At 50.6% G+C, this 66,618-nt stretch overlaps 4 protein-coding genes, 1 long non-coding RNA gene and 1 other non-coding gene across 6 annotated transcripts; 2 read left to right on the top strand and 4 right to left on the bottom strand.

Moving 5' to 3' along the window:
* Positions 1-31,628: 31,628 nt before the first annotated feature.
* On the bottom strand, positions 31,629-32,875 carry LOC100216630 (Bax inhibitor-1 family protein). The gene is made up of 2 exons (NM_001143043.1): positions 32,533-32,875; positions 31,629-32,344 (listed from the first exon to the last, which is right to left on the bottom strand). Exons 1-2 carry the CDS (start codon positions 32,804-32,806, stop codon positions 31,869-31,871), a joined length of 750 nt encoding a protein of 249 aa, NP_001136515.1. The 5' UTR covers positions 32,807-32,875; the 3' UTR covers positions 31,629-31,868.
* A 976-nt stretch (positions 32,876-33,851) lies between these two features.
* LOC100283434 (transmembrane BAX inhibitor motif-containing protein 4) lies at positions 33,852-45,645 on the bottom strand. Its single transcript, NM_001369663.1, has 4 exons — positions 45,257-45,645; positions 45,068-45,181; positions 34,484-34,641; positions 33,852-34,344 (listed from the first exon to the last, which is right to left on the bottom strand). Exons 1-4 carry the CDS (start codon positions 45,507-45,509, stop codon positions 34,138-34,140), a joined length of 732 nt encoding a protein of 243 aa, NP_001356592.1. The 5' UTR covers positions 45,510-45,645; the 3' UTR covers positions 33,852-34,137.
* Positions 45,646-45,876: 231 nt separating this feature from the next.
* On the top strand, positions 45,877-50,054 carry LOC100281501 (uncharacterized). The gene is made up of 2 exons (NM_001154419.3): positions 45,877-47,001; positions 48,660-50,054. Exons 1-2 carry the CDS (start codon positions 46,708-46,710, stop codon positions 49,443-49,445), a joined length of 1,080 nt encoding a protein of 359 aa, NP_001147891.1. The 5' UTR covers positions 45,877-46,707; the 3' UTR covers positions 49,446-50,054.
* A 654-nt stretch (positions 50,055-50,708) lies between these two features.
* Positions 50,709-53,189, top strand: LOC126688387 (uncharacterized). Its single transcript, NM_001411626.1, has 4 exons — positions 50,709-51,044; positions 51,541-51,781; positions 52,519-52,639; positions 52,757-53,189. Exons 1-4 carry the CDS (start codon positions 50,851-50,853, stop codon positions 52,942-52,944), a joined length of 744 nt encoding a protein of 247 aa, NP_001398555.1. The 5' UTR covers positions 50,709-50,850; the 3' UTR covers positions 52,945-53,189.
* Positions 53,190-57,761: 4,572 nt separating this feature from the next.
* On the bottom strand, positions 57,762-59,837 carry LOC115032962 (MIR167dHG). Its single transcript, NR_163732.1, has one exon. It is a non-coding gene; the product is annotated as an MIR167dHG (long non-coding RNA).
* Positions 59,394-59,526, bottom strand: MIR167d (microRNA MIR167d). The gene has a single exon (NR_121037.1). It is a non-coding gene; the product is annotated as a microRNA MIR167d (primary transcript).
* Positions 59,838-66,618: the final 6,781 nt, after the last annotated feature.

A 66,618-nucleotide genomic window follows, 5' to 3' on the forward strand; every position in this document is an offset into this window, starting at 1 on the left:
ACCAAAAACTCTAAAATATGAAATGTTGGGCTTTTTACCGGTTAGGAGTTCATAGGATGTCTTCTTGAGGATTCGGTGTAGATATAACCGGTTGATGGCGTAGCAAGCGGTGTTGACCGCCTCGGCCCAAAACCGGTCCGGTGTCTTGTACTCATCAAGCATGGTTCTTGCCATGTCCAATAGAGTTCGATTCTTCCTCTCCACTACACCATTTTGTTGTGGCGTGTAGGGAGAAGAGAACTCATGCTTGATGCCCTCCTCCTCAAGGAAGCCTTCTATTTGTGAGTTCTTGAACTCCGTCCCATTGTCGCTTCTAATTTTCTTGATCCTTAAGCCGAACTCATTTTGAGCCCGTCTCAAGAATCCCTTTAAGATCTCTTGGGTATGGGATTTTTCCTGCAAAAAGAACACCCAAGTGAAGCGAGAATAATCATCCACAATAACTAGACAATACTTACTCCCGCCGATGCTTATGTAAGCGATCGGGCCGAATAAATCCATGTGTAGGAGCTCCAGTGGCCTGTCACTTGTCATGATGTTCTTGTGTGGATGATGAGTGCCAACTTGCTTCCCGGCTTGGCATGCGCTACAAATCCTGTCTTTCTCAAAATGAACATTTGTTAGTCCTAAAATGTGTTCTCCCTTTAGAAGCTTATGAAGATTCTTCATTCCAACATGGGCTAGTCGGCGGTGCCAGAGCCAACCCAAGTTAGTCTTAGCAATTAAGCAAGTGTTGAGTTCAGCTCTATCAAAATCTACCAAGTATAGCTGACCCTCTAACGCTCCCTTAAATGCTATTGAATCATCACTTCTTCTAAAGACAGTGACACCTACATCAGTAAATAGACAGTTGTAGCCCATTTGACATAGTTGCGAAACGGAAAGCAAATTGTAATCTAAAGAATCTACAAGAAAAACATTGGAAATAGTATGGTCAGGTGATATAGCAATTTTACCCAATCCTTTGACCAAACCTTGATTTCCATCCCCGAATGTGATCGCTCTTTGGGGATCTTGGTTTTTCTCATATGAGGAGAACATCTTCTTCTCCCCGGTCATGTGGTTTGTGCACCCGCTGTCGAGTATCCAACTTGAGCCCCCGGATGCATAAACCTACAAAACAATTTTAGTTCTTGACTTTAGGTACCCAAACGGTTTTGGGTCCTTTGGCATTAGAAACAAGAACTTTGGGTACCCAAACACAAGTCTTGGAGCCCTTGTGTTTGCCCCCAACAAACTTGGCAACTACCTTGCCGGATTTGTTAGTAAGCACATAAGAAGCATCAAAAGTTTTAAATGAAATAGCATGATCATTTGATGCATTAGGAGTTTTCTTCTTAGGCAACTTAGCACGGGTTGGTTGCCTAGAACTAGATGTCTCACCCTTATACATAAAAGCATGATTAGGGCCAGAGTGAGACTTCCTAGAGTGAATTCTCCTAATTTTGCTCTCGGGATAACCGGCAGGATACAAAATGTAACCCTCGTTATCCTGAGGCATGGGAGCCTTGCCCTTAACAAAGTTAGACAAATTTTTAGGAGGGGCATTAAGTTTGACATTGTCTCCCCTTTGGAAGCCAATGCCATCCTTGATGCCCGGGCGTCTCCCATTATAGAGCATACTTCTAGCAAATTTAAACTTTTCATTTTCCAAGTTATGCTCGGCAATTTTAGCGTCTAGTTTTGCTATATGATCATTTTGTTGTTTAATTAAAGACATGTGATCATGAATAGCATTAACATCAATATCTCTACATCTAGTGCAAATAGAAGTGTGCTCAACAATAGATGTAGAGGGTTTGCAAGATTTCAATTCTACAACCTTAGCATGTAACAAATCATTTTTAGTTCTAAGGTCGGAAATAGTAGCTTTGCAAACATCAAAATCCTTAGCCTTAGCAAGCAATTTCTCATTCTCAATCTTAAGGCTAGTAACAGAAATGTTTAATTCTTCAATCCTAGCAAGCAAATCATCATCATTATTTCTAGGATTGGGAATTGAAACATCACAAACATGAGAATCAACCTTAGCAATTAAACTAGCATTTTCATTTCTAAGGTTGGCAATAGTGTCATGGCAAGTGCTTAGCTCACTAGATAGTTTTTGACATTTTTCTACTTCTAGAGCATAAGCATTTTTAACCTTAACATGTTTCTTGTTTTCTTTAATTAGAAAATCCTCTTGGGAATCTAAAAGGTCATCCTTTTCATGAATAGCACTAATCAATTCATTTAATTTTTCCTTTTGTTCCATGTTAAGATTGGCAAAAAGGGTAAGCAAGTTATCCTCCTCATCACTAGCATTATCATCACTAGAGGATTCATATTTTGTGGAGGATTTAGATTTAACCTTCTTCCTTTTGCCGTCCTTTGCCATGAGGCACTTGTGGCCGACGTTGGGGAAGAGAAGCCCCTTGGTGACGGCGATGTTGGCGGCGTCCTCGTCGGAGGAGGACTCGGTGGAGCTCTCGTCGGAGTCCCACTCGCGGCACACGTGGGCATCGCCGCCCCTCTTCTTGTGGTACCTCTTCTTTTCTCTTCTCTTGACCTTCTTGTCGTTGTCCCTGTCACTGTCACTTGATAATGGACATTTAGCGATAAAGTGACCGGGCTTACCACACTTGTAGCAAACCTTCTTGGAACGGGATTTGTAGTCTTTCCCCTTCCGTTGCTTGAGGATTTGGCGAAAGCTTTTGATGATTAAAGCCATCTCCTCATTGTCGAGCTTGGAGGCGTCAATTGGTTGTCTACTTGGTGTAGACTCCTCCTTCTTCTCCTCCGTCGCCTTGAAGGCCACCGGTTGCGCCTCGGACGTGGAGGGTTCGTCAAGCTCGTTGATCTTCTTTGATCCTTTAATCATACATTCAAAGCTCACAAAATTCCCGATAACTTCCTCGGGGGTCATTAGTGGGTATCTAGGGTTACCACGAATTAATTGAACTTGAGTGGGGTTAAGGAAAATGAGAGCTCTTAGAATAACCTTAACCACCTCGTGGTCGTCCCACTTTTTGCTCCCGAGGTTGCGCACTTGGTTCACCAAGGTTTTTAGCCGGTTGTACATATCTTGTGGCTCCTCCCCTTGGCGAAGACGGAAGCGACCGAGCTCCCCCTCGATCGTTTCCCGCTTGGTGATCTTGGTGAGTTCATCACCCTCGTGCGCGGTCTTGAGTAGGTCCCAAATCTCCTTTGCATTCTTCAACCCTTGCACTTTGTTGTATTCCTCCTTGCTTAAAGAGGCGAGGAGTATGGTTGTAGCTTGGGAGTTGAAGTGCTCGATTTGGGCCACTTCGTCCGTATCATAATCCTCATCCCCTATGGATGGTACCTGTGCTCCAAACTCAACAACATTCCATATCCTTTTGTGGAGTGAGGTTAGATGGAATTTCATTAAATCACTCCACATAGCATAATCTTCGCCATTAAAGGTTGGCGGTTTGCCTAATGGAACGGAAAGTAATGGAGTATGTCTAGATGTACGAGGATAGTGTAAGGGGATCTTACTAAACTTCTTACGCTCTTGGCGTTTAGAAGTTACGGAGGGCGCATCGGAGCCGGAGGTTGATGTTGATGAAGTGTCGGTCTCGTAGTAGACCACTTTCCTCATCCTCTTGTGCTTGTCCCCACTCCGATGCGGCTTGTGGGAAGAAGATTTTTCCTTCTTCTCTTTGTGGTGAGAAGAAGATTTCTTCTCCTTCCCTTTGTTGGAGGAGCTCTTCTTCTTCTCCTTCCTCTTGGTGCGGGACTCTTCCGATGAAGTGCTCCCGTGGCTTGTAGTGGGCTTTTCGCCGGTCTCCATCTCCTTCTTGGCGTGATCTCCCGACATCACTTCGAGCGGTTAGGCTCTAATGAAGCACCGGGCTCTGATACCAATTGAAAGTCGCCTAGAGGGGGGTGAATAGGGCGAAACTGAAATTTACAAAATTAATCACAACTACAAGCCGGGTTAGCGTTAGAAATATAATAGAGTCCACGAGAGAGGGTGCAAAACAAATCGCAAGCGGATGAAGAGTGAGACACGTGGATTTGTTTTACCGAGGTTCGGTTTTCGCAAACCTACTCCCCGTTGAGGAGGCCACAAAGGCCGGGTCTCTTTCAACCCTTACCCTCTCTCAAATGGTCCCTCGGACCGAGTGAGCTTTCTCTTCTCAATCACTTGGAACACAAAGTTCCCACAAGGACCACCACAAGATTGGTGTCTCTTGCCTCAATTACAAGTGAGTTTGATTGCAAGAAAGTTTGAAAGAAAGCACGATTGCAAAAGCCAAGCGACAAGAGCGACAAATAACACACGGACCACTTTCTCTCTCAAGTCACTAATCACTAATGATCTCTTTTCTCAATTGTGAAACTTGGAGAGATGGAGGCTTTGAATGTGTCTTGGAATGGATTGCTAGCTCTTGTATTGAATGTTGAAGGTTGGAATGCTTGGTTGAAGTGAATGGAGGTGGTTGGGGTGGTATTTATAGCCCCCAACCACTTTCTAGCCGTTGCTCCATTCTGCCGACCGCGGACGGTCCGCCCGCCTGGTCCGGACGGTCCGCGCCTGTAGATCAACGGCTGAAAATGCAACAGTCAGCAGTAACGGCTATATCAACGGCTATATTGCATTTAATGCGTCGTCAGATGTCAGATAAAGTCAGGCGCGGACGGTCCGGTCGTGCACCCCGGACGGTCCGCGCGGATGCTATAATTCATTTTTCCGAACCCGTCACCTTTGGGTTTTTCGGTTCCTCACCTACCGGAAGGTCCGCGCCTGAGGCCGGACGGTCCGCGTGAGGTCCCAGATGGTCCGCTCTTTTCCTTCGGACGGTCCATAGTGCAGACTTAGATTTTTGCATTGGTCCTGTCCGAGGGTCATCCTGGTGGTGCGGACGGTCCGCCGTAAGGGCCCGGACGGTCCGCGCTTGGCCTGTTTTTCCAAAAAGCTTCTCCTGTCCGGAATAATCTACGGTATTCCGGACAGTCGATTTAGTATTTTTGTAGACGAACCTTTGGCACCTGTAGAACATATATTCTAGAGCAAACTAGTTAGTCCAATAATTTGTGTTGGGCAATTCAACCACCAAAATTATATAAGAACTAGGTGTAAGCCTAATTCCCTTTCATGGAGTGTCTGCCCTTACTCCACGCCTTAGGGCCATTCAATGGCCCCCTAACTTCAAGGTATCCAATGTCGATAAATATGAACCTAAGCAGGACCTAGGAGGCTGGCTGGCCGTCTACACTACCGCCGCTCGAGCCGCCGGAGCGTCCGAAGACGTGATCACCGCGTACTTACCCATTGTCCTTGGGCAAGACGCGCTGCAATGGCTGCGACATCTACCCCAACACTGCATCGACGACTGGGGCGACTTCTGTCGACGTTTCACCGCCAATTTCCAGTCCCTCTCCGACAAACCGGCACAACCATGGGACCTCAAATCCATCAAGCGCCGGGGGGATGAAACTCTCCGGTCGTACCTCAAACGGTTCCAGACCATGAGAAACCGTATCCCTGAGGTCACGGAGGCGGCCGTGATCGAGGACTTCTACAGAGGATCCAATGACTCGGCCTTCGTCCGAGCCATACTACAGAAGGCGCCAGCTACCTCCGAGGAGCTGTTCCGGGAAGCCAACCTCTACATCACCGCCGACAAGCGAGCCCAGGACCTCATAGGAGGAGCGAAGCCCGCACCGGCAGCGCCACGACGCGACATGAACCAGCAACCTGACAAACGCTGGGAGAAGAGACCGCGTGAAGAGGTGCACACCGCCGGACCACCTGCCTCTCGCGCCCGGGGAGGACCTCGCGGAGGCGAGCGCACACTGGACGACATCCTCGACGCCCAGTGCCCGTACCACAAGGACATGCGCCACACTCTTCGGAACTGCCGGGACTTCAAGCATTCCGTTGGGCACGGCCGACCCTTCAACCTCTACCCCCTCCTCCGCCGCGGGGAGGACCAGAAGAACCACGACAACCCCAGCAGCAGGAGGAGGGAGGAGGAGGAGCCTTTCCGCGCGTTGACAGGGAGGTCAACGTCATCTTCGGCGGACACGGATCGTAGGAGAACAAAAGACAGCAAAAGCTCAACGATCGCCAGATACTGGTGGCAACCACCAGTCCACCCGCTCCGTACCGATGGTCGGAGCACCCGATCACCTTCACTCAGGCAGATCAATGGCTCAACTTCGACCATCCAGGCAAATACCCGCTCCTCGTCGACCCGGTGATCCGAGAGAGCAGGGTGAAGAAGGTGTTAGTGGACGGGGGGAGCAGCATCAACGTCACCTTCCCCCCAGACACTCCGAGGCTTGGGAGTTCACCTCAAAGAACTCCACGAGTCAGACACTCCCTTCTTTGGCATCGTGCCAACTAAGGGAGAATACCCGCTGGGCCACATCTACATGCCCGTCACCTTCGGGACTCCGGAAAACTACAGAACCGAGTTCCTGAGGTTCGAAGTGGCGAACTTCGACTGCGGGTACAACGCCATCATCGGGAGGCCGGGACTGGCAAAATTCATGGCCATTCCGCATTACACGTACATGATATTGAAGATGTCGGAACCGCAAGGAATCATAACTGTGTGTGCTGACCTCCAAGGCGCCGCAGAATGTTTCCGAGTGGCCATCCAGGCGGCCCTCACTGCCAAACCGTCGGCGACTTCTTCGACCCAGGCAAACTCTAAGCCTGAGGAAGACCACACAGCACCGGCGAAGGAAGCTCAAGCCACGACCTCTATGCGGCCGACTGAAGAAACTAAAAGGATCAATCTGGGGTTTGCTGATGAACGCAAAACTGCTATCATCAGCTCTAGTCTGGATGATAAATAGGAAAGCGCGCTCGTCCAGTTTCTGCAAGACAACCGAGACGTATTCGCATGGCAACCTGCGGATATGTCGGGAGTCCCGAGAGAGCTGGCCGAGCACAAACTGAAGGTCTATCCACAAGCAAGGCTGATTCGGCAAAAACTACGTCGTTTCACGCCCGACAAGAGAGAGGTCATTCGCGCTGAGCTGGCCCGCTTGGTCGCGGCTGGGTTCATTAGAGAAGTGTTACATCCCGAGTGGTTAGCCAACCCTGTTCTTGTACTCAAAAAGAATAAAGTGGATTGGCGCATGTGCGTCGATTATACTGATCTCAACAAACATTGTCCGAAGGATCCCTTCGGGCTCCCAAGGATAGATCAGGTGGTAGACTCCACTGCAGGATGTTCTGTGCTATCTTTTCTGGATTGCTATTCCGGATACCATCAGATCAGCTTGGCAAAGGAAGACGAGGAAAAAACGGCGTTCATCACTCCGTTTGGTGCTTTCTGTTATACCTCCATGCCGTTCGGCCTCAAGAACGCTGGAGCGACTTATCAGAGAGCCATCCAAACATGCTTAGCCGATCACTGGGACAAGCGTGTGGAAGCCTACGTAGACGATGTGGTAATCAAAACGGAGAACTCGGAAAACTTCATCGAAGACTTGCAGCTGGTTTTCAACAGTCTACGGCGGTATCGGTGGAAGCTTAATCCCGAAAAATATGTTTTTGGGGTACCAGCAGGGAAGCTACTCGGATTTATTGTAAGCCACCGGGGAATTGAAGCTAATCCGGAAAAGATTGAAGCTATCATGAAAATGGAAGCTCCACGATCACAAAAGAAGGTTCAACGACTTACCGGATGTATGGCAGCTCTGAGCAGATTTATATCCAGGCTAGGAGAAAAAGGTTTACCGTTTTACAAGCTACTCAAGAAGGTGGACAAATTTCAGTGGACTTTAGAAGCGCAGGAAGCCTTGGACGCACTGAAAAAATTCTTGACAACCCCACCAGTACTGAAACCACCACGGCGAGCCACGTCAACTCAACCAGCTGAAGATCTGCTGCTATATATCTCTTGCACGACTCACGTGGTAAGCACCGCGTTGGTAGTCGAGCGAGCAGAAGAAGGACATGCCTACCCTGTGCAACACCCCGCTTATTTCATCAGTGAAGTTCTGGGTCCCTCGAAGAAAAAGTATCCTCAAGTGCAGAAGCTGTTATACGCAGTACTTCTAACTGCCCGCAAGCTGCGTCACTACTTTGATGACCACAAAGTCATAGTAGTCACCGGTTTTCCGATAGGGGATATTCTCCACAACAAGGAAGCCATTGGCCGAATAGCCAAGTGGGCCTGTGAACTGGGGTCTCATGACATCGAATTTCGACCTCGTACTGCCATTAAGTCTCAAGCATTGGTTGACTTCATATCAGAATGGACTGAACAACAAATACCAGAGAACCCGGAAACTGCAGAAGTATGGAAGATATATTTTGATGGCTCGCTGAAGTTGCAGGGAGCAGGTGCAGGAATTCTCTTCATCGCGCCCGGAGGCGAACACCTCAAATATGCCCTCCAACTGTTATTTCCAGCCTCTAACAATGCAGCCGAGTATGAAGCTCTGATCCATGGACTAAACATCACCATATCATTGGGCATCAAGAGATTAATGGTATATGGAGATTCTCTGGTGGTCATAAGTCAGATAAATAAGGAATGGGACTGTTCGAAGGATTCGATGGGAAAATACTGCACTGCCGTCCGGAAACTAGAAGATAAGTTTGAAGGTCTAGAATTTCATCATGTGGAGAGAGATCAAAACACGGCAGCTGATGTATTGTCCAAATTAGGATCCAGCCGAACTCAGGTCCCACCCGGAGTCTTCGTGCAAGAAATACCACGACCGAGCATCTCAACAGATCAAGCAGAAGAATGTAATATCGTGGATCAATCTGAGTCAGACTCTGACGACTGGAGAAGGCCAATCATTAGATACATAAAGAATGAAGAGGAACCAGATGACAAAAATGCAGCCGAACGCATCGCCAGACAGTCAGCCCACTACACACTCATTGGGGAAACATTATACAGAAGGGGGGTGCATCGGGCGTCTTCATGAAGTGCATTCTCTCATCCACTGGGAAGCAACTTCTAGATGAGGTCCATGCTGGGCAATGCGGAATACACGCAGCATCTAAGACACTAGTCGGGAAGGTCTTCAGGTCAGGATTCTATTGGCCAACAGCGAAAAGCGATGCAGCTGAGTTAGTTCAGAGGTGCGAAGCTTGCCAGTACTTGTCAAGGCAACGACATCTACCAGCACAGCAATTGCAGACCATACCAGTAACTTGGCCCTTCGCATGCTAGGGACTGGATATTGTTGGAGCGAAGGCAAAGACGCCACCCTTCGCTCGAAGCCTTCGCTGCAGCCGCTGGTCCGCCGGAGGCAAAGCGGGCAGGGACACCCTTCGCAGGACTCGGCGCTTTGACGAAGGCCTGCGGCGACGACCTCACACGGCGCGGCCTCGTTCAGCCCCAAGGCCCACGTGTGATCCGGCCCATTGTAACGGGCCCCGCGTGGCCGCCTCTGTATTACGGGCCTGACTTGTAAAGGCAAACTTGTAATTACAGCTTGTAACCCTGCTTTATGGGAATATTCCGGGGATAAACTAGGCGTCTGAGGGCACATGCGTCCTTAACACAAGACGCTGGGCACTCAGACACCTATAAATACCCCCGCACAGTGCCCGTGAGAGGCGAGATCAACAGAGCTATTGCCCCCGTGCACGTAACCCTGTTGTCGCCATTGTTCACCCCCGTTGGCCCACTTGCAGCAGAGAGCAAGTTCCAACATTTGGCGCCCACCGTTCGTGCTACGACAAAACCACCCGCGATGGCACCCAAGAGAGCTAACCCCAAGGCTGACGAGGCTGCGAAGGCAGCACTGCTGGCCGCAAGAAAGGGCAAGGCCCTCGCCCTCACCCAATCCACCCACCAAGAGCCCATTGAGGACAATGTTCCCCACACCGGCGAAGACGACACCTTCCGCACCTGCGGAACCGAAGGACAGTCGCAGCCGCCCCCAGGCTTCGCCCCACTGGAAGGCGCCGACCTCACCGAGGATGGTGAGGCCCTCGGCGTCTCAACAGAAGAACAGCTGCAGCTGCGCGCCCTGCGCCTCAGGAACCGCAATCTCCAGAGGCAGAAAGAGATACTGGAGGCCAAGCGCCAACGTGTTTCCGCATTAGCCAAAGTGCGGCAAATGATACGCGACGAGGAGCAGAAAGCCCAAGACCTCGAGCGCGAGATCGCGCTGATGCAGCGCGAAGGCCACCTCGGTTTGCAGCAAGAACCACCCCTCCAACAACGCGCTCAGCCGGAGGACATGCGCGAAGGCTACCTCGGCCGACAGCACGGCCAACCCCTGCAGCACCGGGCGCAGCCGGAGAACCCGCGTTTCCCCCAGCATGACTACGCCCCCCAGCACGGCGCGCCATTCCAAGGGATCAACTACCTCGACGAGCGAAGTCCCCTGGCGCCACACCTGCAAGTGACGCCTTGGCCAGCCAACTTTCGAGCGGGGGCATACCCCAAGTACAACGGCAGCACCGATCCGGCGCAATACATCATGAGTTACCAAGTCGCCGTTGCATCAGCCGGAGGGGACGAGGCCACAATGGCAAAGTCTTTCATCATCGCCCTAGAGGGCCCAGCACTCACCTGGTTCACCAGATTGCCCCCGCTGTCCATTGATTCGTGGCGAAGTCTCAGGGACAAGTTCCTCCTCAACTTCCAAGGGTACCGTCCAGACACCGACGCTTTGGCCGAGCTCTCGCTTTGCAAACAGCTGGAAAAGGAGACTCTGCGGGAGTATTACCGCAAGTTCTTAACACTCAAGTCATAGCTGCCCTCTGTCGACGATCAGATCGCTATCCACTACGCCATCAATGGCCTTCGGGCCGGCGTCCTCTACAGCCATTGTATCAGGGATCCACCCAAGAGCTTGCAGGAGCTATATCAGCTCTTCGAAAAATATGCCAAATCCGAAGAGCTCCACCAGCGCAAGGTCGAGTCGCAACGGAAACCCAACAGTCAGACTCCGCAGTCCAGCCGCACGTGGACAAGGACTTCGCAGCCAGACTCCAGTCGAGACAGCCGCAGTCAGCAGCAAGTCCACAACATCGTCAACCAACAGCCTGCTGCTGACCCCCCTCGCCGCCAGGAATATCCCCCCCAAGGCCGCGGAAATGGAACGCGCGGCAGGGGTCGAGGGCGGGCGCAGCAGCCGCCGCGCCGGTTCTATTGCCTTTTCCACGGCGAAGACTGCGCCCACCAGACCAAAGACTGCCCCGAGACGAAGGCCACCAGAGATAGAATGGCGAGGGCGCAGCCGGCCGACAATCCCAGAATTGTCGCGCATAACTACCAGCCACCCCCTCCACCATACGTCCACGCCCCCGCTCCGCATCCACCGCACCACGCTTACCAACATCATCAGGAAGTACAAATCGTACCTCCTCCACCCCCACCACCACACCAGCAACACCAAAACATTCCCCATCCCCCAAAGCAAGAAGACTTCGCCGATCAACCTTATCGCGGAGTCATTCACATGATAACAGGGGGGTCAAGCACCGACTTCGACACCAAGCGGCAGAAGCGGGACCACTACCGCAGCATCAACCATGTTGCCGTCACTGGCCCAGTCGTGCAGACAAAGTGGTCCCACATACCGCTAACCTTCGACGCGCGAGACGTCGACCTGCGCAGCGCCCCCCACATCGACGCAATGGTCATCAACTGCAGCGTGGCAGGTTGGGACTTACACAAAGTCCTCGTCGACAACGGCAGTCAGGCGGACATCATCTTCCTCCACGCCTTCGACCGCATGGGTATAAGCCACAGCTTGCTGAAGCCTTCGGACAACCCGTTGTATGGTTTCGGCGGCAAGGGCACCTTTCCAGTTGGCAAGATAGAGTTGCCCCTCTCCTTCGGTGTAGCACCCAATGCCCGAAGTGAGCAAATAACCTTCGACATTGTCGACATGGTATATCCATACAACGCCATCATGGGCCGAGGCTCCATCAACAAATTCGAAGCCGCCATCCACGGGTTGTACCTATGTATGAAGATACCAGGCCCGCTGGGCGCCATCACAATCTACGGCAACCAGCAGACGGCGCGCAACATAGAGCGGGACTTCGTGCCCGGTCAGAGAAATGTACACTGTCTCACGACCCAGCGCGAAGTCCCTGCGCCGGCTAGCCCAACCGACAAGCAGCACGACAAGGCACAGTTGCAGTGCCAAGACGGGACCAAGACTGTCCCCCTCGATCAGGCCACGCCCAAACAGACTGTAACTATCAGCGAAGACCTCACGTCACTTGAAGAAGAGAAACTTCTCTGCTGCCTGGCCAGGAATAAAGATGTCTTCGCCTGGTCTGCCCTCGATCTGGTCGGAGTCAGCCGAGCCATAATCGAACACAGCCTGGGGATCGACCCTTCGGTGCGACCCAAAAAGCAGAAGCTTCGCAAGATGTCAGATGAAAAGACAGAAGCCGCCAAGGCGGAGGTGCATCGCCTCCTGGAGGCTAAATTCATCGAGCCGGTGGCTTACCCCACGTGGCTCTCCAATGTTGTGATGGTGCAGAAGAAAAGCGGAAAATGGCGCATGTGCATAGACTTCACCAGTCTCAATAAGTCCTGCCCAAAGGACAATTTCCCGTTGCCACGGATCGACAAAATAGTCGATAGCGCGGCCGGATGCGAGGTCATGTCCCTCCTCGACTGCTTCTCCGGCTATCACCAGATATACATGAAGGAGGAAGACAAGGCCAGCACCAGCTTTATAACACCCTTCGGCACTTATTGCTTTGTCAGAATGCCGGAGGGTCTCAAGAATGCCGGGTCCACCTTCTCCAGACTCACCAAAACGGTGCTCGAAGGGCAGGTCGGCAGAAACGTATTCACATATGTGGACGACATCGTCGTCGCCAGCAAAAATAAGGAGGACCACCTCGCCGACCTGGCGGAAACATTCGCGAGCATGCGAGATGCACGACTCCGCCTAAACCCGGAAAAGTGCGTTTTCGGTGTCCGCCAGGGCAAGATATTGGGCTACCTGGTGTCCCGCCGAGGCATCGAGGCCAACCCAACCAAGATCCAGGCCATCGTCGACATGTCGCCTCCGCAGTCCGCCAGGGACGTCCAGCGCCTGACAGGCAGGATGGCCGCCCTCAATAGATTCATCTCCAGGTCCGCCGAGCGAAGTCTCCCCTTCCTCAAAACCCTCCGTGGCGCGAAGGACTTCGCTTGGGGACCGGAGCAAGCGGCGGCCTTCGCCTCATTAAAACAGTACCTGGCGGAGCTGGCCATCCTCACAAGCCCAGACTCCTCGCTCCCCTTATTGCTCTATGTCGCGGCTTCGCCGCACGCGGTCAGCGCGGCACTAGTGCAGGAGCAGACAGTCGAAGGCGCAGTCAAACAGTGCCCTGTGTATTATGTCTCCGAAGTCCTGACACCATCCAAATGCAACATGACAGAGCTGGAGAAGATTGCTTACGCAGTTGTTATGTCCTCGCGCAAGCTGCGCCATTATTTTGAAGCATTCAAGGTCCGAGTCACCTCGGACAGGGGACTCGGCGAACTATTCAGGAACCCGGAGGCATCAGTGAGAATCGCCAAGTGGGCAGCCGAGCTCTCCGGCTACCACATCAGCTTCGAGCCCAGGACAGCCATCAAATCGCAAGTCCTGGCAGACTTCGTCGTCGACTGGACTGGGCCAGTAACACAGCCGGACCCATCCACAGAAAAGGTCTGGACTATCCATTGCGACGGTGCATGGTGTCATGCGGGGGCAGGCGTCGCTGCAGTCATCACCTCACCAGCCGGAGTCAAACACAGATATGCAGCACGCCTCAGCTTCGCTCTGGAATCCGACAAATGTACAAACAACATAGCAGAATATGAAGCAGTCATCCTCGGCCTCCGCAAGCTAAGGGCCCTCAGAGTCACCACCTGTATCATCAAAACAGACTCCAAGATAGTCGCCGGTCAGGTCGAAAAAGACTATGCAGCAAAAGACCCCGCGCTCATGCAATACCTCGCGGCTATCCGAAGTCTCGAGAGGCAGTTCAAGGGATTCACCCTACAGCATGTGGACAGGGCCAAGAATGAGGAGGCCGATGCATTAGCCAAGGCCGCCGCCAGGGGCGAGCCCCTGCCCTCCGACGTATTCTTTCACACCATCGGCACGCCAGCCGTCCGGAGCCCCGAAGGGCTCCAAATAACAAATGATAGCGAGGGCCACCGTATAGTCCACTTAATCATGACCGAAGACTGGCGGGCCCCAATAACCCTGTTTCTACAGGGATACTATCACCCAACCGACGTCAGTGAGGCGAAGCGCCTCGAGCATCGGAGCCGGGACTTCGCGCTAATCGAGGGCCAATTATACAAGAAGGGGGTCAGTCAGCCAATGCTTAAATGCGTCACCGAAACCGAAGGCATCCAAATCTTGCGCGAGGTCCACAGTGGAACTTGCGGCTCGCACGCGGGGCCAAGGGCCCTGGCTGCTAAGGTGATCCGACAAGGGTTTTACTGGCCTGCAATGATCTGCGCCGCAAATCGAGTCGCAAGGTCCTGCGAAGCCTGCCAGAAGTTCTCTCCTCGGTCAGGCAACCCCTCGCAATACACAAAGCTGGTCGCCCATACATGGCCTCTTCAGCGCTGGGGCCTGGACATCGTCGGGCCCTTGCCCACCGCTCAGGGGAACCTCAAGTTCGCCTTCGTAGCCGTCGAATACTTCACCAAGTGGATTGAAGCGAGGGCTGTGTCCACAATCACATCAAAGACTGCCCAAAAATTCTTTTGGCAGAACATTGTTTGCCGCTTCGGAGTACCGTCCGAGCTAACAGATGACAACGGCAAGCAGTTTGACAATCAAGATTTCAAGGATTTCTGTTTTTCCATTGGCACCAAGCTTGCCTTCGCTTCAGTCTATCATCCGCAGTCCAACGGAGTCGTGGAGCGTGCCAATGGGAAAATCTTCACAGCCATCAAGAAGATGCTCCTCGACGAGAAAAAGGGCAGATGGACCGACTTGCTACCGGAGGCAGTCTGGGCGCTGAACACAACCGAGTGCAGGGCGACCGGGTTCACTCCTTTCCGCCTTCTATACGGATCAGAGGCAATGACCCCGCAAGAAATAAAACACGGGTCTCCGCGCACAGCTCCGTCAGCCACCCCTGACGTGGATGAGCCAACCTCCAAAGATCTCATTGACGGAGACCGGGTCTTCGCCCTGCAGGCCTTAAACAAATACCAAGCCCAGACCAAAGCATGGCGCGACCGTGCAGTCATCCCAAAGGAGTTCAGCGCGGGGGACCTCGTACTCATCCGAACAGCTCGGACGGAGTCCAAGGGCAAGCTGGAGCCCAAGTGGGAGGGCCCCTTCATAGTCAAGACAAAAGCTTCCCCCAGCGCTTACAGGCTCGCAACGCCAGATGGCGAGGACCTGGAGCACTCCTGGAACATTGACAACCTTCGTAAATTTTTTGTTTAATTCCTAGGGCTGAGTTCGCCCTTGTAATTCACCGCAAACAATCTTGTACCGGCCCGCACTCTTTTCCTCCCGGGGGGTGAGGTTTTTAACGAGGCGGAGCCATGTAATATATGTGAGAAAAATCCCCCGCAAAAGCATGTGTCGAAAAAAGACCGCGACAACGGTCTTCGGCATTCGACCAATTCGAAGTCACCGCGAGGCTAAGCGCTAGCCACCCTCGCGTGCGACCAATCCGCGCAGAAGTCGCCTAAGGGTGCAGCCGGATTTAGCACAACAAGTGCGCAAAAATCAAAGTCTATCGCGAAGACTAACCGCGCAGAAGTCGCCCAAGGGTGCAGCCGGACTTAGCACAACAAGTGCGCAAAAATCAAAGTCTATCGCGAAGACTATCCGCGCAGAAGTCGCCTAAGGGTGCAGCCGGATTTAGCACAACAAGTGCGCAAAAATCAAAGTCTATCGCGAAGACTATCCGCGCAGAAGTCGCCTAAGGGTGCAGCCGGACTTAGCACAACAAGTGCGCAAAAATCAAAGTCTATCGCGAAGACTATCCGCGCAGAAGTCGCCTAAGGGTGCAGCCGGACTTAGCACAACAACCGCGCAAAAATCGAAGTCTATCGCGAAGACTAACCGCGCAGAAGTCGCCCAAGGGTGCAGCCGGACTTAGCACAACAAGTGCGCAAAAATCGAAGTCTATCGCGAAGACTAACCGCCAGAAGTCGCCCAAGGGTGCAGCCGGACTTAGCTCCACAAGTGCGCAAAAATCAAAGTCTATCGCGAAGGCTTTTCGCGCAGAAGTCGCCTAAAAGGCGCAGCCGGAGCCTACCGCAAAAACCGCCCAAGGGCGCAGCCGACCCAGTATGGCAAAAGCAGAAGCGACAGCAAGACCAATTATAATCACACTGGCACAGCACAATCAATCACACCAGTCAAAGTACACAGCGCCCTCGCAGGCACAAGCACGCGAGGGCACACTACTCCATTTTACAAACCCTTGCACATACACAAGCGAGGGCACCACGCCCTACATCGGCTCAACCTTAGGAATAATCCCCATCTCTCTATAATTAAATAACATTATCCTAAGCTCCTCACCAGCAAAAAGGCTTCGCAGCTCCCCTTCCCCCACACCCGAGACGGCCGGCAAAGACAGCAGCTCCTGCCGACCAACCCTACTAACGCGAAGACGAGCCCCTTCCTCCGCGCTAATCCTACGCTTCGCAACCGCCCTTCGTCGTCGGTGCCCGGTGCTAGGACCGGGCACGCCTGGCGCGTCCGCAGCATGTAGCGCAGCCTCCGCCGCAGCCTCGTCCAGGGCCGCAAAATAGTCCAAGTCCTCCTCCGACGACTCCTCGGTCCATTCAGCCGAGCTCCCAGAGTCAGTAAAATCAAAAAACTCAGAAACAGACCCACCACATTCATTTCCACCTTCCGCGGTCGAAGCCGCCAAAAAACCAGTAGTAGCGGTTGCGTGCGCAGGCCCAAAATCTTGAACCTGCGCAGCAACCAAAATTCAGTACATCATCCAAAAATCCCTCAACCCTAAACACCACCTACGCCACCTGCGAAGGCCCTGCCGCTGCGGGAGCCTCCGCCGCCGCCTCCGCCGTTGTCTCCGCTGGATCTTCAGCGCCCGGCACAGCAGCTGCGGGGGCATCAGACGCGCCTTCGGCCACCCTTGGGAGTAAGCCTTCGCCGGCCGCAGCAGGTACAAGGGCGCCTGGTGCATCTTCCGCGGTCACCGGGGCGACTCCAGTGGCGGCCTCCGCACGGGTGGTCTCCGGCTCAGGCGGCGCGCTGTTCAGCGCCCCAAAATCGTCCACCCGCTCGCCGCGCTCCGCCTAAGACAAAACGTACAAAAATTCAGCAAACACACGCACAAACCGCATCCAGCAAGCACCGAGTAAACGACAACGTTACCTGAGCCCTTGCAGCCTCGGCCCGCGCCCGGACCACCTCTCGACCGTATGAACCCCACATCCGGTCATAGAGGGCCCCGCCGGACTCCTTCACCACGGGGTCTTCGACCTCAAAGATATCTCGCCCAAAATCTTCATCCACCCGGTCGAGGGCCTCAAAATGCCGGCAGCCTTCGCGAGAGAGCGCGTTCATCGCTGCCTCGCAGGTGACCAGGGAGGTGAACGCCATCAACCCCGCCAAGACAGTGGGGAGCTCCTGCAGTTCCTCCTGCACCCACTCCAGACAGCGAAGTCCGGCCTCTCGCTCCGGCACCTCGAAGTCGCTCGTCCGCACACCCAGCTCGCGATATGAAGTCATGAGCTGCGTGCGCGTCCGTTCGGCCTCCGCTCGCGCCGCGGCCTCGGCCCCCTCCGCGCGGCTCTCGAAGGCAGCAAGCCGCCGCTGCAGCTCCCCGGCGAGCTCCTTGGCGACATTGCCCTCCGCCCGCGCCAGCCTGGCCTCCGCCTGCGCAGACTGCTCCTTGGCGATGGCTTCGTTGGCCTCCCTTCTCTCCTCCATCAGCTGGCGCCGGAGGTCTGCCTTCTCCTTCTCAAGGGCGGCCACCTTCTCCGCCAGCTTGCGGCACTTGCTGTCGGAGGCCGACTTCTCACGGACAGCGTCCGCGTGTTGCGTCCGAAGTCTCTCGACCTCGGCAGACAACGTCGCCGTAAGGGCCCCCGACGCAGTACGGCTGGTGAAGTCAGCCACCTGCAGAACACACACAAGGCCCGTGTTAAAAAAAAAAAAAAAAAAAAAAAAAACTCGGCAGACCTGACTCAGCGCCTCCATTGCTCCTTTCAGCCGGCGGGTCGCCGCGTCCGCCTCGTCTCTGACCAACGCGAGGGCAGTCACCTCGCCTCCAGCGCCAAGGGTCTCTACCCCCGCCTTCGGCGCTGGCGCAGCCGTCGCGACCGCCGCGCCAGGCACAACTAGAGCGAGCGGGCCCTCGTCCAACCCTGCAACGCATCAACAGATTAAAAAAAAATGTGTGTACATATAGACTCACCCCCAAGATAATCCTCCACATCAATCTCAGTACCGAAGTCGGCAACGCGTTTGCCGGGCGGCGGTAGCGATCGGGCCGCCTTCGCAGCCTCCGCCACTCCGCTGGCGGACGGCACCACCTTCGACAGCTTGGGGCCTCCGGCGCCCACCGTCGCCTCCGGCGCCTTGCCAGGCGCGGAGGCACCCGCCTTCGCCGGCAATGGCGGCTTGCCTCCGCCGGAGGCCTCAGCCTTCGATGCTCCCCGCTGCCTTTTCGGCCGGGCTTCATGAACCCTCACGGTCGCCTGGCGTTTCCGCGCCGCCGCTTGGCGATCCTTGTCCATCACTGCCCACACAACATGACCGATATTTCGCCCATAAGGAAAAACTTTCCACCGACGAGCCATACGAGATGTAAAACAGTCCTCTTCATCCCAGGGGATAGGAATGTTTTTAGGCCAGCAACCCCCGGTAACCCTCAGCATCCGAGCCGAAGACTCCCGGAGCTCGGGCGAAGACATCCTCTCCCCCGGGGCCGCACACGTCCTCATTAACTCTCTAGCGAAACTATCAGACACCCCAAGCCCTCCCATCGCAGTACCTAATTTTCTCTTTTTCGAAGAGGTGGCGGCCGCCAGCGCAGGGTCGCCTCCGGCCTCCACCGCCGGTTTCTTCCCGCGGCGGTCTGCTTCGTCCTGACCAGGGTAGCCGTCGTACGGCAGTTGATTTAATTCAAAGACCCTGTTCAAGCGATCGTTTGACCCACGGATATCAAAACTGCGCTGGCCTTCCGTCTTCGGCACGTAGCGCCCCACGAGTCGCACCGCCAAGTCTTCTGCATCACGCACGAAGGCGGCCGGGTCACGGTTCCGCAAACTCAGTGCGAAGGCAGGACTCCGCACCTCCCTTCCTCCGTGAAAGGGCATCTGGCGAGGGCATACTTCGCCCAGCGCCCAGCCGTGCGCCAAGGGCCAGACCCCGTACGCCGCAAACTCTTCAACCAAATCACGCCCGCTGCTCTGACCGGCGGCGTACCGAAGGGCCCCTTCGTCTGTATCCTCTTCTGCCACTTCGAAAGGCGGATACGCAGAGTAATAGTGAGAACACATTTCGGACACGGGGAGCCCTTGATGGCCTTCGACAGTAGCCTCAGCAACATAAAACCAAAACTCATTCCAATTGCCCCACTTATTGCGGGCGCACGGGACCAACTCCACTACTGGCATCGTGGTCTTGCCGGTCTTCGGCGTGAAAGTGCACGACCCGAACTGCGCAACTCCGCCCTCAACCACCCTTTTCTGCCAATGCAAGCAATAATTCTTCGCGAAAACTTCAACCGACGGCTGCCCGCCGTACGAAGTCGTCGCCCAGACATACTTCGCCAGCGCCACTATGGCGTTCGGCGTAAGCTGATGTATTTGAACACTGAATCTGCGCAGGACTTCGCTGACAAACCGGTGCGCAGGGAGGCGGAGTCCAGCGGCGAAGAACGCCTCGAAAACAACCAACTCGCCCTCCGGCTCGGGGACTTCCTCCGTCCCCGGAGCACGAGCGACTCCGCCGCCAAAGTAGCCCAACCGCTGCATATCTTCAATACGGCCTGACGTCATCCGTGACACACCGAATTCAACAGAGTCGCCGGCGCGCAACTCTTCCACCATCGCGTTACTCAACGCCTCCTCAGACGAGGCGGCGGCCGGCGGCGTGGCGGTGGCGGAAGAAGAAGAGGATGGCATGGCTACGTACCGTCGGCGGCGGCGGGCGGTTTGCTTCACTCGAGCCAGAACGACGGCGAGCAAAGGGAGCAGCGGAGGAAAAGGAGCAGCAAGACGGCGGGCGGCTAGGGTTTTACGGAGCGCGGAAAGCAGAATTCAAACAGCGCCGCCCCCGCCCCCTTTTATAGGCAGGGCGCGGCTCCTCGGAAAACCCACAACCCGACAGGCCGCGACGCTTCGGGAAACCCGCAATCCAACAGTACGCCGTCCATCAACGGTCACATCAAAAACCCCCGCGGAACCACTTCGAGCGAGGGCAGCGTCTCCGCCATCTAGCGACGTCTTCGGCACCAGGTGACTTTGTCGAACTGGTCCCTCGGAGGGCAAATGTTGGAGCGAAGGCAAAGACGCCACCCTTCGCTCGAAGCCTTCGCTGCAGCCGCTGGTCCGCCGGAGGCAAAGCGGGCAGGGACACCCTTCGCAGGACTCGGCGCTTTGACGAAGGCCTGCGGCGACGACCTCACACGGCGCGGCCTCGTTCAGCCCCAAGGCCCACGTGTGATCCGGCCCATTGTAACGGGCCCCGCGTGGCCGCCTCTGTATTACGGGCCTGACTTGTAAAGGCAAACTTGTAATTACAGCTTGTAACCCTGCTTTATGGGAATATTCCGGGGATAAACTAGGCGTCTGAGGGCACATGCGTCCTTAACACAAGACGCTGGGCACTCAGACACCTATAAATACCCCCGCACAGTGCCCGTGAGAGGCGAGATCAACAGAGCTATTGCCCCCGTGCACGTAACCCTGTTGTCGCCATTGTTCACCCCCGTTGGCCCACTTGCAGCAGAGAGCAAGTTCCAACAGATATGATTGGACCTTTCAAGAAAGCTCAAGGAGGATACACTCATGTATTGGTAGCAATCGACAAATTCACTAAATGGATAGAGTTCAAGCCCATTGCCTCTTTGACCTCAGCTAAAGCCGTGGAATTCATACAAGACACAATATTTAGATTCGGGATACCAAACAGCATCATAACTAACCTAGGATCCAACTTCACAAGTTCAGAGTTCTTCGACTTCTGCGAGCAAAAAAGCATTCAGATCAAGTATGCTTCTGTAGCACACCCGAGAGCCAACGGGCAAGTTGAGCGAGCCAACGGGATGATACTGGAGGCACTCAGGAAAAAGGTCTTCGATAAGAATGAAAAGTTCGCAGGAAAATGGATAAGGGAATTGCCCTATGTCGTCTGGAGCCTAAGAACCCAACCTAGCCGAGCTCTGCATGGAAACACTCCTTTCTTCATGGTCTATGGGTCGGAGGCAGTGTTACCCGCCGATCTCAAATTCGGGGCGCCAAGGTTGATCTTCGAAAACATAGCGGAAGTCGAAGCCACTAGGCTAGAAGACATTGATATACTCGAGGAAGAACGGCTGAATGCGGTAGTCCAATCAGCACTGTACCAGCAGACTCTAAGGCGCTATCACGACAAGGCTGTGCGACAGCGATCCTTCTCAGTAGGAGATCTCGTCCTCCGCCGAATTCTAACGGGGGAGGGACGACACAAGTTATCGCCTTTATGGGAAGGACCCTTCGTGGTAGCAGAAGTCACTCGGCCAGGATCATATCGTCTCACTCAGATGGATGGCACAGAAGTCGGGAACTCCTGGAACATAGAACACCTCAGGAAGTTTTATCCCTAGTTGTGTTTCAAAAGCTATCGGGACGACGATGTACTCTGTAAAATGGAAATATGTCATCAATAAAGAAAGGCTTCAAAGATACTCAGTTTGTTCACGATTGACTTGCATTCTTACTTAACTCGGGGTGACCACTATACCCTGCTAACGGAACAATCGGCTTAAGTCGGCAACGACTTAAGGCGGTGCAACATGCTCATGCTTACTTAACTCAGGGTGACCACTATGCCCTGCTAACAGAGCAATCGGCTTAAGCCGGCAACGACTTAAGGCGGTGCAACATGCTCATGCTTACTTAACTCAGGGTGACCACTATGCCCTGCTAATGGAGCAATCGGCTTAAGCCGGGAACGACTTAAGGCGGTGCAACATGCTCATGCTTACTTAACTCAGGGTGACCACTATACCCTGCTAACGGAGCAATCGGCTTAAGTCGGCAACGACTTAAGGCGGTGCAACATGCTCATGCTTACTTAACTCAGGGTGACCACTATGCCCTGCTAACGGAGCAATCGGCTTAAGTCGGCAACAACTTAAGGCGGTGCAACATGCTCACGCTTACTTAACTCGGGGTGACCACTATGCCCTGCTAATGGAGCAATCGGCTTAAGTCGGTAACGACTTAAGGCGGTGCAACATGCTCACGCTTACTTAACTCGGGGTGACCACTATGCCCTGCTAACGGAGCAATCGGCTTAAGTCGGTAACGACTTAAGGCGGTGCAACATGCTCGCGCTTACTTAACTCGGGGTGACCACTATGCCCTGCCAAAGGAGCAATCGGCTTAAGTCGGCAGCAACTTAAGCCGGTGCAACATGCTCGCGCCTACGCAATTCAGGGTGACCACTACGCCCTATTAACAGAAGCAATCGACTTAAGTCAGCAGCGACTTAAGGCGATTTGACGTGATTACAATTACTCATATAAGGATGGCTTCTATATCCCGCAAACAAATTTCAAAACCATCGCACATCATTTTACTACTACAAATTTATGAATTGATGAATTCTGAAACAATATGAAAATAACAATATCGTCCAAGTACTGAAATGACGTCCTCTAACAAATGTCTGACCATGCTAACCGCGCGTTCAAAGCACGCAAAATGTTTCTCTATTTCGTGATATTTTTCTCAGGAGCAATCGATGAGGAAGGACGACTCAAGGAATCAGGGGCAGCATTCACATCAGCCCTTATATCTTCGGGAACAACCACGCCGGGTCTCCTCATCAAGATTCGCCTCGCCCGAATAGCCTTGTCCATGGCTCTATCACGCTGGGCTCTGAGAGTAACAGAAGTTTCTTCGGCAACCTTGGCAGCCAGCCGAGCAGTTTCTAACTCTTGGGCAATGGATTTCTTGGAAGCTCAGAGTTCTTTGATAGTAGCATCCTTCGCTGATATCAACTGCTTGAGTCGGGTCACTTCATCCATGGATTCCTGCAGCTTACAGCGTTGATTGTCTAACTCTTCCATGGTGAAGCGATGACTCCTCTCCAAGATAGTCAGCGAGTTGCTGGAATCACGATACAATCTTTCAAGACTGTCGCGAGAAGCAGCAAGGATACGTTTTTCTTCCTGCAAACAGAAGTCAACTCCCTCAAACACCAAGCAAGTAATAGAAGCACAACAAGGCAAAGCACAGTTTCATAAATCACCTTTTCAGAATTGAGCTGAGCATGAAGAGAAGAACTCAGTGCATTGGCGTCATCTAAGGCAGCGGAGACTTGACCCAGTTCAATCTGACTTTGACAGTACTTTTCCTCAAAGTCAGTGCACCGCTGGGCCAATTCAGCCTGATCTCGGCAAGGGCTGTTCATCAGCAGAAGGACCAGGTTGGTTGGCTCGGCAAGGGCGCCTCGGGCGAGTACTAGCAGGCTTCTGAGCATCTAAAGTTGTATCAGCCTCTGGGAGGGGCGCCACTACCAATGCCCCAGCAGGAGCAGCGTCAGAAGAGTCCTCAGCCAGCAAATCAAGCATAGCACTTATCTCCGCATCATTAGGGTTCAGGGGCACCTCAAAATGGACCTGCCGTTCATCATCAGGAATCCCCCCGAGCGAGGCAACCAAGGCACTAACTTCTTCAGTAGAGGGCCGCACTCTAAGGCCCAAACTGCCATAAGTGACAGGAGGATTCGACACAAAAAGAGTGAAGGCTTTGGGAGGAGGCAAGTTCCAGGCTGAGAATGCCACTGGGGCACCAACATTTGACACTTAGAGGGAATTCTAAGTCGGCTCAAGTCGGCTCACCAAGTCCGTAGAGGGAATTCTTCTGTTAGTGACCCGAGTTGAGTCGGCTAGGCCTCGATACAGATAAGCCGGGTATGCCCTGTCTTTCAACGGCTGAATATTCTTGAAAACAAAATCAGCAACCACAGCTTCAGCAGTCAGACCCCCCTCTTTCAGCAATCCAACTTCAACAAGCAAAGCACCTACCTCAGCTACCTCCTGATCTGTGGGAGACTCGGTCCAGCTTGGGGTGCGAACATCCGGCTGTCTTCCCGACCGGGGGGGAGAGAGTTTCCATAATTCTCAACTATGAACCACTCCAAGCGCCACCCCTTGATACTGTCTTTGAGAGGGATTTCGAGATACTCAGTCTTCCTCCCGCGGCGCATCTCCAAGCTAGCACCCCCAACCAATTGATGTTGTCCCCCGGCCATCCCAGGGCGACAGTGATACAAGTACTTCCACAACCCGAAATGTGGTAGCACGCCAAGAAAGGCTTCGCATAAATGAACGAAAATGGAGATTTGTAGGATAGAATTGGGATTCAGATGGGTCAAGTTAAGATGGTAGAAATCAAGGAGACCGCGGAAAAAGGGAGAAATGGGAAGGCCAAGACCGCAGAGAAGGAAAGGAGCATAAATCACGGACTCATGGGTATCCTCAGTTGGGACAGTAACCCCATGGCAAATCCGCCAAGAGCATAGTTACCTCGGAGGAAGAACCCCGATGGACACGAGGTGGAGAAGTTCGGGCTCAGAGATGACGGACATGTGGTTACCTGCGAAAGGCAACTGGCTGTTGGGGTCGATTGGAGGAATCACCACGGCAGACGAACTCGAGGCTTTCCTCTTGGGCGCCATCTCGATTCTACCGGCGAGCAGAGTAGGAGGCGAATTGCGGAGAGGATTCGGAAGCAAGAAAGCAAGAACTAGGGCACGGAAAGCAGAGACGGCTAAAAGCGCAACACTTATGGGATATTCCCGAGCCAGATACCGTTTCAAAAAGCGCCCAGTCAGCACCCGGCGGTTATTTCCAAAACACCAGCGTGCCACGTCATCACCGGCAGTTATTTCCAAAACACCGGTGCGCCACATCATCACTCGGCTATTAACCTCAAAGTGGCCCACGTAGCCCGCTATTGCTCGGCAGTTGACTCTAAAACTCCGACATAGTATTAAGTCGCTCGGCATTACCTCTAAAATGCTGACGTCGCCCTCAAGTCACTCGGCGTTGCCTCCAAAACGCTGACGTCGTCTTCAAGTTACTCGGCAGTTATCTCTAAAACTCCGACATCGTGTTCAGTCGCTCGGTGTTACCTCTAAAACACCGACGTTGTCTTCAAGTCGCTCGGCAGTTAACTCTAAAACTCCGACATCGCGTTCAGTCGCTCAGCGTTACCTCTAAAACGCCGACGTCGTCTTCAAGTTACTCGGCAGTTATCTCTAAAACTCCGACATCGTGTTCAGTCACTCGGCGTTACCTCTAAAACACCGACGTTGTCTTCAAGTCGCTCGACAGTTAACTCTAAAACTCCGACATCGCGTTCAGTCGCTCAGCGTTACCTCTAAAACGCCGACGTCGTCTTCAAGTTACTCGACAGTTATCTCTAAAACTCCGACGTCGTGTTCAGTCGCTCGGCGTTACCTCTAAAACGCCGACGTTGTCTTCAGTCGCTCAGCGTTACCTCTAAAACGCCGACGTCGTCTTCAAGTTACTCGGCAGTTATCTCTAAAACTCCGACGTCGTGTTCAGTCGCTCGGCGTTACCTCTAAAACACCGACGTTGTCTTCAAGTCGCTCGGCAGTTAACTCTAAAACTCTGACGTTGCGTTCAGTCGCTCGGCAGTTATCTCTAAAACTCTGACATCATCTACAAGTCGCTCGGCAGCTACTTCTAAAAGCATCGATATGATGTCTGAGTTATTCACTTACTATTCCAAAGGAATCAACTTCACAAAAAAGGCGGGAAGAGGAAGGATTCAAGAACTTTGAGTTATGAATATCAACGAGCAATCATCACAGAGAAGCCAACATCATTTCTTCATTAAAGGGAAGATATCATACTTACAAATCAACTCATTATGAGTTGATACTACTACTACTACTGCTACATTACATTATACTACTACTACTACTACACTACACTATACTACTCTACACTACTAAATACTACTACATTATTCTAACTATACTATACTAACATCTAAAGGACCAGTGGCATCTAGCCACTGGCCCTGTTGCTGCCACCGCCGCTGTCGCCCCTGCTGCTGCCCTTGCTGTCGCCGCCGTCACCGTCCTTGCTGCCGCTGCTGCCGCCCCTGCCGCTGCCGTCACCGTCACCGCCGCCACCGCCTTCGTCGTCGTCGTCGTCGTCGTCGCCGTCCTCGTCCTCGCCGCCACCGTCCGAGTCCTCCTCATCCGAGGAGTACTCCGACTCATCCGAGCCCTCAAGCCCGGAGCGCTCGACGGCCCGGATGTACGTCCAGACCTCCGCCGCGAGCCCCTGGGAGTCGTCTGAGTCGTCAGACGACTCACGCAGAGGGATGGGAGCCGGAGACCCCTCGGATTCAGAGGAGAACTCCTCCTCTGAATACTCCGAGTCACCAAAATCCTCAGACGGAGGAGTTGGCTCGCGCTTGCGTTTCTTGCCCATGGTGGAAATGCAGGTAGAAGAAAGAAAGCAGGCAGTGGAGAACAGCGAGAGATGTGAAAAAACCAGGCAGGCAAAGGCACTATTTATAGGAAAAGAAGGCAACCGCTCACCTCCAACCGTGGTCACTGAACAGTCGCAAAGCATTCAATAAGCACTTTAACCCGTCTGAAGACACGTCAGGCGGCTGACGCCGTTTCACGCAACACAACACAACACCCATTGGGACTCCAGTCAACAGCGCGGAGGATATGATTACACCCGCCGTCGCATCACATTACTACTCAGAAGCAACTGGCTAAAACACTCAGCGTACCAAGCCGTCCCTTGCCCACACCCATTGGGGGGACGCCCAGGAATTATCAGTATATTTTTCAAAACGGTCACATCTGTGCAGGGCATGCAGTGAACACCTCAAGACAAAAATGAGATATCAGTAAGGATCAGAAGAAAGCCAAATATAGCCAGTGAAGTACAAAATATGGCCGACAGAAGCGACGTGAAGACTAGACAGAGAATGTCCATCAAATGTCCAATCAGTCGCAGAGCAAATAAATTACACTACCTAGCAAGATATGGATGGATTGCGAACTCGGCTGCAAAAGACAAAATACATGCTGACCTCTGAAGCATAATATTGATGACATAATGCGGATGACATCATGCCGATTTTTACAAGCAGAAAGGATAATCTTCAACAAAAAGACACAAAAGGAAGACCTTCAAATGGATTATCCTCAAAAATCCACTTGAAGGTCGGGGGCTACACCCATTGGGTGCACCTTCGGTGCACCCCATGGATCATCATTCCAAGCCAAGATAGTGCCGACTTCTAAGGCATGGGACAAGATTAAAGACAAGACTGGCCCTTAACCAAAACGCAGGAGTAAAAGTGGAAATAATTTCTGGTAAAGACCTTCGAGTAGATTATTTTCTAAAATCTACTCGAAGCTCGGGGGCTACACCCATTGGGTGCACCTCCGGTGCACCCAATGAAGTTCAGGGTCCTACAAAACGAAATGCCGACTTCTAAGGCACGAGCACGAAACAAAGCTTCGGTTTACGAGAGATCAAAGCAGGAGGAGACAGTAATAAGTCGTTCTTTTCAAATCGCCTGCAAGCTGGACTTGGGATCTTTGGGCTGATTACCTCTAAATTAACCCAAAGATCGGGGGCTTGTGGGGGACAGATATCCCCCGGGTCCACTAAAAGAGTAAAAGACCTCACGAAAGGCCCAAGGGCCCAATAAATCGTAAGGCCATTCTTTCGTGGGCCTGGGGGGAACAATCAGCAAAGCAGGTTGACACGAGGCCGGATTGGTGCAAACCTGGACGGCGCACAACGTCGAGCGAGCGACCACAACAGAGATCCGACTTTCCCGCGCTGGAGCCCCCATGCAACGGAGCCACGCGAGGATAGGTCGGCGGAACTACAGGGAGATAAACTCAAACAATCGCTGATCCTTTAGCTATACATTGTTATCATATCCACGTGTATTGCCCCACGGTCGAGTATATAAGGCCTAGGGGGCACCCCTTCAGAACGATCGACCCTATTACTTAGCCACCCACTTCAACTCTCTGCATTCTCAATTCAGAGAGCTCTCTTGTAACCTCATTCACCAAGCATACTCACCAGGACGTAGGGTGTTATGCATCTCTAAGCGGCCCGAACCTGTAAACATTGTCCACTGTCCCTCGTGCAACTGGCACGAACCATTTTGCTACAGTCGTCGACACCGTCCTACTCCTAAAAACACCTTGAGGGGCAACCCCGGGTGTGCGGTCGGACCCAAAACACCGACATATCCCTGCCTTCGGGAGGCAGAGCTCTCGGCCCGTCGGACCGCGACATCCTCCAGGAGATTCTTGAGCTCTCCCCGGATCCGCCGCCCTTCGGTGGTTGATGGTTCCGGCATTGTGCGGAGAAGTATCGCTGCCGCAGCCAGGTTCTGGCCGACCCCACTGGAGGCTGGTAGTGGCCTTGCCCTGACGTCGTCGGCGATGCGGAGCTAGATGCCCTGGGGCAGATGACGCGCTTCTCCGGCCGGAGCTTGGTCTACCCATTCCTGTCCGATGTTCCGGCGGAGCGGTCCAAGTGTTCCTGCCTCCTCGTCGAGCCTGGCCTGCATTTCGCGGATTTGCTCGAGCTGTGCGTCCTGACCCCCCCGCAGGGACTGGGACCACAGCTAGCTCCCGAAGGATGTCAACGCGAGGCGCAGGCCTAGGGGGATCACCGTTTTCTGGTATACCAAGATGGTTGCCTTCGTCGGGACCCCCTAGATCGACGTGGAAACATTCACGACTTGGGCCGCAGTCTCCGTCGCCGAAGCTGCGGCTACCGTCGGAACAATCGGAAAGGCAGTAGTCGCATGTGGTCATGAAGTCCCGCATGGCACTGGGGTTACTGAGCCCGGAGAAATCCCAACCAAAGTCGGGCTCGTCATCTTCCTCGGAACCCGAGGGTCCGTAGGTCGAGACGGCCGTCAGCCGGTCCCAGGGTGACCGCATATGATACCCCGGAGGGTTGGTGCATGCCTCTATGAAGGCTTCCACCAAAGCGGGGTCGCTTGGTGGGTCGAGGCCGAATCCAAAAGGCATGAGATGGGAATCGGTCGGTACCTCTTGGTCAACAGGTGGTGACATTGTCACGTCAGGGGCGGACTGCACCGCACCGTCGTCTCAGGTACGAGGGTGACGCCCAGCAAGTCCTTCGCGAGCGTGCTGGCGTCGTCCGTCCGCTTGGAGCTGGCGTGTTGCGAGGAAACGGCGCTCGTCTTCGTCTCAGACGCGAGGTCGACGCCCGACGTGTCCCCCGTCGGGGCGCCGGCGCCGTCGACTCGCTCGACAGCCGATGAGGTGCCACCTCCTGCTCGGCCATGGTTGCCCCGCCTCCTCCTCCTCCGGCGGGGAAGGTGACGGGACAAACTCGGACGTCGTTCTTCCGCCTCGTGGGGAAGACGTCGTCGATTCCGCCGCCGGCGGGCGGGTTGTCATCCGCCATTGTCGCCGTCGCGCGGCGGAGGAAGGAGTATCATGTTGTAGCTGCCGTCGAGGGACATGAACTCAAGACTCCCGAAACGGAGCACCGTCCCGGGTTGGAAAGGTTGCTGGAGACTACCCATCTAGAGCTTGACGGGGAGCTGTTCGTCAACACGTAGCAGGCCCCTACCTGGCGCGCCAACTGTCGGCGTTTCGACCCCGGGGGGTCCCTGGACCGACGAGTAAATTGTCGCCGCGTGTCCCAGCCCAGATGGGTCGGCGCGAGACGGAGCACGAAGGGGGGTAGAAGAGAGGGAGAAAAAGGAAAAACCCGCGGCCTCCGTGTTGTCCTGCGCCCAGGTCTGGTGCGCTTGGAGTAGGGGTTACAAGCGTCCGCGTGGGGGGAGAGCGAGGGACCCTACGCGCCGTCCCGTCCTCCCGCGCGGCCAACCTCCTCGTAAGAGAGCCCTGAACCTTCCTTTTATAGGCGTAAGGAGAGGGTCCAGATGTACAATAGGAGGTGTAGCAGTGCGCCATCGTGTCTAGCAGAGAGGAGCTAGTGCCCTAAGTACATGCCGTCGTGGCAGCCAGAGAGGTTTTGGCACCCTGTTCATGTGATGTCGTGGCCGTCGGAGGAGCGTTGGAGCCTTGCGGAAGGACAGCTGTCGGGGCTGTCGAGTCCTTGCTGACGTCTCCTTGCTTCCGTAAGGGACTGAGAGTCGCCGTCGTCATAGAGCACGTGGGGCGCCATCATTATCTGTTTACCAGGGCGAGCCAGATGGGACGCCGGTCCTATTACCCGTAGCCTGAGCTAGCTAGGGATAGGGTAATGATGACCCCTCCTGTGACGTGGTCGGTCCGAGCCCTGGGTCGGGCGAGGCGGAGGCTCCTCCGAGGTCGGGGTCGAGTCGGTCTTCCGAGGTCGAGGTCGTGTCCGAGCCCCGGGTCGGGCGAGGCGGAGACAGTCGTCCAAGGTCAAGGCCGAGTCCGAGCCCTGGGGTCGGGCGAGGCGGAGTTCGTCGTCTTCCGGGGCCGAGCCCGAGTCCGAGCTCTGGGGTCGGGCGAGGCGGAGTTCGTCGTCTTCCGGGGCCGGGCGGAGTTCGTCGTCTTCTGGGGCCGAGCCTGAGTCCGAGCCCTGGGGTCGGGCAAGGCGGAGTTCGTCGTCTTCCGGGGCCGAGCCCGAGTCCGAGCCCTGGGGTCGAGCGAAGCGGAGTTCGTCGTCTTCCGGGGCCGAGCCCGAGTCCGAGCCCTCGGGTCGGGCGAGGCGGAGTTCGTCGTCTTCCGGGGCCGAGCCCGAGTCCGAGCCCTGGGGTCGGGCGAAGCGGAGTTCGTCGTCTTCCGGGGCCGAGCCCGAGTCCGAGCCCTGGGGTCGGGCGAGGCGGAGTTTCCTATGGCGCCCGAGGCCGGACTTGGCTGCTGTCAGCCTCACTCTGTCGAGTGGCACAGCAGTCGGAGCGACGCAGACGGCGTTGTCTTCTTGTCAGGCCGGTCAGTGGAGCAGCGAAGTGACTGCGGTCACTTTCGGCTCTGTCGACTGAAGGGCGCGTGACAGGATAAGGTGTCAGGTCATCCTTGCATTAAATGCTCATGCGATTCGGTCGGTCGGTGTGGCGATCTGGCCAAGGTTGCTTCTTGGCGAAGACTGGGTCTCGGGCGAGCCGAAGGTGTGTCCGTCGCTTGAGGGGGTCCTCGGGCGAGACGTGAATCTTCCGGGGTCGGCTGCCCTTGCCCGAGGCTGGGCTCGGGTGAGGCGAGGTCGTGTCCCTTGAGTGGACCGAGCCTTGGCTTAATCGCACCTATCAGGCCTTTGCAACTTTGTGCTGATGGAGGTTACCAGCTGAGATTAGGAGTCTTGGGGGTACCCCTAATTATGGTCCCGACAGGGTCGTACCCTTATCGTGCCGTGTCTGGCCGTGCCAGTGCCAGGTCAGGCCGAGCCGCCCGTTTGACCATCTATATAAAGAACTTCACCGTACTCCAATGCAGAGAAGGCTGCCAAAACAAACACAACTCAAACTAACTAAACAGACAATACGCAGGAGATCGAGCTCTGGACATGTTTTAGTTGCAAGAGAAGATAATGAATTGCATTTGCAATGTTTCGTTGTAGCAATAATGTTCAATCACGGCGGTGCCGTTCGACCCTATCTATCGTCTATGGATTACAGATTGCCCAGCAAGCTTGGAACCCATCTCTCGGTAGTGGTAGTGGTAGCTCATGTATAGATTGCATATATATGATCCTATGTATATATGCTCACAGCCCATGAGCCTCAGCCGGCCGTGTTATATATATGACCCTATCAGTCGACGCCTTCGAGCACCGCTAGGATGGCCTGGAAGAGGTTGATGATGTCGAGGTAGAGCTCGATGGCGGCGGCGACGTACTCGTCGTAGGAGTAGACCCTGATGAGGTTGTCGGTGTCGTAGATGATGAAGCCGGAGAAGACGAGCGCGGCGATGCAGCCGTACACCATGGTCCCCGTCCTGCCCAGCGGGAAGATGATCCGCAGGAGGGAGAAGAGCATGAGGATGAGGCAGGCGGACACCAGGAACGGCCCCAGGAACTCGAACTCGTAGCCCCTCTTCGCCGCCCAGAAGGTGTAGAAGGTGAGCCCCAGCACCACCACCATCGTGATCACCACCGCCTCCAGTATCACTGGCCCGTTCGCCGTCAGGCAGCTCAGCCCCACGGCGAAGCTGATGCAGACGGTGAAGAGCGCCAGGAGCGCGAGGTTCACCGGGTGCCGCTTCCGGTAAATGATCATCGGGATCATCACTGCATTTTTTTGTTTTGTTTTGTTTTTTTTTTTTTTGCAAAAACAAAAACGCACACCGAGAGCAGCGACGATGGTCCATGTGAATGAATGAATGATGATTGAAGGGACATGTATACGTTCGTGCGTGCAGTGCAGGTGAGAGACACGACACGAGGAAGAAGAGGCACGCGTATATACGCGGACGCACCGAGGATGGGGGCGACGATGACGCCGATGATGGCGAACATGGCGCCCATGGTGCGGGAGAGGAAGAAGTCCCCGATGGCGCGCACCAGGTTCACCGTCGCGGCGACGGCCACCGTCAGCAGCAGCTGCAGGCACACGATCACGTACACCTTGCGGATGAAGGCCCACCGCAGCTGCGGATTCTCCGTCATGTACGGGTACTTGCCGCCGCCCGCTGCCCCCGGCGGGTAGCACGCCTCCACGTCGTGGCACTTGCCGTGCCCGTGCTTGCCCATGGCTGGCCGCCGGACGATCGGTTGGCCTGTCTCCCGCGCGCGCGCCCCGAGGGAGAGAGAGAGACGGCGAGCAGCCGGTGGCAAGTCGGTTCTCGCGCCTCGCTCGTCGGTTATTGATAGGTGGGCTGCGCTGCGCGCTGCGCTGGGGAGGGATGTTTATTAGGCGTATCGTCGGGACCCTTTTTTTGGACGGTGGAGAAAGATGGTGCCCCGCCATGGCGGCAGCTGCAGGAGGCCTTCTATTCTTGGCGCGCTTAAATTGTACTAATAGCTTTCAGTTAATTAATCATGTGCAAAATTTAATTACAACCCTTGTCGTTTATTTATTGGGTGTTTGGTTTAAAGAATCAATCAAGTTGAAGTGATGTATTATAAATTGGGTTTATTTCTAAAAGTTTATGGGAAGACCATATTTCTCGTGTTAATATTAACTAATTATGAAAAATGAAGTGACGATGGATCAATTTATTTCATTCCACAAACCAAATAAAAAAAAGGAGCGAGAAGATGATAAACTAGTTTATTCTTTAAACCAAACACCTTGTTACATTGCAAGGACAGGCAACAAGGTGTCACGGTTCCTCATGAAGCAGAGAAACATGTGTGATAGATAACGATTCCAACAAACTAAGCTATGCCATTTTAGTGAACTTCCAACCTTTTGCCCTTAATACCGGGATAACCTGAATCAGGTTGGATTGAAGAGCATTAAGAAGGATTAAATCTCTTTCTATTTAATTTTAATTAGCAAAGGATTTAATTCCCTCGATCCACTTCTAACAGAAGTCCTAGATTGGGCCAGCTCTAAAGTTTGATTTGAGTAGCTTCTGAGGTGATGGGAACCTTCTGCTCCATGTACTTGAGGAGATATTGCTTATTACTCTTCAAATTCTCCTCCATTCTTCCTATAAAGATTGTTATTCTTGAAATTCTCGTCCAACTGGATGCTAACTCTGATGAATCCAAAAAAAAACCATGGTATAAAAGCATGGTATGTAGCTTAGTACAATAGGAAACAGCACCACTTGTGCTGGTCAGATACCTCATGGTGCAAAATCATAAATAATTATTGCAAATAATTGATCAAGACAAGTACAGATGTACTGTTACTGCACAGCTTATGATTTTTATCCAAGCTCGTTTGTAAGCAGCTGAGCTATTGACCGCGCTCTTAAAACTCTCATGGGTATCCGTTAAAGCCAGACATACCATTTGAACCAAGGTAACACCGACAGAGTATAGTTATAAATTGGAGTATCCATGACCATTACAGAGTTTGTGATATACACAGATGTATGTGAGAACAAGATCGAAGTGAAAGCTTGACGAGCTCAGCTATCGGCTGCCCTCAGCAGCTGCAGCAGAGACAGGAACAGGTTGATGACGTCAAGGTAGAGTGAAACAGCAGCCCATATGTATTCATCGTAGGTGTAGCGCTTGATGACATTGTCCGTGTCATAGATGATGTATCCACAGAAGATAAGCGATGCCAACCCACCGTATATCATCACAGATATCTTACCCAGCGGGAAAAAGATCTGCACAGCAATATCTCTATAAGTATGATGCATAACTCAGCATAAGCAAATAAGCATTTGAAGTCCACCACAGTAAAAACATGTCTTAATAAAAGATATATATAAATACTTAATGGGAGTCAAGGTAGATCCATCCAACCTGGATTAGTGAAAACACCATGAGCACCATGATAGCAGCAAATAGGAAGGGACCGAGGAAGTTGAAATCATGACCCCTCTTTGCAGCCCAGAAAGTGTACGCAGTTAAGCTGATCACCACCACTGCTGTAAGAATGGCAGCCTCCAAAATGATTTTTCCTGTATGCATAACAAACAGACAATCAACTTCTTCATAGAGAACGAACAAAATCCTAGTTGATACAAATTACACATGTTTGAAATGGGGACATCAGCAAAGCAAATTACAATCACAGATGGTAGAATTCCAGTCAGTAGACGAAGTAAATTGCCATGAATGGAACTGATCTCATTGCATACTTCTGCAATATACCAGAGGGCCATTCAAAGTTTAGGACCCTATGGCCATTCAAAGTGTCCCATGGAAAGTTTGTAACAATGGCCACATGGAGTTCAAATGTCATGTTCACAAAAGTCCTACAGAAGCAGAAACAAACGGAGGATATGCAACTCTAATATAAAAAAGACCAAACAAGCCCCACCTTCTAAGATTCTACCGGATGATGCGAGATCAAAAAATACAAACTAGTAAAAGGGAGAAACCCAATGATGGTTTTGCTAAAAAAATACAAGCTAATAGGCATCAAACCTACAGATGGAGCAACGTACCAAATGTCTCTTTGTTGGATGAGCAGATTACAGAGATGCTTACACCTAAAGTTTGGAGATTAAGCCACAAACACATGCAGTTATCATCACAATAATGGAGAGGGCCAAATAGTACCATGTTTGTTCAAAATTTGTGCAGGTTGATCTAAAGCATATGCGCTAAAGACATTGGAACTTGTAATCTAAATACAGATCTATGAATGGGGAGACTTCGGTTGAAATACACTTATGCAGGTATTGTGGCACATCACATTCTTTTGGCTAAAATCGATGTTGATAGGGATCAAATCCTCTAACTTCGCTCAGGCCGATGTCTCTCTACAGTCCGGCAATCTGCAGAGTTATCTACAGTCCACTATGTTGGAACTTGCTCTCTGCTGCAAGTAGGCCAACAAGGGTGAACAGTGGCGACAACAGGGTTACGTGCACGGGGGCAATAGCTCTGTTAATCTCGCCTCTCACGGGCACTGTGCGGGGGTATTTATAGGTATCTGAGTGCCCAGCGTCTTGTGTTAATGACGCATGTGCCCTCAGACGCCTAGTTTATCCCCGGAATATTCCCATAAAGCAGGGTTACAAGCTGTAATTACAAGTATGCCTTTACAAGTTAGGCCCGTAATACAGAGGCGGCCACGCGGGGCCCGTTACGATGGGCCAGATCACATGTGGGCCTTGGGGTTGAACGAGGCCGCGCCGTGGGAGGACGTCGCCGCAGGCCTTCGTCAAAGTGCCGAGTCCTGCGAAGGGTGTCCCTGCCCGCTTTGTCTCCGTCGGACCAGCGGCTGCAGCGAAGGCCTCGAGCGAAGGGTGGCGTCTTTGCCTTCGCCCCAACATTTGCCCTCCGAGGGACCAGTTCGACAAAGTCACCTGGTGCCGAAGACGTCGCTAGATGGCGGAGACGCTGCCCTCGCTCGAAGTGGTTCCGCGGGGGTTTTTGATGTGACCGTTGATGGACGGCGTACTGTTGGATTGCGGGTTTCCCGAAGCGTCGCGGCCTGTCGGATTGCGGGTTTCCCGAAGAGCCGCGCCCTGCCTATAAAAGGGGGCGGGGGCGGCGCTGTTTGAACTTTGCCTTCCGCGCTCCGTAAAACCCTAGCCGCCCGCCGTCTTGCTGCTCCTTTTCCTCCGCTGCTCCCTTTGCTCGCCGGCGTTCTGGCTCGAGTGAAGCAGACCGCCCGCCGCCGCCGACGGTACGTAGCAATGCCATCCTCTTCTTCTCCCGCCGACGCCACGCCGCCGGCCGCCGCCTCGTCTGAGGAGACGTTGAGCAACGTGATGGTGGAGGAGTTGCGCGCCGGCGACTCTGTTGAATTTGGTGTGTCACGGATGACGTCAGCCCGTATTGAAGATATGCAGCGGTTGGGCTACTTTGGCGGCGGAGTCGCTCGTGCTCCGGGGACGGAGGAAGTCCCCGAGCCGGAGGGCGAGTTGGTTGTTTTCGAGGCGTTCTTCGTCGCCGGACTCCGCTTGCCTGCGCACCAGTTTGTCGGCGAAGTCCTGCGTAGATTCAGCGTTCAAATACATCAGCTGACACCGAACGCCATAGTGGCGCTGGCGAAGTATGTCTGGGCGACGACTTCGTACGGCGGGCAGCCGTCAGTTGAAGTTTTTGCGAAGAATTATTGTTTGCATTGGCAGAAAAGGGTGGTTGAGGACGGAGTTGCCCAGTTCGGGTCATGCACTTTCACGCCGAAGACCGGCAAGACCACAATGCCAGTAGTGGAGTTGGTCCCGTGCGCCCGCAACAAGTGGGGCAATTGGAATGAATTCTGGTTTTATGTTGCTGAGGCTACTGTCGAAGGCCATCAAGGGCTCCCCGTGTCCGAAATGTGCTCTCACTATTACTCTGCGTATCCGCCTTTTGAAGTGGCAGAAGAGGATGCAGACGAAGGGGCCCTTCTGTGCGCCGCCGGTCAGAGCAGCGGTCATGATTTGGTTGAAGAGTTTGCGGCGTACGGGGTCTGGCCCTTGGCGCGCGGCTGGGCGCTGGGCGAAGTATGCCCTCGCCAGATGCCCTTTCACGGAGGAAGGGAGGTGCGAAGTCCTGCCTTCGCACTGAATTTGCGGAACCGTGACCCGGCCGCCTTTGTGCGTGATGCAGAGGACTTGGCGGTGCGACTCGTGGGGCGTTACGTGCCGAGGACGGAAGGCCAGCGCAATTTTGATATCCGCGGGTCAAACGATCGTTTGAACAGGGTCTTCGAATTAAATCAACTGCCGTACGACGGCTACCCTGGTCAAGACGAAGCCGACCGCCGTGGGAAGAAACCGGCGGTGGAGACTGGAGGCGACCCTGCGCTGGCGGCCGCCGCCTCCTCGAAAAAGAGAAAATTAGGTACTGCGATGGGAAGGCTTGGGGTGTCTGATAGTTTCGCTAGAGAGTTAATGAGGACGTGTGCGGCCCCGGGGGAGAGGATGTCTTCGCCCGAGCTCCGGGAGTCTTCGGCTCGGATGCTGAGGGTTACCGGGGGTTGTTGGCCTAAAGACATTTCTATCCCCTGGGCGGATGAGGAGGACTGTTTTACATCTCGTATGGTTCATCGGTGGAAAGTTTTTCCTTATGGGCGAAATATCGGTCATGTTGTGTGGGCAGTGATGGACAAGGATCGCCAAGGGGCGGTGCGAAAACGCCAGGCGACCGTGAGGGTTCACGAAGCTCGGCCGAAAAGGCAGCGGGGAACGGCGAAGGCTGAGGCCTCCGGCGGAGGCAAGCCGCCGCTGCCGGCGAGGGTGGGCGCCTCCGCGCCTGGCAAGGCGCCGGAGGCGACGGTGGGCGCCGGAGGCCCCAAGCTGTCGAAGGTGGTGCCGTCCGTCAGCGGAGTGGCGGAGGCTGCGAAGGCGGCCCGATCGTTACCGCCGTCTGGCAAACGCGTTGCCGACTTCGGCACCGAGATTAATGTGGAGGATTATCTTGGGGGTAAGTCTATATAAATATGTATACATACATTTTTTTTCTTTTTTAATTTGTTGACGCGTTGCAGGGTCGGACGAGGGCCCGCTTGCTCTAGTGGTGCCTGGAGCGGCGATCGCGACGGCTGCGCCAGCGCCGAAGGCGGGGGTAGAGACCCTTGGCGCTGGAGGCGAGGTGTCTGCCCTCGCGCTGGTCAGAGACGAGGCGGGCGTGGCGACCCGCCGGCTGAAGGGAGCGACGGAGGCGCTGAGTCGTGCGACGGAGGCGCTGAGTCAGGTCCGCCGAGCTATACATTTTTTTTTACACGGACCTTACGTGTGTTCTGCAGGTGGCTGACTTCACCAGCCGCACTGCGTCGGGGGCCCTTACGGCAGCGTTGTCTGCCGAGGTCGAGAGACTTCGGACGCAACATGCGGACGCTGTCCGTGAGAAGTCGGCCTCCGACAGCAAGTGCCGCAAACTGGCGGAGAAGGTGGCCGCCCTCGAGAAGGAGAAAGCTGACCTCCGGCGCCAGCTGGCGGGGGAGAGGAGGGAGGCCAACGAAGCCATCGCCAAAGAGCAGGCTGCGCAGGCGGAGGCCAGGCTGGCGCGGGCGGAAGGCAATATCGCCAAGGAGCTCGCCAGAGAGCTGCAGCGGCGGCTTACTGCCCTGGAGAGCCGCGCGGAGGGGGCCGAGGCCGCGGCGCGAGCGGAGGCCGAGCGGACGCGCACGCAGCTCATGACTTCATATCGCGAGCTGGGTGTGCGGACGGGTGACTTCGAGGTGCCGGAGCGAGAGGCCGGACTTCGCTGTCTGGAATGGGTGCAGGAGGAACTGCAGGAGCTCCCCACTGTCTTGGCGGGGTTGATGTCGTTCACCTCCCTGGTCACCTGCGAGGCAGCGATGAACGCGCTCTCTCGCGAAGGCTGCCGGCACTTTGAGGCCCTCGACCAGGTGGATGAGGATTTTGGGCGAGATATCTTTGAGGTCGAAGACCCCGTGGTGAAGGAGTCCGCCGGGGCCCTCTATGACCGGATGTGGGGTTCATACGGTCGTGAGGTGGTCCGGGCGCGGGCCGAGGCTGCGAGGGCTCAGGTAACGTTGTCGTTTGCGTGGCGTTTGCTGGATGCGGTCTGTGCGTGTGTTTGCTGATTTTTTTGTGCGTTTTGTCTTAGGCGGAGCGCGGCGAGCGGGTGGACGACCTCGGGGCGCTGAACAGCGTGCTGCCTGAGCCGGAGACGACCCCTGCGGAGGCCGCGACTGGAGTCGCCCCGGGACCGACCCCGGAGACTGCGGAAGATGCGCCAGGCGCCCCTGCAACTGCTGCGGCCGGCGAAGACCTTCCCCCAAAGGTGGCCGAAGGCGCGCCCGATGCCCCCGCAGCTGCTGTGCCGAGCGCTGAAGATCCAGCGGGGGTGGGGGCGGAGGCAGCGGCGGAGGCTCCCGCAGCGGCAGGGCCTTCGCAGGTGGCATAGGTGGTGTTTAGGGTTGAGGAATTTTTGGATGTTGTACTGAATTTTGGTTGCTGCGCAGGTTCAAGATTTTGGGCCTGCGCACGCAACTGCTACTGCTGAGTTTTTGGCGGCTTCGACCGCGGAAGATGGAAATGAATGTGGTGGGTCTGTTTCTGAGTCTTTTGATTTTACTGACTCTGGGAGCTCGGTTGAGTGGACTGAGGAGTCGTCGGAGGGGGACTTGGATTATTTTGCGGCCTTGGACGTGGCTGCGGCGGAGGCTACACCGCATGCTGCGGACGCGCCAGGCGTGCCCGGTCCTAGCACCGGGCACCGACGACGAAGGGCGGTTGCAAAGCGTAGGATTAGTGCGGAGGAAGGGGCTCGGCTTCGCGTTAGTAGAGCTGGTCGGCAGGAGCTGCTGTCTTTGCCGGCCGCCTCGGGTGTAGGGGAAGGGGAGCTGCGAAGCCTTTTTGCGGGTGAGGAGCTTAGGATAATGTTATTTAATTATAGAGAGATGGGGATTATTCCTAAGGTTGAGCCGATGTAGGGCGTGGTGCCCTCGCTTGTGTGTGTGTAAGGGCTTGTAAAATGGAGTTGTGTGCCCTCGCGTGCCTGTGCCTGCGAGGGCGCTGTGTACTTTGTCTGGTGTGATTGATTATGTTGTGCCAATATGACTATAGTTGGTCTTGCTGTCGTTTCTGCTTTTGTTGTACTGGGTCGGCTGCGCCCTTGGGCGGCTCTTGCGATAGACTTCGGATTTTTGCGCACTTGTTGTGCTTAGTCCGGCTGCACCCTTAGGCGACTTCTGCGCGGATAGCCTTCGCGATAGACTTCGGATTTTTGCGCACTTGTTGTGCTAAGTCCGGCTGCACCCTTAGGCGACTTCTGCGCGGATAGTCTTCGCGATAGACTTCGGATTTTGCGCACTTGTTGTGCTAAGTCCGGCTGCACCCTTAGGCGACTTCTGCGCGGATAGTCTTCGCGATAGACTTCGGATTTTGCGCACTTGTTGTGCTAAGTCTGGCTGCACCCTTAGGCGACTTCTGCGCGGATAGTCTTCGCGATAGACTTCGGATTTTTGCGCACTTGTTGTGCTAAGTCCGGCTGCACCCTTAGGCGACTTCTGCGCGGATTGGTCGCACGCGAGGGTGGCTAGCGCTTAGCCTCGCGGTGACTTCGAATTGGTCGAATGCCGAAGACCGTTGTCGCGGTCTTTTTTCGACACATGCTTTTGCGGGGGATTTTTCTCACATATATTACATGGCTCCGCCTCGTTAAAAACCTCACCCCCCGGGAGGAAAAGAGTGCGGGCCGATACAAGATTGTTTGTGGTGAATTACAAGGGCGAACTCGGCCCTAAGTTTTAAACAAAAAATTTACGAAGGTTGTCGATATTCCAGGAGTGCTCCAGGTCCTCGCCATCTGGCGTTGTGAGCCTGTAAGCGCTGGGGGAAGCTTTTGTTTTGACTATGAAGGGGCCCTCCCACTTGGGCTCCAACTTGCCCTTGGACTCCGTCCGAGCTGTTCGGATGAGTACGAGGTCCCCCGCGCTGAACTCCCTTGGAATGACTGCGCGGTCGCGCCATGCTTTGGTCTGGGCTTGGTATTTGTTTAAGGCCTGCAGGGCGAAGACCCGGTCTCCGTCGATGAGGTCTTTGGAGGTTGGCTCATCCACGTCAGGGGCGGCTGACGGAGCTGTGCGCGGAGACCCATGCTTTATTTCTTGCGGGGTCATCGCTTCCGATCCGTATAGAAGGCGGAAAGGAGTGAACCCGGTCGCCTTGCACTCGGTTGTGTTTAGCGCCCAGACTGCTTCCGGTAACAAGTCGGTCCATCTGCCTTTTTTTTCATCGAGGAGCATTTTCTTGACAGCTGTGAAGATTTTCCCATTGGCACGCTCCACGACCCCGTTGGACTGCGGATGATAGACTGACGCGAAGGCAAGCTTGGTGCCGATGGAAAAACAAAAATCCTTGAAATCTTGACTGTCAAACTGCTTGCCGTTGTCAACTGTTAGCTCGGACGGTACTCCGAAGCGGCAAACAATGTTCTGCCAAAAGAATTTTTGGGCAGTCTTTGATGTGATTGTGGACACGGCCCTCGCTTCAATCCACTTGGTGAAGTATTCGACGGCTACGAAGGCGAACTTAAGGTTCCCCTGAGCGGTGGGCAAGGGCCCGACAATGTCCAGGCCCCAGCGCTGAAGAGGCCAAGTATGGGCAATCAGCTTTGTGTATTGCGAGGGGTTGCCTGACCGAGGAGAGAATTTCTGGCAGGCTTCGCAGGACCTTGTGACTCGATTTGCGGCGCAGATCATTGCAGGCCAGTAAAACCCTTGTCAGATCACCTTTGCAGCCAGGGCCCTTGGCCCCGCGTGCGAGCCGCACGTGCCACTGTGGACCTCGCGCAGGATTTGCATGCCTTCGGTTTCGGTGACGCATTTAAGCATTGGCTGACTGACCCCTTTCTTGTATAATTGGCCCTCGATCAGTGCGAAGTCCCAGCTTCGATGTCTGAGGCGCTTCGCCTCACTGACGTCGGTTGGATGATAGTATCCCTGTAGGAACAGGGTTATTGGGGCCCGCCAGTCTTCGGTCATGATTAGGTTGACTATACGGTGGCCCTCGCTATCATTAGTTATTTGGAGCCCTTCGGGGCTCCGGACGGCTGGCGTGCCGATGGTGTGAAAGAATACGTCGGAGGGCAGGGGCTCGCCCCTGGCGGCGGCCTTGGCTAATGCATCGGCCTCCTCGTTCTTGGCCCTGTCCACATGCTGTAGGGTGAATCCCTTGAACTGTCTCTCGAGACTTCGGATAGCCGCGAGGTATTGCATGAGCGCGGGGTCTTTTGCTGCATAGTCTTTTTCGACCTGACCGGCAACTACCTTGGAGTCTGTTTTGATGATACATGTGGTGACTCCGAGGGCCCTTAGCTTGCGGAGGCCGAGGATGACTGCTTCATACTCTGCGATGTTGTTTGTACATTTGTCGGATTCCAGAGCGAAGCTGAGGCGTGCTGCATATCTGTGTTTGACTCCGGCTGGTGAGGTGATGACTGCAGCGACGCCTGCCCCCGCATGACACCATGCACCGTCGCAATGTATAGTCCAGACCTTTTCTGTGGATGGGTCCGGCTGTGTTACTGGCCCAGTCCAGTCGACGACGAAGTCTGCCAGGACTTGCGATTTGATAGCTGTCCTGGGCTCGAAGCTGATGTGGTAGCCGGAGAGTTCGGCTGCCCACTTGGCAATCCTCACTGACGCCTCCGGGTTCCTGAATAGTTCGCCGAGTCCCCTGTCTGAGGTGACTCGGACCTTGAATGCTTCAAAATAATGGCGCAGCTTGCGCGAGGACATAACAACTGCGTAGGCAATCTTCTCCAGCTCTGTCATGTTGCATTTGGATGGTGTCAGGACTTCGGAGACATAGTAGACAGGGCACTGTCTGACTGCGCCCTCGACTGTCTGCTCCTGCACCAGTGCCGCGCTGACCGCGTGCGGCGAAGCCGCGACATAGAGCAATAAGGGGAGCGAGGAGTCTGGGCTTGTGAGGATGGCCAGCTCCGCCAGGTACTGTTTTAATGAGGCGAAGGCCGCTGCTTGCTCCGGTCCCCAAGCGAAGTCCTTCGCGCCGCGGAGTGTTTTGAGGAATGGAAGACTTCGCTCGGCGGACTTGGAGATGAATCTGTTGAGAGCGGCCATCCTGCCTGTCAGGCGCTGGACGTCCCTGGCAGACTGCGGAGGCGACATATCGACGATGGCCTGGATCTTGGTTGGGTTGGCCTCGATGCCCCGGCGGGACACTAGGTAGCCCAATATCTTGCCCTGGCGAACACTGAAGACACACTTTTCCGGGTTTAGGCGGAGTCGTGCATCTCGCATGTTCGCGAATGTCTCTGCCAGGTCGGCGAGATGGTCCTCCTTATTCTTGCTGGCGACGACGATGTCGTCCACATATGTGAATATATTTCTGCCGACCTGCCCCTCGAGCACTGTTTTGGTGAGTCTGGAGAAGGTGGATCCGGCATTCTTGAGACCCTCCGGCATCCTGACAAAGCAATAAGTGCCGAAGGGTGTTATAAAGCAGTCTTTGCCTCCGTCGGACCAGCGGCTGCAGCGAAGGCCTCGAGCGAAGGGTGGCGTCTTTGCCTTCGCCCCAACACACTACAAATTATGTGACCCAACGGCAATTTTGATAGAATCATCTATCAGGCTTTGTTGCAGAGTTGAGGGCCCAACTAAGCCCACAACATTGCATCCACGCACGAGCTGGGGAGCCACGCGCACCTTGGTCTTCCCTTCATTTGCCGTCGTCATGGGGGGCTCGATTGTTCCCCTCCGCTGCTTTCTTCCTCGTCGCATGACTTCAAGCCACCTCTCTCATGAGTCATGAACTCATGCGTCAGGCATCAGCGTCCCTCCCTCCCTCTACAACCAGATGTCCTCATTCCAGATGCCGCCGTCAGCCCGTCACACAACCAAGCGCTTCCGTGGCGGCCTCTATGCCTGGTTGAGGTGTGCATCTAGGGGTGATAATGGATCGTGATCCAAATAGTTCTTCACAAAATGTCAAGGCCCTAAATAAATTATAGTTCAAAAATGACTAGAAATAAAGTCCGATCCTAACCCGCTTCGATCCTTAAATCTTATAGTGCAAAAATTATAGCCCATTGTCAGCCCTATGTGCATCTCTTTGCCTGTGTGTACTTCCACCATGGTTGAGAACTAGCTGTCATGCCATGCATCTGCAAAGCCATCAAATCTCAGCAGGTTGCAAACTGCACCATTTGATGGGAATGGGGACTGTTTGAGGCCAGCGCCGAGGTGATGGGAACAGAGTCGTGAGGAAATGGAGACGGATGCTGAAAGCCGAGAGACATGGCAAGGAGAGAAGTGGACGGCGAGCGTGTTAGGACTTCAGCGATGGAGATGGTGGCTGAGTGGAAAGATCAAAGACAAGCACAATGTTTGCGGTGAGATGGGCCACTGGACCAGCCTGCTAAATGAGCTTTAGTTGAGGTCACCATTGGATCACAACGGATGTCTCCGATGTCCCGACTGCAGAGAGAAGTCACTCTACGCGGCTGCAGACAATTTCATCCTTGTTGACAAGCTGTTAAAGGACTCCATCAGCTCAACTATATGTAGGGGTGGTAATGGAACACGATCCAAATGTTTCTTCACAATTTGTTTGGGCCCTTAATTAATTTTAGTTAAAAATGAATAGAAATAGAGCCCAATCCTAAACCGACCCAATCCTTAAGATTTAGAGCTCATTACCACCCTAATAACTATATGCTTATGGGCTTGTGGCGCTGGAGATAACAGAGCAGATCTTAATGTTAAGGCAGGATTGGTTTACTGTCGAATGGCTTGCCAAAAGTTTCTGAATGATCAAATATTCCAAAATTTATACCAACAACGTGGTTAAAGGAGCATTAATAGAAGGGGAATCCTAATGCAAAAATAAACTGCCATTCGCTACAATCACCAACCAACTCAAAAAACCGTGCTGAGATGTTCAATTAGACAAACTGCATAAAATCATTCACGCTATCACACCTAAAGATGACTTAGAGCAAGCAAATTACCGCTAGTGAAAGCGCATGTCATGCCGACGGCAAAGCTGATGGCGACGGTGAAGAGGCCGAGCAGCAGCAGATTGACCGGATGCTTCTGGTGGTAGTAGCGCAGAGGGCACAGCACTGCGCGCAAAAGGTTGCAACCAATTTCAGCTCACGGGGAAAAAATCCCCCAAAAGATGAGAGAGCCGGGCTTACCGAGGAAAGGCAGGATGATGAGGAAGATGTAGAGTGCGACCCCGGCGTTGGAGGAGACGAAGAAGTTGGAGACGGCGGGCACCTTGACGACGAAGGCGGAGACCGCGGCCGTCATGGCGAGCTGGACGGCTAGGATGACGTAGATCTTGCGGACGAACGCCCACCGCAGCTCGGGGCTCTCCGTCATTCCCGGGTACAGCAGCGAGGACCCGCCGGCCTCGAGGTCCGGGTCAGCCTTCCTGTAGCCGAACATGGCCGCTAGTTTCTCTCTCGCTCGCCTCGCTAGGGTTTCGCAGGAAGGCCGGCGGAGCGGAGACGACGGCGCGGGCGACCGACAACTGGGCAAAGAGAGGACGAAGACGAAAAGCAAACGAATAGTTGGTTCGCTGGCTCGGACTACCTGGATTGGACGGAGGAAGATGACCTTCTCGATGCGGGTGCCTTCGAAGAGAAGGCATATTGCTAATTGGGCCGAATGCAGCGCGTGCATTAGGCCCATGGTGCAGACATGTGGGCCGCGCCAGGTGAGTGGACCCAAACTGCCATCACACTGTCTGCCTATTTGAGCCTGACGCGTGTCGTCGCGTCGTCATCTTCGTTCTGAGCTCTCTCTCTCTAGTCTCTCCCGTCCCTACCCACCAAATCTCGCAGTCGCAGCAGGTCCAGGTGCTCCCGAGGAATCCATTCCCAATTTGCGTTCCCACTCCCACCACCGCTTCTTCCCGTATCCCTTGTCCTCCCTAATTTCCTCTCACAAAAAGCGGGTGCGGCGTCCTGCCACTCACCTCGGTCTCGGGGGGCGCCGTGCGGCGGGCGCCCGTGCTGCTGGTTTCGCTCCAGGGGAGAAGGGGCAGAGGGAGTAGAGCAGGTTAGGTCCGTTTGCGTTTTCTTTTGCGGGTTTGTAGGTCAAAAGCTCGGCGAGCACTTTCCGCTCCACCTCCTCACGCTCGGAATCAAATCGATGCCCCCCCTGATTTGGTTCCTGGTATCGGTGCATGAGCTTGCTCCAAGAGATCTCCCTTTTGGTTCGGCGTCAGGGGTTCTGTGAGGTCACGCGGCTTCTTCCTCTTGGCGCTCCTCACATGTCCGGGCGCTTCGATCTCTGCCCACTGCGCGAGTGATTCTGCTGCTGCAGCAGCTGTTAGGTGCGCGCGGTCCGTTATGGGGTGAACCGAAGCGTTCCTCGCAGGGCTGTGGGTTTATTACGCCGCCTGTTTGCTTCCCCGCTCCATGTCCTTGTGCCCATGCTTCTTTGCTTTTGTCACGCCTGAACCGTGTCTTCTTGTAGTATCTGAGGCTTGGCAGTTGGCAAGTACAAACTAGCAACTTGCTTAGGTATAAAGTATAAACCAGTGTCTGGTGCAGAGCCCAAAGGGGTCACGAATCGTTGATGCATAGATCTGCTTCTGGCTGAGATAAGGCTCTAAGTTCGCTCTGTTGATGGGGCTACCATGAGCCACGGGAACGGGATGTTGAATTCTGTCAAGGTGGAGAGGTGGCCAGCAGCAGTCGCTGCAAATGGCCAGCCTAGGCCGATGGATGTGCTCCACGACGGCAGCTCGCCGCCGTTCCTTACCAAGACGTATGACATGGTTGATGACCCAACCACGAACGCCGTTGTGTCATGGAGTGCCGCCAACAATAGCTTTGTAGTTTGGGATCCTCATATCTTTGGGACGGTGCTGCTGCCAAGGTACTTCAAGCACAACAACTTCTCCAGCTTTGTTCGGCAGCTCAATACTTATGTAAGTTGTTAACTCTATAGATGCTTTGGTTTCATGTTCTATGATGCGGTTGAGGTGTGCTGAAATCCTACTACCTTATTTGTGGAATGAATTACAGTTAGGTACTGTTTGTTTTCGTGTTTTTAACCCTGTAAGCGATTGCACCACTGTAGGTTGCCGTTCTTCCGTGTTTGTTTCTGCGGCTGTGGAACCATGCACGGAGGGATGATGCGGCCGTGTGAAAGGTCGTTACTTTCCATCTCCAGGTCTTATCCATTTACACTGCTCGCGGGTTGCAGTTTCTCCTCTGCTCGCTCATCGTGTGCGGCAACCAAACAAATCACGTTTTTCATTACAAGTGTAGCAGGTAGCGGTGGCAACTCTTTCTATTTGTGTTGCCACTCCCTACTTGGAACCAAACAGCACCTTAGTGTTTGGGAACTGTCAGCATTTCTAAATCGTGACTTTTTAATAACTGGGAGAATTGGTTGCTCGCTCTGTTGCACAGAAAAATATGTAACTAGCCATGAAAAACCATATTGTTAGCATGATAGCATGTGTGTCATGTTTTTCTTTATAAATGTCCAGAAGAAGCTGGAAAAGCAAAGTTGCAAGTTTGTGCAGAAGTAATCAAAGCAAGGTAATCAGGATCCAGTTGAATATTGATTCAGAACTTAACAACTTATTGTGCTTAGGAGTAGGATGGTACCAGCTAAGATTTGGTAAAAACCTTTAAACAAAAAATAAACTCAGATGACCAAATAATTGTTTGGCAAAAAAATTGTAGAGAAGAGAGTATGTTTGACTAGTTTGGTAAACCATTAAGGGCTTGTTCGGTTTGAGGTGGATCCCTCAATCCACTCCTAACCAAACAAGCCCTAAAGTAAACCACAGACACAGTGCTAAAGAATACGAACAATCTAGAACACTACTGATATTTTAAGATCTTCCATGGACTGCACTGCATAATAGAAAAATAATGCAGAATCATCCTTCAGGGGAGGTTGTTTATTTTGTGCTTGTTGCTCCTTAGTTCAAGGTTGTTGGAACTTGGAATGCATGTGTGTCTGACTGTCTGTAAAAATGTAAGGGTGACTTTATTTTCCTGCTGCAGTGGTCGGGCTCGAATATTGAAACTTTTATTGCCTAGAATCTGATTTTCTGATCTTCTAAAACTTTTAAAGCTGGCACCTGGTATTCACATACCCCAGCCAATTTCATTCTTTCAGTCATTGTTGAGATCATATATGTACTGCACAGACACCATATTGAAGGTCTGCTAACATCGTTCGACTTTGTTAAAACTGATGCATTATACAAATTTTGTAGGCAGGCAGGTCATCACCTACAATTTCCAAATGAATTCTTATTCTTCAAATTATCTGTGATCTTCCTGTAGTTTGCCTCGTGATAATATCTTAATGATGGGCTTATTTTCTATTTGTCACGTCAAAATAATATATTAGGTTGAAGAAGAATATTGGCAAATATGTTTTATAACTGAAACATGTTGTGAGCTGCAATTGGTGAAAGATAAATAATTTATATTTTTCATACGACCCCTCTTCATTTTGGTAATTTATCCAATCTGAAATGATTTCAGCAGTTAATTCTTCCTCAATGAAAAATGGCGATTGATATTTCTGGTGACTGGATTAGCGGATTATTTGGTTTGGCAGGGCTTCAGAAAGGTGGATCCTGACAGATGGGAATTTGCTAATGAGGAGTTTCTGAGAGGTCAGAGGCACCTCCTCAAAAACATTAGGCGTCGGAAACCTCCACACTCATCTCCAAATCAACAATCTCTTGGCTCTTACCTCGAGGTAGGACACTTTGGATATGAAGAAGAGATTGATCAGCTGAAGAGGGATAAACAGCTCTTGATGGCTGAGGTAGTGAAGCTGAGGCAGGAGCACCAAAATACTAGATCAGATCTACAGGCCATGGAAGAGAAATTACAAGATACCGAGCAGAAGCAGCAGCAGATGATGGCATTCATGGCACGCGTCATGCAGAACCCTGATTTCATGCGTCAGCTGATCTCCCAGCGGGAGATGAGGAAGGAGCTCGAGGATGCCATCTCGAAGAAGAGAAGGCGCCGCATTGACCAGGGACATGAAGCTGGTAGCATGGGCACTGGTTCTAGCCTGGAGCAAGGGCCACAGGGAGTGTTTGAACCGCAGGAGCCGGTGGAATCACTCGCCAACGGTGTGCCATCTGATCTGGAGAGTTCGTCTGTTGAGGCGAAGGGATTGGAGGTTCGACAGGGTGTTTCTTCAGGTGGTTCTGAGCATCTGAATGGCAGGCCAAGCGGAGAGTTAAATGATGATTTCTGGGAGGACCTTCTGCACGAGGGGGGACTTGGTGCAGATGCAGGCAATGCTGTTGGTCAGGATGATATGAACATGGACATGGACCCAGATGTTAGCCTGCCTCAACTGAAACAACATGGACCCAGACATTAGCCGCTCTTGTGCTATCACAATGGCTGTGACTCTGTGAGTATCTTTACAGTTATGCTCGTTATACCCCTGTGGTGTACCTGTTTCGATCGTCTTCGACCAAATGTCACGTCGACTGCAGTCTCCAGTTGTTAATACAGTCTGTTCAGCACGCTGATTTAAGTATTTGGGTCAAGATGTTCATATAATCCTGTGGTATCCAGAGATATTATAGTTTGTTTTCGTAACTGTTTGCGCAGAGACCATGCTATGTTGCCTGCAGGCTATCAGTGTATTTGTTCTAACAGATCGCAACGCTGGTACAACGCAGTGACCTGCCAGACTGGGCCACTATGAGATTGTAGGGAAAGACCAGATAGCTTGTGTATGTAAAAGCTGATCCATAGTAGCCTATCATGTGCAACGCTATTGCCCTTTGGGATTTGGCATTTCACTGTATATAACATATCATCGCCGTATTGCCGCATCCATCGTTGTCTTGGTTTACCCATTTAAGTTTGTTGTCTTCCCTTTTAGCTTACACATGTACCGGCTCGGTCAGTGCCCGAGGATCTATTTGCGTGCAAAAGTGTTCTTTTTTCAATTTCTGAAATCTAGAGGCTTCTGTCTTCTTATTCTGTTTGATGCTACTTTTCCCTCGAGGGAATTGTCTCATGCTAGCAGTCCCTTCGACCGACCCTACGTTCATCATGCAAACTTGAATGGTTTTTATTCATCAAACTTTGAAGTGGTACTACTGTGGTGGTGTTTGGTTCATGCCTCGTTCTTAGAATCTCATTATTAGCCAAACAGATTCTGGATGTTATATTGGATTTGCCAGAATCTCACAATATCAACAAAAGTTGATAATATAATTTGTATTGGATTTTGTGTAGTGTGCAACTTTTCAAAATCTATGGAGAACCAAAACCACCTATGCAAGAAGACATAACTTACATGTCTACATTGGGGCCATTTCCGAAATGGGCCTCGACAGAGAATAGAATAGCCTAATCAATTCAGTTGGTTATTTCTTATCTAGAAGCAAAAGAGAAATTGCTAATGCTATTTTTACCCGTTTTGTCTTTATCCTTTCCGCGTCCGACGAGTGCGCGGCGGCCGGTGATGACTGGTCGCGACAGGTGTGCCGCGGGCCCCGCGGTGCCGTGCCGTGTGGATCAGTCCCGATCCTTCTCCCGCCTTCGGCCTTCCCCGCGCGCGCGCGCACGCACCAGCACCACCGCGATATAAAGCCCGCCACCAATCCGCTCGTGGTCGTCGTCATCATCCCGATTCCCGACACGCTTGTGTTGTCGCGATTGGCAAGCTCGGCGGCTCGTGGCAGCGGGAACTTACGAGGCGAAGGAGAGCGAGGGCGACCGCGCGGATCGCATCGCAGCTCTGGGCGGAGGTGGGGCCTTGCGCGGAGATGCTAGCGGTGTTCGATCGGGCGGTGGCGCCGAGCCCGGAGGGGCTGCGGCAGCCGGGCGCCGCGGGGGGCGGCTGCGCGGCGGGCCTCGCGGACCGGTTCAGAGAGGCGCGGCCCGACGCGGTCACCGTCAACCTTGGCGGGTCCGGCGCCCTGGCGTACTCCTCGAGCAACCAGAACCCCCTCCTCCCCAGGTGAGTCGAGCTTGCTTTTTGTATTGTCTCAGTGGAGGGATGAGGATCATCCTCCCGTCGCTGTTGGGAGGGTCATGCACTACACTACATGGCAGTAGTGGTGTCTGTGCAGAATGTGTGCTCTCTGATGTCTGAGCCTCGTTTTACTGATTTTCTCTCGCGTGACAAACTGACATTCCTGCGAGATTATAAATTACAACTTGATAGCTTTTTCACTATTTATTGAGACATTTCTACCTCTATAGTATATGATCCGCGTTCTCGCGGATTCAGAAACTAGTCAACAAGCGACAAACCCTGCGTCCCTGCCGTTGCTTTAGCAGTACGCCGACACTAGCAATTACCAGAACCAGACCCGTTTCCTTGTTAGGTTACTGCTGAACTGGTACAGATCCGTTACAACGAGTGTTGCTATCAACTCTGCTATATCATTAGCCTAGCGTGATCAGCGGTATACGCCGTACCTCGTTCTCAACCAAATCGTTCATGGTTGCAGGTTGTTTGGCGCGGTGGACGGCGTATTCTGCATGTTCCAGGGAACAATTGCGAACGTTGCTGTGCTGAAGCAGCAGTATGGGTTGAGCAAAGGCGCTAATGAGGTCAGCATCATCATCGAGGCTTACAGGACCTTGAGGGACAGGGGCCCTTATCCTGCAGATCAGGTTGTGAGGGACATAAGTGGGAAATTTGCATTTGTCCTGTATGATTGCTCCACTAAGTCGGTCTTCATGGCTGCTGTAAGTGAACTACTCCTATGTTGTACCAAATTGTTTTTTTTTGGCTATTCTCATTATTAACATCTTATGAGCAGACATTTTGTCAATAAATTAGTCAGTGACTCAGTGGTGTTGTCCTTTTAAAAAGGATTGTGCATAGTGGTGTTCTGGTTGCTCTATGTGGATGAGAACTCAAATCATCTTGGGATGCACATAGAATCGGCATCATATATAGTAGACAACTAAAGGTTTTGCTTAAGGTCGAAGTGGCAATGCCATTTTTTCAGCAGACTATTGGATCATAGTGGTGCTAGTGCAGAACTGGCAGCATAAAATCGAATCAAATTCCCGCTAATTGGGATTATGACACCTATCTAGTGAGTAGTGATGTCACTTTTTTTTCAAGTAAAAAAAAATGAGACCTTCACTTCTAGACTAGTCTAGAGACCCCAGCCTATTCTGTTCGTGTGATCAGCATCATCTATGTGACATTTATCAATGTTTTGAGTTTCCACCTTCAACAAGAACAGCAACATCACTATCTACCTGCATTTCACTAAATTGGCTGGTTCTTGACGATGCTTCTGCCTAACATTTTCATGTCATCGTCCTACATTTACAAAGAACAGATGCAGCTGTTCAGTTATTCCCGAAGACATATATCTGATCACAGGCTACTGCTACGACGTACAATGGTACCACTGGTATTGACCGGCAACTGATAGGTAGCTCAGCTCGTGTTCGTAACCTCATAACAGGACACCGATGGAAATGTTCCGTTCTACTGGGGCGTGGACACCGACGGGCGTCTTGTGGTCTCTGACGACGCCGAACTCGTGAAGAGTGCCTGTGGGAAATCCTGTGCCCCGTTCCCCAAAGGTAAAAAAGAAAATATACGAACAGAAGTGTTTCTCGTCACTCTTCACTCTGCTCTCGCCCGCGCGCTAGCTGACGCCTGGCTGGCGTTTCGACTTGGATGTCTCTCGACTGCATCAGGCTTCTTCTTCACGACGTCCGGAGGGCTGAGGAGCTACGAGCACCCCATGCACGAGGTGAAGCCGGTGCCGAGGGTGGACAGCAAGGGCGAGGTGTGCGGCACGACGTACACGGTCGACGCAAGCGCCAGGAAGGAGACCACCATCCCAAGGGTCGGCAGCGCCGCCGACTGGTCTTCGCAGTACTAAAATTCGTTATCTTTCTCTGTGTGTGTTGAACGGGTTCGAGCGCAGGTAGCAGGGCGTCGCACGGGCGTGGCCCGTGTTTGTTCGCATGGAAACCCTAGCTGTCTGGTGTTTATCTGAATGAATAGACTGTTCTCTATGAATCAACACGGATTTCTCTCTAAGTTCACATGATTTCCGTTGCTGCTTTGCTGCACGCCTGTACTGTAACAAGAATTACTGCCTTTGTTATCAGGAAATAAGTTCACATGATTTCCTGTCTGCAGATGCGCTGCCAGTCGAGCATCCTTGAGGAAGGATAGGGATAAGGCAGTACCGGCTAGTAGAAGAAGCAATGAAGCATGACACGGGCGTTACTGTGCGCAAATAGTGCCGGAACTCGAATCACGCAACCGTGTGCCACTGCCACAGGCGTTCGCTGTGCCTGCACATTCCCCCTTGATCGGCTTGGGGGCCTGGTAGTTGGCACCAATAATCTGCCGTGTATATATGGGCTGTCTGGGCTGGGCTGGGCTGCCACTGCCGTGGACGGGATCTGTTGCGACAGGGAAAGAGGCCGACCAGCAGCCCATTCCTTTTGTATGTATCTCACCGTCTCTTCCCGGCAGGCATAGGGGACGCACGATGGCGTCACCCACTTCTCTTGCTGTTGCTCCCATCCCATCCGCCGACAACGTGGCGTCGGATCCTGAGACGGACGTTCCAGATCTGCGCATAACATATGAGCCCCAGCCCCCAGGAGAGGACTTCCGGCGCGGCTAGCAAAGAGACCCAAGAGAGGAGAGGGACGGACGGACGGCGCGGCGTGCGCGGCTTTTGCATGCACGCATGCATGGCAGCGCACGCGGGAGAGCCGGCTGCCGGCGGGCCGGGACCGGGAGGGGTGCCCGTGCCGTGCGTCGGTGCGTGCACATGCAGATGCAGAGGCAGCAGGCGCGCGTTCCCATGGCCATGCACGATCGATACTCCTAGTATCTGATAAAAAAAAACTAGCTAGCTACTAGGCCCGCCAAAATATGCCTACATGTTGCTAACTACGAGTGTGGCTACCATAGTTTTGGTAGCCTTCGATCATTTGTTAACTTTGCTACCATAGTTTTGCTAACTACGAGTATGTTGCAACTTGGCTAGCCTTCGGTCATTTGTTAACCTCGTAGAGCCTGTTTGGTTTCTCAAAACCATGATTTTATAATACTATACTTTGTAATTGTCATAACAATACCATAGTTTTAGTAGCTCAAAAGATACTATGGTTTTGAGAAACATTGTTTGGATATAACATTGTAAACCACGATATTAGACAAAAGCTAACAATGCCACTTTGGATGGGAATTTCTAATACTCCAAAAACGCCATGGTATCTAGAATATCATGGTTTTAAAGACATAGTTTTCAAGATTGCAATCAAACACCTCGTGACATTAAATACTACGGTATTGCCCCAGACCATGGCATTGCATAGAAACTGCAAACGGTATTGCCCAAGACCATGGCATTGCATAGAAACTGCAAACGTACTGCATTTCCAAACAGGCCATTAGGATATAGACGATAGCCATATATTTAAGCTAAGTTCATTGCCTCTAGACAATTTTCATACACATTATTTGTTGTTGTTGTTGTTGTTGTTGTTGTTGTTGTTGTGTCTAATAAGATTTATTTTGAGACATAAGATTTAATTTAAAACAAGCCTCGATCAATTTCAATTAGATTCAATGAGACATGTAGCTAACTACTACGAGTCTTATGATCATACGACGATACAACATGATGCACGTCTGTTACAGAACTCGTACTATATGTTTTGCTAGAACTACCAGTACCACAGAAAGTCACGAGGACTACGCATATTCAAGAATCTGATGCTATAAGGCAATCTTCATCACTTTTTATTTCTTCTTTTTATTTCAAACTCTACTACGTTAAACAGGATACTTTACAATATAAAACAACACTATATATATAATCTGGTGGTGTGTATGTGTATGTGTATGTGTGTGGGGACGCCGGTTTAGGCAGATGCCAAGGTGCAATATGCATTTGCGACGTCAACAGTACTCGTATAAACAAAGTGACAAGCGCAACACTACAAGATAGTACGGCCCCTGAACTACAGTGTGTAAAAAATCTGAATGGTCAGATGCAGAGGAAGAGCAGCAGGCACAGCCAGCGCCAGGACCAGGGCTGCGGCGGCCTGCTGATCCATGCATCGCTGACACGCCACAGGCCATGGCTAGCGAGATCGAGGCAGGCGTTAATGCGGGCCGTAGCATACAGCTGTATGCTTAGTGGTTTACCTTTAATTCTTGTCTTGCTCGCGACACCTCCACCGATCCGTCGTACGCAACGCTGACACCGCATGCCATGCATGCATCGCCAGCGCGGGCGCGGCCGGCCGGCCGGCCGGAGCGACCCCCCCTCCGGTCCGGTCACTCACAGCCTGCCAAACTAAGTACTAGTACTATCTTGCTTGGGTCTCTTGACGGCAGACGAAAGTAGCATTATTGGTGTATCTCGTCTCGATCATCACAGTCCAAAACAAACCCTTTCTCTTTGTCTGGTTATAATATATAGTTTTTAACTAAAGGTTTGAAAAAAATACCCGTTTATGTTTTGTTTAGGGCTAGTTTGAAAACCCCGTCTACCCCAACAAATTTCTATTTTCCCAAAAAAATATTTCCTTTTCTAAACTAGCCACTAAACTAGCTGATGAGTCTAATTTTCCACTCATTCCTCCGGAATTTTTTGGGGTCCAAGGGAAAATAAGTTAATTATTCACTCAATCCCGAGGAATACCGAAGGGTATATTAATTTTCTAAACTAGCCATTAAACTAGCATTTTAGCTGATGAGCTGGTTTGAAAATATTAGTACTGTATAATACGATGACTCACAATATTCTCAATGGTAGCTTTATACTCATTAAATACATTGACACATCATCATACTTGATGACATAGCAAGAAGAGAGATGTAGAGAGAGAGTTTTATGGGAGATGGTGAAGTTTTATGGAGATGAAACCCTGCATACACAATTATCTAGTTTAAATATGATATGGCAGCATTACAAATAGTGAACTGAAACTCATCACTCAAAATAGCCTTACACTCTACACTTGATAAATGAAAGCTGTAAAACTGACATTACAGTTGACTATAGATAATTAACATAACAATATAATTTGTGTATTGTGCAGTATGAAACACATGCTATAAATACATACTGTGGCGGACCTAGAATTTGACCACATGGTACGATACAAAAAAAATTATGTATTTCGGTAAACCATTTACAATTCGGTACAAACATATTTGAATTTGGTAAAAGTGTAAAACCATATGCATAGTATGCCGATAAATCTTGATACAAATTGTTCAAATAAAATACAAATACCCTGTAACCATATATAGTACGACCACCATGGTCTAGTGACAATTAAATTAGGCAACAGCGAGCTTTGGCCAGCATCTGGCTGCGAGTGTGAGCAGACATGATAATTGGTTTTACAGGGTATGCCGATGCAATTACCCTGACAACATACCCTATGGGTCCGTCGCTGAATGCATGGTGTAGTGCTATAATATGTTATTATATTTTATATATGTCACCATATTTTATAATACTTTACATGTACCAGAATATTTTTTATTTTTAACTTACAAATATTTGATGTGTTAGTAAACGACCAAACTTTAGATAAAAACATACATTATATTTTACTAGATTATAGGCCCATGCTAACCCTACAATCACATGATGGGAGAGGAGGGGCCAACGCGAGGGAGGGTCCAACGATAGCTGTGTTGAGGAGGGGGCTAGCCCAACGACACAGGGAGGAGCAGCGATGGCGGTGCGAGTGAGGGAGGGGGCGGTGGCGAGTGAGGGGAAGGGTGCTGTCGGAGTAGCGGGCGCAATGGGGTTACTGTGCGTGCAAAAGATGATGGATGATTTAATTAATATTGATCATTAGAGGTTACTGTGCGTGCAAAAGATGATGGATGATTTAATTAATATTGATCATTAGATTTTAAGTGAGTAAAAGAAATGAGGATTATCTAACGATATGAACCGTTGATTTTAAGGATGTGTTATGTTTAGGTGCAATTCATTTGATGGATTTAGGAGGACATGTACATATGGATCGGTTTTCTATGTACAAAACACAATTAAGAGACTACATAATATAATCATGAGCATTTTGATTATAAATATATTTAAAAGACAATATGCATAGAGAATCGTGTAGAGGTAAGCTCTTCACGAAGAAGACTAGAAGAGTATGTACTTTTTTATTTAGCCCCTAAACTATCTTAAAAGACCTTAGATTAAATGAAATCGTACTTGTACATGCCCTAACTCGTTGACATAATATATAAACCAAGCCAAGATTACTTGTTTTCCGGTTTTAGATGTTGACAATTAAAATTGTCTAAAATGTATAAGACTCCACCACCATTGTTTCCGTTATCGAGATAGTGAAAAACATATTTACACAATCCCTACTGCTTTTTTGGTAGGAGTACTATTTTTTGGTATCACGAGCTAAAACAAATACTATTTTAAAACAGAGGAAGTACTATTTATCTTTTGATCCGATGACTAAATATGATGACCAACCCTTAATGGACGACGACCAAGGATAATCCGATAGTATTGCTATTCATCGTCTGATCCAACAACTAGATATGGTGACCTACATATAATGACAATGCGACGAGCTCTCGAGTCCAAAAAAGTGAAAATCCATATAGGTTGGCGTTGGGTGAAAGATATCAGATACAAATACGTATGTGCCACACTACTCAGATAAATTGACGATATAGAGTAGAAGCTTGTTTGGATCGTATAAACATTAGCACAGGACACAATTTAGACAAAACCTCGCAATCAAGCCACAGAAGTAGCACAAAGGCAGTACATTTTCGCATCCGTGAAATGTCTGAAATGTAGCGGCAGCAAATCCGTGCACTGGTAGACCAGAAGCGTCTGTCTCCTGCCCAGAAATTGAAGGGCCTGACCACGACTTAATCAGTGCATGCATTCAGACGTTTGGGTCACATCAGCAGCGACATTGTATATTCGCCTACCTAGTCAGTACAAGCAGCGCCTACCCATGCTCCCCAAGTTTCACACTTCATTGCGGCACCATATTTTTTTCGCAGCACATACATACATACACACATCTGGAATATGCAAGTACAATGTATAATGTGTTTTTAAAAACTTTTAAACTAGTTCACCTCGCCTTTTAAATAGTCTGGCATTACTCTTGACCACGAAAGGAAAAACTGGGATGTATATACATACAAATAGTAAGTGTGAACTTTAATTAGAGCCGAATTGAAGAACAAAAAACTAGCCAGGTTCTCCACCATGCGATCATGACAGCCATGAGCAACATTGAGGCAGAGTTCTCAGGTCACTATCCACAGCATAAAAGTGAGCGAATAAATAAACGGTAACAGTATTAAACATGGTAGATGTGAGAAGTATTTCTGTATCTGTCCAGGACCGCAAAGGAAGAAGATGAATAGTAATGAAGTAGCAGAAACGTTGGTGGTTGACACCAGTATTCCAGCCCAGATGCAAAGGGCATAATTCAAAATTTTTGTATTGATTCTTTGCACTCGCAGAAAAGGGAAACTAGTTTTTCCCAGCTCAGTTTTCTTTTCTCAACGTACTATTAGGTTAAGATGATTTCACTATTACTGGCATATAGTGGATTTCCATTTGCTAGTGCTAGTTTTATCCGAGATAGGCATTCTGTGAATTTAGTGCAGGGTTTATTTATATAAAACAAAATAAAGAAGTGATGTGCGGGCTCTACTAATAAGGAATCATCTGCTCTTGCTCTCACGGAACATGTAGAGTGGATAGCAACGACAATATGCAGTCACATGCCAAAGCAGCAAAGCTAGTAGAGCGTCTGCTAACAAACAGTCGATCAACAATCATGCAGCAACGGAGTGAGAGTGCAACCAAAAAATAAGCAAATGATTGACCTTATCAGTTCAATGCTCTATAATGAATTGAATGAAGCATGACTGCATGAGAGTACCACAAGCGCAGTCAGCTATCGATCAGAAACTTGCACTGGGAACAAGCGTGCAGCAGGAATATGGAACGAGGGCGCATTCACCATTTTATGATGTTACCCTCGTTTCGGACTCGGTAGAGAATGTCACTATGCCCGTGTCCTTGCTACCGCGAGTCAAGGTCAATGGTTAACAACAGATTTGAAATGAAATAAAAAAATGCTCATTCGACAAAACCACCTACCATTCAGAGCAAACACCAGCAGCAAAACATCTAGTAAACCGACTGAGCAGTGAATCTATCAATCAGAATCAACAAAAAAAATCAAGTGGTCTAAGATCAGAATTGAACTTTCAAAAGTATATGGAAGTTGTTGGTACTACCTGCTTTACCAAGCTAACACAGCCACCATGTTATGCCCAACGACGGGAAGAAGTGAGGCTGCAGCAGCATGACCTAGCAAGGCATGACCACCTAGAACTATTGTTCTTTTTCGGGTGATCACTCAGAGCTAGATCATGCTGGCAGCTTCACTCGTTCCCTTGGGCAGTTCCGATCCACGCCGTATATGTTGCATAAAATACCATGGCTAGGTAGATGGAAGCTTCCAACTCAGATCCAGAAGATGGGACAGACTCTAAGAAACAGAAGAAATCAAAGGAAATGATGGCCAGTGAACAGAAGAAGCTACCGAACTGATTCTACCTGGGATCTGCATCCGCAAGGAATGGCTACTCAAGAAGACAAGAACCAACAGTTTGTAGAACGAAGAGAACAGATAGATAGAAAGAACATCGCGATTCACTAGACCTACGAAGAGAGTGGGGTGGATGCGTGTGGAGGAGATGTTGAGTTTGGGTACAAGGGGAAGCAAGACAAAGCGCGTGATTTATAGAGCCAGCCGTGCCGTTGTGGTGGGGGAGATGTAACAATATTGCAAACTCTCAAGAATAGTGGTTGAGTGGGAGTAAAGGGCAGCGAGAAAGAGATTAGAGAGAGAGGTGTGCAGAAGAAGCCAAGGGGCTAGAGCTAGGAGCTAGGTGTAGGTCCTAGGGTTCTAGAGGCCTAGGGGACCTAGACAGCGAGCTGAAGCTGTGAGTAGGGGTGTCAGGGCAGGGGGCAGCGCAGTGCAGGCAGCAGGAGGCTCGAAAAAGAGATGAAAAAAAAAACTGGTTGCACACTTGCACTGCGTCGGTTTGATGGATGCATGACTCGGGCATGGGGAATCAAGACAAACCCGGCCGTACCACATGCGGCCTCGGCCGTTTAATGGGTTGCTTTATGTGATGCAGCTTTTTTAACAGCAACAGTGCTTAAGAATGTGTTCCTGTACTGGTGTCATCAAGCTTTCAATCCAGTTGCAAATTTGGGTATCTTTATGAACTTCCTCGTATAAAAAAGGATTAAATTTTAATCTAGTTCAAATCAAACTATTTTAACTTGCATCTAAGTTCATGAAAAATATTCTCGGTTAGGTTCGCCACCGTTCAAATAAATTGTAAATAAATATTTGGATCGTGATCTATTTTCATCCCTAACTGCCGACTAACAAAGGCGTCGACAACAACAACAAACACGTCAAATCACATAACTAACCTTAGACCTAAACCAAAACAAACTTCCAAACAGAAGTCGATAGTGAACACTAAAATTGATATATTCAATTTCTGAAAGTTGAGTGAAAAAAAAAGAGCTTTAAAGATGAATCCTTGAAACTATGTTATAGAATCAGGTTTATAGGTCAACATTGAGGAAACAGTTACCTGGATATCTCGCATCCTCATACCTAGAAAACCATGCAAACAACAGATCATTAATAACAGTTGCGACATTTAAGTGACATTATAACTAGAAACACCAACATAAGACATTAAGGGCATGTACAACCTAGATACTCTAGATTGGTTTTCAAAATTTCAAGTATAAAAGACTGCATGATACAATTTCTAACATTTAAATCATAAATATAATTAAGAGCCAATATGTATGAGGAGTCGTGTACAGACCGGCTCTTCGTCGCTTGTTTTTTTTTCAATCAACCCCTAAAATCTACTCAAGAGACCATATATTAAATGGGTTGTACATGCCCTAAGGAAAGAAACGAGTGTCCAAGTTTGACAAAATGGGAAGCTAGAAGACCAAATTAAAAGGCATAATAGCCATCTTGGTCAACTTCTAAAATAACTATTTTAGTTCTCAAATTTTACTTTTAGGTTCAGTTTCATGCTACAACTATCAAAGTGGTAATTTCATTCTTCAGCTTTTGTTTGACCACCATATGAGAGCTTTGGGGTTGTATGGGGGCCTTCTTTCTCTCTTTGATCAGTAAAACGCAGCTCTCCTATGCTTTCTAAAAAAAAATCTTCAACTTTCGCAATTTGGACAACTGAAACTGTAAAGTTTCAGGAACAAAATAATCACTTTGATAGTTTTAGGATCGAACGAAATCTAAATTAAGATTTGAAGATTGAAACAGGCATTTTGGAAGTTAAGGGACAATACTGAGTATCAGAAGATAGTTCGGGGCTAGAATGCTATTTTGCCTAATTAATAGCAGCACCTCGAGGAAGACGCATATTAACTAAGACACCTCTCTTGCACGTTTATTAGGAATCGAAATAATATATTTTAGTCCTAAATTCTAGATCAATGTTCCTCTTCAATATAGCTAACTTCATATTATAATAAACAGATGATCACGAATACTAGTTATAATGGGAATTGACGAAGAAATGGAGAATTTGGAAGGAATCACCGGCAATGATTCCTTCAAAATTGCTTGTGCTCGTGATTCCTAGAACACGCGGCAACATACACCAGCCATACATCACCCGTCTTGAGCAGATTCTGAATTCACAGATTGCTTGAAGCCCTTTTTGGCATAGCTCTCAGAGCTTATTCTCTTTTCATCAGTCTTTTAAATGCAGCATGAGTTTTATCAAACAGTTTTTCAGAGAAAAAAAAATAAATTTCTATTAATTCTGTAAAGTGATTATCTGAAGTAAATTGAGAGACTGAAACCGGAAAATAGCTTCTCTTGATTCTATAAAGTAAATCTTCATAGTAAGTTTAAGAATTTATGCTAAAAGAATTAAAGAGAATCATTACCAACCATAACATCACTTCTAGTAGAGAATTAGTTTCCGTAGAGAATCAGAAATAGGTGCACTATGTGCCCAGACTGCAAGCTCCAGATTGAACCTTGACAGTGTTAACTCTGCCATGTTGCAAATAAATGTATTCATAAAAAACTCGGCCGGGGAGGGAAAGACCGTCCTCCCGGTATTATATTAAGAAGAGACCGAAACAATGGTTCCGGCCGAGAAAATCCCCGAACCCTGGCCCCCATCACTAACGGACCGGCGTCAACTGTCCACTCTGCAACGGCCCAACCGGAGGGTGGCGCACAGGACATCGTAACCCGAGAGCGGATGAGGCACAACGAGGAGATTTTTTTAACCAAGCCTGAAAATTTGCTCCCGAGGGGAATCGAACCCAGGACTTGGAGGTGCTACTCGGAAGTCCTTAACCACTAGGCTAGAGACCCTTTCGCAATAAATGTATTCATTGTACAAGCAAAGTAAAGGGATGAGATAACTCATATTTTTGTATGAATTTATCTGCGACTTGCAAACGTTCCAAACCGTTTGTGGTTGTAAATTTTTCATGTCAGTATTGTGGTTGTGGGAATAAAGCAAGAAAGAGACCGGAGACCTGGATGAAGAGTCGTGGCAGGATAAGCTAGCATATTGATAGGACAAGCTAAAGCCTCTTGTCTAGGCCTAGCATCCTAGAAGGCTAGAACCATAGAGGAGACAACAACGGCAGCAAAAGCAGCGTAGGCGCATGGGCACGCCAGGGATGACTACAGTGCACGTATCCGAGTACGGGTACGCTACCTCAAAGGTACAGTATTACAGTGTGTTTCTTTTTCTATAAATATAATAATCCATTTGAACTTCAAAGGTTCCCATGTGTTTAGTTATGAGATGAGATGAATATCTATGTTATTAAGGCGTCGCCTAAACGTTGTCTAACGTCTAGACGCCTTGTCCGCCTACTAGGCGTTCAGATAGTGGTCCAACGCCTTAAACCGTATTATCACTTTAAAACCATGGTGGATATAAAATTAGGTTTGATTGGTAGACCAAAGGCATAATACTGACTTAAGATAAGAATGATGTACCACGTCCTAAGACAGTAAGACCATCTACCATCCACTCCATCCAACTTGTACTCTATTTTATTACCTTCCTCCATAAAATTCTTCTCCTATGTTCATTTCTCCAACCATTTCTCTCACCAATTCACCTTACCTCAACTATCATCCTTTGATATTATTTATTTAATTAAGAATACGTTATTTTCGTACTACACAAAGGAAAACAAACGGCTTGGGGTGAGCCGTCGTACACCGAAGCTAGTATATACAAACGGCTCACCCCAAGCTAGTATAAAAAAAGGCATCCAAAAGCCAGTTAATTAGACTATTTAACAAGTATATCACTAGCTGTTCTAACATATTACATATATAATACTGACTACATCATAACAGATAGGGAAAACAGTTCTGTCGTCTCAGTTACCTCTAAAGGTTTAGTGTTATCGATAAAACCACCAATTTATTCATCCTTAAATCAAAACAGTACTCAACTGATATTAGCTTTAAATTATTAGCCAGCTGATTTTTACTCCCGAGACTCAAGAGAAAGGTGTACTACTCCTATCGAATTTGTAGCACAAATTAAAAATCAAGCAAAAATTAATTAATTACTCAACAGTAAGTCAGTAACAATGAACAGCAATAAACAATCTTGAAGGCATGTTTGATAGAGTTGATGGGACAGTTTCACAAAGTTGTTTTCTAGCTTCTCTAACAAACAAACTTTTTTAAAACAACTTTCCTCTATGGGCCGTTTGGAGAGGAATTAGAATTTACTTAACAAAGTAGTCTATTTAACTTGGAATTTGACATCCCACTACCTTCCAAAACTCAGATATAAGACTATCTCAAATTCATAGGGTCTTGTGTGAGAAATAATTGTATGTATTAATGGAATATGTTTTGTACTATGCAAATTATAAGACGTTTTTTGGCTCACTCCACTACAGTAAAAATGTAACACATAAACATCTCCCACATATTGCTAATAATAGTATAAAAATATTTGCATAAAACCATATTAATTTAATTGATCTCTGCCTAAATTACTATTATTAGAAGGAAATTCTGTAAAAGATTTTTTGAGCTCCTTTCCTTCAGCTTTTTCTCGGCTATTTACCTTGGGAAACTATTTTAGCGAATATTTATAAAAAATAGCTTTAAATTTACTGTTCAAACTAAGTTGTACCAGGTACGTCCAGAATAGAGTGCTATGATACCATTATTTAGGTAACAAATAATGGATGCCTTAAAAAAAATTTTTAAGACCGAAAGTGTAGCTGGCAAGTGGTCGCGGATGCCAGGCTGCAAAATAATTCCCGTCTGCAAGTTGCAAATTGCAAACTGCAAAATAGTCCACCATGCATGCGAAAGTGTACTGTACTTTCAAACAGTTATATTTTTATCGTCCTCCTACTGCGGGCTATGGTGGATGTGACCATACTTGCCCACTAGCTACCTAACCTATGTAGTCTACTACGTTTCTAACAGAAATAAAAAATGTTGCTATACTACTATGTGTAGCTTAAATTTTTTCTTAAGTGTAACTAAATTTATGAAACAATACTATTAATATTTGTACCTTAAAGTACATTTATTATAAAAATGATTCGATAATATATATGATGATACTAGGTATATTATAAATATCAATATTTTCATATTTGTTAAATTTTCAAACGTTAATAAGAAGGGCACTTTTGAGACGGAAAAAGAGAGCATTATAGGAGGAGGCGAGCTAGCCTGGTACGAGTACGACGGCCACCAGATCCTCCTAATAAAATCAAATACTGTCGACCACGCCTTCTCCATGGGCTGCAGAGCTGCTGCAGGGAACCAGGGAGGAAAAGGAGCACGGCGGCTAGGTCGCTACTGCCTTTTGCATGCATGCGTGTAGGCGGGGAGGGAGACTACTCAAGCGGGCCCAAGTCCTTGTAGACTGTACCTCGGCTTCGCAAAAGAGAGCAAGGCCAAATAGAAAAGCCACGACGATGTGCCTTCACTGACACTGTGCGCTAGCTTATTTATGCCTTCCGATGTGGGTGCTTGTTGGTTCGGTAATCGAACTACTAGGCCTTTTCTAGATCTTGTCTTTTCTAAGGCGTAGAGAAGATGCACGCTTGCATGGGGAAGCATGCTAACCTTTGCTCCGCGCAGCTCTTTTTATGTTTGTGCATGTGTTTCTCCTATTTGTACAAATCACAAAATAAGTGATTTTTGCGAGTACGCTATGGGAGCTGATGACTGTGTATAGCATACCTTTGCTCGCGGGCTGGTAACAGCCACAGCGCCCAGAAATATCAGAATTGAATCATCCCTCAGATGATCTGATCTCTACTTCTCTAGTACATCTTTGTTTAACATTAGCATTGAATCATCCCTCATCATAGTTGGATATATAGGAAACCAGCTGCCAACAGAAATATCAGAATGTAAGAAGCAATATCACGCAGAAGTAATAACAACTTCAAAATGCAGCAGCTGCATGCAGTAATAAACTTGAACTGTCTTTCGTTCAAAAAAAAAACTTGAACTGTCATAGCAAATCTGCAAAGACGAATTCAGCACAAAAATAAGCATCGCCCTCTTTCATGCTATTGAGAGTTCGCCTGACTCAATGTTTTCATCTTTTTTTTCCTGACGAGTTTGATTCAATAATGTGTTCATCAGACTAGAGGAGAAACGGCAAGATTTTGACAGTTAGAGAATGTAGCAACAGCATGCATTTTTTGCTAAGTGGCCATATGGGGCATTGAGCCTACATAAAACCAGCATAATCGTTGTCCATATGGATCTTTGCAACTAGAGCCAAAGCTGAGCCCCATGCGCCGTGTCCTGCATGCACGGGGGAATCAGAGGCAGCACGCATGCATGCCTTTCATCTATATCTATATACTATATATACAAATGCAGACAAATGTGGATTTCTCGGAACCGTTCCCAGCAGCATTGATAAAGTGATGCCCTCCTCAGTTCTAAAGTATAGCCTACTTTTAAGTTTTTAACAACAGCAAAATTAAAGTCATTTTTTTTCTAACTTCAACGAAGTTAATGAATCAACATCTACAAGATAAGGTTAGCTTCATTGAAATGTCTATAGAATTTGTTTAATGGTGCATTTATTTAAACTTGTATATATTGGTGTATTTTTCTAAAAACTTGATATAAAGATAGAAAAAGTTAACATAGAATAAATATAAAGTGACTTATATAATTTAGAACAGCTGAGAGTATTATATATATGGTGGGCCACTACTGTAATGGTAGAACATATGTAAGTAAAAAATTGCAAGTATTCAGATGCTTAGCACTGAGGTAATGAGTCATACACATATGAAACAAATGCAATTGCCTGACCAATGGTTTGAGCAAAAGATTCACAGAGGTTGTGGAAGAGGCAGCACAAAAGGTATCATAAAAGTTTTGTATATGGATCTCTATTTGATTTTTGTTCTTTTGAGATCGTCATCTCTATATGG

Source organism: Zea mays, chromosome 1 (assembly GCF_902167145.1).
Source record: "Zea mays cultivar B73 chromosome 1, Zm-B73-REFERENCE-NAM-5.0, whole genome shotgun sequence".
In the NCBI taxonomy this organism is placed as follows: Eukaryota; Viridiplantae; Streptophyta; class Magnoliopsida; order Poales; family Poaceae; genus Zea; species Zea mays.

Excerpts from the sequence above, each read along its gene's own strand:
- LOC100281501 (NM_001154419.3), top strand. The coding sequence starts at position 46,708 with ATGAGCCACGGGAACGGGATGTTGAATTCTGTCAAGGTGGAGAGGTGG. Across the intron at positions 47,002-48,659 it reads TTCGGCAGCTCAATACTTAT|GGCTTCAGAAAGGTGGATCC; the intron begins GTAAGTTGTTAA and ends TTGGTTTGGCAG.
- LOC100216630 (NM_001143043.1), bottom strand. The coding sequence starts at position 32,806 with ATGGGCAAGCACGGGCACGGCAAGTGCCACGACGTGGAGGCGTGCTAC. Across the intron at positions 32,345-32,532 it reads CATCGTCGCCCCCATCCTCG|TGATGATCCCGATGATCATT; the intron begins GTGCGTCCGCGT and ends AAAAAAATGCAG.
- LOC126688387 (NM_001411626.1), top strand. The coding sequence starts at position 50,851 with ATGCTAGCGGTGTTCGATCGGGCGGTGGCGCCGAGCCCGGAGGGGCTG. Across the intron at positions 51,782-52,518 it reads AGTCGGTCTTCATGGCTGCT|GACACCGATGGAAATGTTCC; the intron begins GTAAGTGAACTA and ends ACCTCATAACAG. Across the intron at positions 52,640-52,756 it reads CTGTGCCCCGTTCCCCAAAG|GCTTCTTCTTCACGACGTCC; the intron begins GTAAAAAAGAAA and ends CGACTGCATCAG.
- LOC100283434 (NM_001369663.1), bottom strand. The coding sequence starts at position 45,509 with ATGTTCGGCTACAGGAAGGCTGACCCGGACCTCGAGGCCGGCGGGTCC. Across the intron at positions 34,642-45,067 it reads GACATGCGCTTTCACTAGCG|GAAAAATCATTTTGGAGGCT; the intron begins GTAATTTGCTTG and ends TTATGCATACAG. Across the intron at positions 34,345-34,483 it reads TGGTGTTTTCACTAATCCAG|ATCTTTTTCCCGCTGGGTAA; the intron begins GTTGGATGGATC and ends ATTGCTGTGCAG.